Genomic DNA, 72,089 nt, shown 5'->3' with positions numbered 1-72,089 from the left:
AGGGTGCCCTCTGATGGCGATCGGAGGGAGCCACAGAGGCTTGATTTGTGACAGTGTGAATGTGTAGCTTATAAGTATGAAATACATATTGAATGCATAGAATGCATTTCAACACAGACATTTAAATTTTGCAGACAAACACTGTCTTTCTAGCAGTTGTTCTATACTAACAAATGATTCATAACTGAAATATTCCCTTTATTAATAGGTAACAAGCACATTTATCACTAATAAATGCAATATTACTTCAGATTATGTTCCCTATTTTAAAGTAAACATTTGCTGTTTGCCAATAAGAAAAGAGTCGTGTAATATTGCAGTGAACAACTATATTTTTATGTTATTTTATTGTTTTTATGGTTCAAGAGAACAAACTGATTAGACACATCTTGAATAATCACAATCAACACCATAAAAACATGTTTTAATTGCAACAATCTAGATTATTAATATTTGTAGAATATAACAAAAGAAAACTAGAAAAAAAAACTAAAATAATGAACCAAAAAATTATATATATATATTTTTTTCTTTAATCTAAAACAATTATCTAAACTTTAACTTTTACTGAACCTTTCTTGAACAAAATCTTGCAGCAACACATAATTACTTCAATACTTCATCAAAATGGGCAATAGATGCCCTCGAGCTTTGAGATCTTCAATGGATCTTTTAATTTCAGGATTAACAATACTGGCACATCTTTTTGCAAAAGCAAGCAATGTTTCCATAGCTGGATCGAACAGCTAGGTGCTGTAGGTCTTGGGTATGCTCTGTCAACATTGTGCCGATGGAATGCCTCTGACATGGTGCAAACTTTCCTGAAGGTTTTGAGGACTTGATGACCTCCTCTGGACCTTTAACTTTGCAAAAATAATACAGAAATATATATTTTCAAAACATAATTAAATTAAATATATAAAGAAAATAAAAAAAGTCTTGTATTTCTTACATTTCTTTGCTCTCATCCTTCTCGAATGAAGTACATGCAGCTAAATATTCTTATTTCCAAAACAAAATCAGCAGCACCTCAAACTCACATACACTATTCAGAACATTCAACTCTCTGCTCTGTCCTCCTCCTCCACCCCCCACCACCTCCCTATCTCCAGACGACTTTGCACAATTCTTCACAAACAAAACAACAACTATCAGCAATCAGTTCTCACCCCCACACACTGTGGATTTTAGATCAGCCACTTCCACGACCGAACATACTCTCTCCTCATTTTCCACACTCACTGAGGCCGAAGTATCTAAACTTCTCCTCTCCAGCCATCCTACCACCTGTCCTCTCGATCCCATTCCCTCACACCTCCTTCAAGCCATCTCTCCTACTCTCCTTCCTGCACTCACACACATCATCAGCAACGAGGGGGAGAGGACGCTGGCGTTGTCTGTTCGCCGCTTTTCCACCCGACTTTGGTTTAAATTGTAATGTTAGATTTAGATTTTGTTAATTTTTTTATCCAAACTAGTAAAATCAGTCAGTGCTAATATTGGGACCGTTTTTTTTTGGATCTTACCGTCTCAGATGACTCCACTCGGCTGTTTACAGTTGGTCGTTGGCAGTTTGAATGGATTTACGTTACTCATGACAGGAGAGGACGCCCGTTGTTACGTCTAAAAACTTGGAAATGGATTGTTACGGCTTGCTTCTAATCTGAAGGACATTTACCCATCTACCAAACTACAAAACTACTTGTTTTTTCATACATATTTGAGTAAGCGTCAATTCATGAACGGAGAGGACGCTGGCGTTGTTTGTTCGCCACTTCTCCGCCCGTAATCTTTGAATTGCGCTTACATAGTGGGGAAGCTAGGTAACTAGGCACCTACCTGATTCAGAACACTTCCAGCTGTCTACCCTGCTCAACCTGGGTAAGGGCGCGTTTGGATCCAACCATCACGCTGCCTTGACGGACAACTTCTCTCCGTTCCACCACCGCTCCAGAGCTGGGTGCTAGCGCTGTCTGGCTGGCACCCCTCTCCTTGGTCAGTATGGCGTTCAGCTACTCCAGCTCACAACTCCGGCGACTAAATCCCGTAACCACTCCTGCACTAAACATCCCCATCATTAAAGAACTTGGACTTGTTCGCCGCCCTCGTTACATTCATAGAGGCTCCGGTCGAAAATTAATCTTCCATAACCAGTCAAGCTGCTCTGCTACCAACAACATCCCATCTCTCTGGACATCTGTCGCACGACTGACGCGTCATCAGAGTACTGCCGCTTCAGTTACCATCAACACCGGAAATATCGCGAGATCTCTGCATTCCAGCATGAGATCCGTGAAATCCCGGCTGGATATATTTCGTGGACTGGATTCAAATCTGCGTGGAGTGGATTTTAATGTTTTGCGCTCTGTACAGAGATTCACCCCTCAGTCACTGGTCAAATTTGAACTTTTTAACACTCAATCGATCAACAATAAATCCACACTGATTGAAGAACACATCAGGGAGAAAGAACTTGACTTCATGTGTCTGACAGAAACCTGGCACAAACCAGAGGTTTACTCTGCCCTAAATGAAGCCTGTCCCCCCGGCTACAGTTACTTGGAGGCAGCTTGCAGCACTGGCCGCGGTGGTGGCCTAGCTGTCATTTACCGACAGGAACTGCAGTTGTCTCCCATCTTGCTGCCTACAACATCTTCTTGTGAATGTCTTGCATTTAAATGTAAGCCGCCCTTTCCCATGACTGTTCTCCTTATCTATCGTCCACCAAAACCAAACTCTGCCTTCATCTCAGAAATGTCTGATCTCCTCACAACACTCTGTACTACCTCTGCCAATACCATAATCCTGGGTGATGTAAACATTCATGTTGACACCCCCTCTTGTCGTCCCGCTGCTGATTTTCTTCAGCTGCTGGATTCCATCAACCTACGACAACATGTTGATGTCCCCACACATTGCAGGGGACACACACTTGATCTGGTCATCTCTAACTCCGCCCCCATCAGCAACCTACAGGTTTACGATCTTGGTGTTTCAGATCACAAAGTCGTGTCAATGGAGCTGCCCTTCCCCCCCACCCACACCAAACCAAAGCGACAGATTCATTTCAGGAAAATAAAAAACATTAATGCAGATGCCCTGGCCCTGGACCTTCAACTTCTCTTGTCTGCCTCTACTGACTTCTCTTCTGTTGATGACTCCGTGGACTTCTACAATCAGTCCCTGAGCAATCTCCTGGACCTCCACGCCCCCTTAACATCCAGGTCGGTCTCATTCTCGCGCTCAGCACCCTGGTACACCTGCGAACTGCGCAAGATGAAGGCGGCTGGGCGTGTCCTTGAGCGTCGGCTCAAGGCCTCTGGATTGACTGTCCACAAACAGGCATACAGGGAACATAGGAGGGCGTATGCAGAAGCACTGAGGGATGCACGTTCCACGTTTTATTCCAACATCATCAACAACAGCCCTGGTGACTCCAAGCAACTTTTTTCTACAATAAATCACCTTCTCAAACCCCGCTCACCCTCCCACTCTGAGATCACCGAAGAGAGGTGCAACATGCACATCACTTTCTTTAAGCAAAAAGTTAGCACCATCCGCTCTCACCTCTCCACCACTGCGATCCTGCACCTCCCAACTGCTGACCCACCGCTTGAGATTGTACAGTCGCTCTGCACCTTCTCTGAAGCCACGCAGGAGGAAGTAGAGGACATCATGAAAAGAATGAAGCCGTCCACCTGTGCCCTGGACCCTTTTCCTTCGGCCCTGCTGAAGGCAAACATCTTTGCCATCTCTCCGTTCATCACCAAGATCATAAACCACTCCCTCCTGGCCGGTCATATCCCATCTGCATTAAAAACTGCGGTCATCAGACCTCTACTGAAAAAACCCACCCTGGATCCAGAAGTTCTCTCCAATTACAGGCCCATCTCCAATCTACCATTCCTATCAAAGGTTCTGGAAAAAATAGTTGCAGCTCAACTCCATGATCACCTCAAACACAATAAACTGTATGAAAAATTTCAGTCTGGTTTCCGCCCTGGTCATAGCACAGAAACAGCCTTGGTCAGAGTCACCAATGACCTCCTGATGGCAGCAGATACTGGTTCCCCATCACTACTCATCCTCCTGGACCTCACAGCTGCTTTTGATACAGTAGACCACAACATCCTTCTCCACCGTCTGCAATACACCATTGGACTCTCAGAAAAAGCTCACAACTGGTTCACCTCCTACCTGACCGACAGAACTGAGCATGTCGCCCTGGGCAAAGCCAAGTCACACACCCACAACGTCACCTGTGGTGTTCCTCAGGGCTCTGTGCTGGGCCCCACCCTCTTTTCTCTCTACATGCTCCCCCTTGGCAATATCATTAGCAGCCATGGCATAGCATTTCACTGCTATGCGGATGACACACAGCTCTACCTCAAGACAACCCCCACTTCTTCTGCTCCTCTGCCAACTTCTACACTGACTAACTGCCTGGAGGAGATAGAGGCTTGGATGAAGCTCAACTTTCTACAGCTCAACAGTTCCAAAACGGAGGCCATCCTGGTTGGCACACCACATCAGCTCCGCTCTTCCACCATCACCAATATCAATTTCTACGGCGAAACCATCTCCCTCTCCACATCTGTCACCAACTTGGGTGTTAAAATGGACCAACAACTCACCTTTGACACCCACATCAAACACCTCAGTAAGACATCATTTTATCACCTCAAGAACATCGCCAAACTCCGTCCAACACTCACCCTACCAGATGCAGAGAAGCTCATCCATGCCTTTGTCTCCTCCAGGCTGGACTACTGTAATGCACTCCTCATCGGGATCTCTGGCAGGAGCATCCAGAGACTCCAGTACATACAGAACAGCGCTGCCAGGATCCTGATGAGGGTGCGCAAGCATGACCACATCACCCCCATTCTGAAATCCCTACACTGGCTTCCAGTCCCACTCAGAATTGAGTACAAGGTCTCACTCCTCACTCACCAGTGCATTCATGGACATGCCCCCCTTTACCTACAGGAACTCCTCACCCCCCAGACCTCCTCACGCACCCGGTCTGAAACCTCACACACCCTCCAAACCCCCAGAACCAAGCTCTGCAGTATGGGTGATAGGGCTTTTGCTTCTGCTGCCCCCAGGCTGTGGAACGCCCTCCCTGACCACCTGAGGGCCCCACAGACTACAGATGTTTTTAAAAAAGACTTAAAAACACATCTCTTTAGAAAAGCATACAACTGACATGTTTAATTTTACTTTTAATTTGTTTAAACTTAATTTTAACTCTTGACTCTGTAGCACTTTGAGATTGTTTTAAATGTAAAGTGCAATATAAATAAAATTGATTATTATTATTATTATTATTATCAACACATCTCTCTGCACTGGCACTTTCCCTACCACTTTCAAGCAGGCTCGGGTAACTCCACTGCTTAAGAAACCCACTTTAAACGCATCACTCATAGATAACTACAGACCTGTCTCTCTCCTGCCATTCATAGCAAAAACTCTTCAATGAGTTGTTTTCAACCAGGTTTCATCCTTCCTCTCACAGAATAACCAGCTGGACTCGAACCAATCCGGTTTCAAAAGGGGCCACTCCACAGAGACTGCACTACTGTCGGTCACCGAAGCCCTGCGGATAGCTAAAGCTGAGTCCAAATCATCAGTCCTTGTCCTCCTTGATCTATCTGCTGCCTTTGACACGGTAAATCATCAAATTCTTCTGTCCACCCTCTCATCACTGGGCATCACAGGGACTCCGCTCCATTGGTTTGAATCTTATCTCACAGGTAGGTCCTTCAAGGTTGCCTGGAGAGGAGAGGAATCCCAAGCGCATCAACTGACCACGGGGGTTCCTCAGGGCTCAGTGCTTGGACCTCTCCTTTTCTCCATTTACACTACTTCATTGGGTCCCATCATACAGGCACATGGCTTCTCATATCACTGCTATGCTGATGACACTCAGCTCTACCTTTCATTCCAACCAGACGACCCCACAGTAGCTGCACGAATCTCCAGCTGTCTGGCTGACATCTCTGCATGGATGAGTAAAAATCACCTACAGCTCAACCTGGCAAAGACTGAGTTCCTCATCTTTCCCGCCAGTCCCACTATGCAACATGACTTCACCATCCAGCTAGGGGCATCCCTGATCTCCCCTTCAAAATCAGTCAGAAATCTTGGAGTTACATTTGATGACCAGTTGTCCTTCAGAGATCACATTGCTAAGACAGCTCGCTCTTGCAGGTTTGCGCTCTACAACATCAGGAAGATCAGACCGTTCCTAACAGAACACGCAACACAGCTTCTTGTCCAGGCCCTGGTTATTTCTAGACTTGACTACTGCAATGCGCTTCTGGCTGGACTCCCCTCTTGTGCGATCCAAACACTTCGAATGATCCAGAATGCAGCGGAACGTCTGGTCTTCAACGAGCCCAAAAGGACCCACGTCACACCACTCTTCATCTCTCTGCACTGGCTACCACTCGCTGCTCGCATCAAGTTTAAGTCGCTGACGCTTGCCTACAGAGCCACCACGCACTCAGCTCCTGCATACTTTGACTCGATTCTACGACTCCACACCCCCACCAGAAGCCTTCGTTCAGCTAAGGAGCGAAGGCTTGTGGTACCATCACAGAGAGGCAAAAAATCCCTCTCCAGAACATTTTCATTCAACGTTCCCAGCTGGTGGAATGATCTGCCCACCGCCATCCGAAATGCGGATTCATTGACAACATTCAAAAGTCAACTAAAAACTCATCTCTTCCGTGAGCACTTAACCTCCCAAAAAAAAAAAAAAAAAAAAAAAAAAAAAATTTCCTTTCCTCTTTTTCCTCCTCTTTCCCACCCTACTCTAGCCTGTGCTACACTGAGAAATGTACACGGACCAAGTATTTCAGACACTTGTTGCGCTCACTCGACTCTTCACGACCAATCGCTTATTGTACCCCCAAGTTGTATAAAAGCGTCTGCTAAATGCATAAATGTAAATGTAAATGTACATGTACATATTGTGACGGTAACTGATAATGCAGTTCTTTAGGACTAGTTTGATTGGACCCACTTTATATTAGGTGGCCTTAACTACTATGTACTAACATTTTAACTAATCATTTGATACAATGCACTTATTGTGTACATACATGTTTTTACATTGTACTTACATTTTTAAATATACCTGCATGTAATTACATCTGTAATTAATTTCTGTAGTTACATTTGTAATTACACCGTTGACACTTCCCTTACACCTAACCCTATCCTAAAACTTACCCATACCACCACACCTGTCCCTAACCCTACCCTTAAACTTACCCACACCACCACACCTGTCCCTAACCCTACCCTTAAACTTACCCACACCACCACACCTGTCCCTAACCCTACCCTTAAACTTACCCATACCACCACACCTGTCCCTAACCCTACCCTTAAACTTACCCATACCACCACACCTGTCCCTACCCTTAAACTTACCCATACCACCACACCTGTCCCTAACCCTACCCTTAAACTTACCCATACCACCACACCTATCCCTAACCCTACCCTTAAACTTACCCATACCACCACACCTGTCCCTAACCCTACCCTTAAACTTACCCATACCACCACACCTGTCCCTAACCCTACCCTTAAACTTACCCATACCACCACACCTGTCCCTAACCCTACCCTTAAACTTACCCACACCACCACACCTGTCCCTAACCCTACCCTTAAACTGACCCATATCACCACACCTGTCCCTAACCCTACCCTTAAACTTACCCATACCACCACACCTGTCCCTAACCCTACCCTTAAACTTACCCATACCACCACACCTGCCCCTAACTTTACCTGTATCCCACCTCAATATCAGCAAATATGTTTTGCAATACAATTTGAACACAGTAAGTACATTGTACTTATTTTTTGATGTAAGTACATAGTAGTTAAGGCCACCTAATATAAAGTGGGGCCGTTTGATTTATTTGGAATTCATTTAAAAATGTGGAAACAAAAACACACCCTTGTTTTATATATGTGTCATATATTTCAGAGATAATTTTAGGCAAAAGAATGCTTCAAAAATAGACAATAAATGATTTACTCACTCTTATGCTGTTTAACTTGTATATTTTATTTCTTCAGCAAAATCCAAACCATGATATTTTCATGGAGATCTGATGATATTATTTCTCTACAACACAAGTCAATGAGTACTAAAACTTTCAAACTCCAAAAAGAATATAAAGGCAGTAGAAAACCATTTTCTTGAGTAATTTAATCCATATGGTACCTGGTGTAGCTTGCAGTTACACTTACAGCTGCCTCATACTTAATCCATGCATTGTGCCAAGAACACTGCAAAAACACTGGCAATGTCAAGAAGGAAAGTGTTTCTCAACCAACTCCAATCACATGTCTTCAGAAGAAATGACTTGAACCACTTACACTAACCTGTATGATGCTTTTATGTAGTTTATGCAAGTGTGCTTTGAGGATATATTCATCTCTGTAATGAATCCGGCCTCTGTGGTTCCCCCTGATCGTCACCAGAGGTCGCCATCACCAGAATACTAACTCTCACTCACACACGCCATTTCCCAGAAGCCCTGTACCTGGCTCTGATCACGAGTCCAGCTGCACCCTATTACCTGAACTATTTAAGAGGCCATTTCACACACACTCTTTGCGAAGTCTTGTTTTGCCCTGGCTGACATTTCTGAGCGTTCTAATTTCTCTTAAAGGGGCTAAAAGAGGAGTTCAGAAGACCCATTCTGAAAGTTGTCAATCAGCGTTCAGCTCAAAACCTCATGCCAATTCTCCAGAAGCATGTGAGACATGAAGCACTGTTGTGTCAGATGGGTGGAGAGCCTATAACTGTCTCAGAGATGCTGGATATAACCATCTAACTGTGAACCATAAAGGGGTTTTTGTTGATCCTCAGACAGGTGCTCACACACAGAACATTGAGAGACTGTGGGGAGTTTGCAAGGCAACAGCGTGGAGATTTAGGGGGAACCGCACAGAAAGCAGACTCAAAGACCACTTAAAAGTAATTGAGTGGACGTACTGGCATGGTGACATGACCCCCTGGGTAGGATTTTGCATTACATCAGAAGGAAGTATCCTGTGTGAAAAGATGTATATGTTCAGTTTATTCTGTGACCGTCATCATTTGTGTTAAAAACACATTTGTCAATAAACTGTTTGGCAATTGATTGTGATTATTCCAGATGTGTCTCATCAGTTTGTTCTCTTGAACCATAAAAGCAATGAACACTGAGTTGTTCACTGCAATATTAAGCGACTATTTTCTTATTGGCAAACAGCAAATATTTAATTTAGAATAGGGAACATAATCTGAAGTAATATTGCATGTATAAATGATAAATGAGCTTGTTACCTATTAATAAAGGGAATATTTCAGTTATGAATCATTTGTTAGTATAGAACAACTGCTAGAAAGACAGTGTTTCTCTGCAAATTTAAATGTCTGTGTTGAAATGCCCATTCTATATTTATTTCATATTTATAAGCTACACATTCACACAGTGTAGAGGGGATTTATTAAATGTGTAATTGGCACATTACAAGCTATTAGTTTGATAGCTAATTTAGCTAATTAGTACATTGTTAGGACAGGCACAAGTATAAAGGGGCTATAAGACAAAAAATAAGACAACAGCCAATAAAGGCCTTATAAATAGCTTGTAATGGCATACAAGTACATAACTAGTTACTTACAAATGCAGTTAATAGTCATTAATTAGTGTCTAATTTCTGATCCTTAAAATAAAGTGTCACCACAATTTTTGTATATGTGTAGGCCTACTTGTTTTGATACGCAAGCTACAAAAGTCCTTTTGGGATTCTCCTCGGTTCCAGCATTCTGAGGTCTCCTTTCCAAGAGGTCACCGGTTAGAACAGAATAAAAGCTTGTAAATCCCAGTTACGTCAAACCAATCACTGCTCATTTTACAGACAGATGTAGTTGTAACCTAATGTAACCAGCCCAATTCTGACCACTGTTACGATCTCCATTGTATAACTGAATTGAATGAAGATACGTGACAACTGGAACTGTTGCTGATGGAGGGTTTATTATCATGGAGTGAAAGACTGTAAAAAGTGAGACCAAATTGTCCAACTAAGGAACAAGTACTCTCTGAGAATATAAAAGAAATTTACATCTGAACTGTCTCTTACACACCAATCGAGACGCCAGTCTCACCTCAGTCTCACCTAATCTACATCTTTCCCCTCACCTGAACTTCCCCCAAACTCCTGATTCCCCTCATGCTGAATTCACCCAAAATCTGTATGATTTATATGTCAGTTCTCAATATAAAGTATAATATGTGTTTGATATCATTTGAAATGTCTCATTGCGACTGGTACAAAGGTCCCATCCCCACAGAAGTAACCAAGAATATAATAAAGGTTTTTAGAGTTTAGATATGTATTGCATAATATGGTGGCTGTGGCTTTGGGAGCCATTTGGTCTCCCATGGCAGAATGATTCAATTTAAATTCCCATTGTTAACATGTTTCCATTTGAAAAGAGGTTTCTGTCTGGTTTAAGTACTTAAAGCGATGTAGCAGAAAGATCGGTGCGCAATACTGGAACGAGATTGGCCCGTAACGCAGAGCGTCAGGAAATCTTTCACTCTTTAGGTTATTTCGGAATATTTGATGTTATGTATGAATTATCTTTGAATTGATTATGTAATTGGCATTATACATTTACCTGACTGTTAATAAATTGTTACATTCTGATTTACTCTGGAATGATTAATTATCTCAGATTGGGAAACAGTTAAAACTGAATAATTAAATGTATGACTAACTATTAAATATAAATGACCAAACAACCAATTGGCATTCTATCCTAAATTCGAGATTATGATAAAATGGAGTCAGATTAAAGATAAATTAGAATTAATCAATTTCCGCCCAGCTGAAAAGCACCGAACGCGCAGTGACCTTCAACCGCAGATCGTTAGCCTACGTTGGAACGAATTCTAGCGGGTCTTACAGGAGCATGCGGATGCCACTGGAAGGATTAAAGAGAATACAGCAATGAGTAATGGTTTCTTCACACACATACTCAAACCACTGTACTCAGTAATAAAACTATAAAATCCTATCCATTCATTCATAAAACAGTTCTTAGTACATTTATAACACTCTTAACAACAATATTACTGCATATTATGTACTTTATCAAACTTCTGAGAACTTTTATAGGTTTATATTAAAAGAGCAACGCTGCTGCTTACCTATCCTCAGCCCCCTTAACGCCGACACAGCAAAAAAAAATTCCAGTCCAGATATCTAAAAATTCTTCGCTCTGCCGAAGTTCTCACTCAGGAGCTCCACCACCTCGGTGTGGAGTCTCCATTCCCCAGGCCTTGGCCCCTGTCTATGACAGTATGTCTGCTTCCACATTTAAATACCCCGGATTATAAACTGCTCTGATTGAACGCAGTTTCCCCTGGGCCCACAGGAGGCGCTGGCGAGCCAGCTTGTATAACGGGCGCAATCTCAATCCCCCCTGGTGTTTTTTGTAGGAGACCACAGATGTGTTGTCTGTATGAACTAGCACATGCTAGCCCCTGAGTTCCGTCAGGAAGTGTCTCAGAGCCTGAAACACCGCCAACCTCTCCAGACAATTTATGTGCCAGGAACGATGATGGTCCTGCCAAAGGCCCTGGGCGGAGCGACCACTCATGATCACCCCCCAGCATCCGTCGTTAGAGTGACTCGACGACATGGAGCTCCCAACACTCGGCCTTGAACCAAGAACCAAGGCTGCTTCCACATCATCAACGCACGAAGGCATCGCCGTGTGACCTTGATGACGTGAAAATGATTTTCCCACAAAGAAAACCCCTTGGTCTTGAGCCACCACTGTAACGGTGTCATGTACAACAGAACAGGCCACAAGGAAGCACGTTGGAAGCTGCTGCCTAACAGTCTCTGATACTGTTTGACAGTGAGCGGCTGGTCTAGCTTCACCCCTTTCACTGCTGAGAGGATCGACCCCACACGAGGCTCTCTCTGCAAAAAATGCTCTTCTTATTTAGTATTTTTTTCTTGTTTCAGTCCAAATATCTAAAAATTCTTAAAGCTACACTGTGTGATATTTTCCCCCATCTAGCGGTGAAAAGGTATATGACCATCCAGTGAATATTAGTTTCTGTTCCTCTCAATTCCGATTTCGTTTTAACTCCTACGGTGGCCGATTTAGTCCAAGATTAACATGGCTTCCAGTTCGACCTCGTCCACATTCGACACGGTGCCATCGAGTGTTAAAACACCAAAGGCGGAGCTTGAATTTATGGGTATGTCTCTCTTTGGCTAATGTACTTTCAAGATGGAGGGGCAACATGGCGACCAGCATTCGAACCCCTCACCCGTATGTATTTTCAATGGCATATTATAAAATTACGAGAATTCTTTCATTACTTGAAAGAACTAAGTGTTTTTAGCTAAGAATAAACTAAAAAAGTTATACAAGATAAGTAAGTTATACAAGATAAGTAAAAATTTGTTTTTTCTTGTTTTCTGGGAAAAAAATCTAAATTGAGTTTTTGCTTAAAACAGGCAAAATGATCTGCCAACGGGGTGAGAAAAATAATCTTATTTCTGTTTGCGATAGAAACAAGATTTCAATCAGAAACAAGATTATTTTTCTCACCCCATTGGCAGATAATTTCGCTTGTTTTAAACTCTCTTAATTTTGATTTTATTTTCAAGAAAACAAGAAAAAATATCGTATGTCATTTTACTTATCTGGTAAGTGCATCTTGATTTAAGAATTTTTTGATATTTAAACTAGAAACAAGACACAATTACTAAGTAAGAAGAGCATTTTTTTGCAGTGGACTGAGAACAGAGATGACGTCATAAAACTCTTTTCCAAAAAAAAATCAGAGCGAGGTTAAAACAAAATTATGTTTTGTTAGCCACAATAATATAAAGTAAACAAATAAAAACTGACAGGAAGGATTATTAGTGAAATACATTCATTCACATTGTGAATATTTACACATCATTCACACTAAGCAGCTTCTAACTGCATTCTACAACTGACCAGTGATGTTTGATTCTTGAACGAATCGTTCTTTTGAGCCTGTAACCAGTCAAGCCAGTTCACATAATTTATTTCCCATACAGTCAGACACATTCAACGTTACGTCGATACTGACGTATTGGGGTCTCGTCTGGGAGCGCAATCGCCTTCAGGTGGTAACTAAATGAGCCAATGTCAGAGCCAAACAGTGATTACTTATTCCAGTCATCCTTCTGAAAGAGTGAATTTCTGTGGCAGAGAAAGAGCTTATCGCGGAGATCTCTCCAAAAACAGCCGTTTTAATGGCTTGAAAAAGCTTGTTGTGTGGATGTCACTCTTGACGGTGTGAGGGCGCATCCAGTTGTGATTCGCATCTAGAGAGCTGTGCATGGAGAACTGCTGTGTTTCACCCCTCAGCACTTCACCGTTAAGTGCAGATTTCCTAAAAGAGCAAGTGTAACCCCTTCTGTTCGAACCGCCTGCTCCAAGCGGGTCTCGAACCCGAGTCCGCCGGCATGAGAGTCGGACACTCTATCAAGGAGGCTAAAGGCTGCAACCCCTAGCGTCAGTTGCTAGAACGTATCTTGAGATCAGAGGAGTGAGGTTTCCTCGCACAGTGACTACTAGCTGGCCTCCGTTACACAAGCACGGGTGGCGCGTCTTTTTAAGCATGTCTTTCCATCTGTTACTGGATTCGGTCGTTTCTCCTTTTCATAGCAGGGCCGCGGGTCTGGTTAACACTTTGGGAGACCTGAGAGTTACAGTGGGAGCTCTTCCACCAGGCCAGCCACCATGGACCTCCCTCTCCTCTGGCGTGCCATGTGCCCTTGAACTGCCAAGTGATGGTGCGGGTCCCTCTTGTGGGCACCTTGCGTCTCATTTGAAGCTCCGGATGAGGATCAGATGTCGATCGCTGCATTGGAGAGCGGTCTTTTGTCCTCTGGAGAGGATGATGAAGGAGAGCTGGGGAGGTCGTGTAACCCCTCAACCAGGTCCTACTTGCCCCGCTCTGTGCGGGCCTCGAACCCGGGTCTCCGGCATGGGAGTCAGATGCTCTAACAAGAGCAAGAGCAAAATATTTTTTATGCCAGACGAAAGTTTCAGAGGCAGTGTGTAAGCGTGATTGACACAACGTGAGATCGAATGTATTTTTTCCCTGCGAGAATTTCGGGAAGCTCACGCTGAATTGGATTCAGAGTTGACGGCCATGCTTGTCCAGGCCGTTGCAGACTTGAGTTGAACCCTCCACCTTGGTTCCTGGGTGTGGTGCACGCTTCACAGCCGCATTCCACCATTTCTCCAGAAAACAAGAAAAAATATCTTATGTCATTTCACTGATCTAGTAAAAGCATCTTGATTTAAGATTTTATTTTATATTTGGACTGGAAACCAGAAAAAACTACTAAGAAAAGCATTTTTTGCAGTGTGTTACAAACTCTTGGACAAGTCTTGCTTGTTTGATGTCCTTATCCTTGAGTTATTCAGCTAAATAACATCTTTTGTGGCAATTTATTCTAGTTGTAAAATCCTTTTAACATGCAGAAGCCGTTTTGAGGAATCCTGAGCCTCCGTCACTGAAGCAGCGCAAAAAAAATACATTAAAGGATCTCTGTTTGTCCTCTTAATCATATATTCTTTGAGTGTCTGTCTGAGACTGACATCTAGTGGACGTTTTATGATCTGTGACTTTACAGACTTGCAGACATTTGCACACTTCACTAAAACACAGAACCAGGAAACAGAAATCACATTCCAGGGAAAGAGAAGCTGAAGTGAAGTTGAGCTGTTGTGGTTTGTGTCTCTCTTTGAATGCAGTAAAATGGCAGAAGCCAGAATTTCTGTGAATCTGGATGAGTTCCTGTGTCCAGTGTGTCTGGATCTCCTGAATGATCCAGTGGCCATTCCTTGTGGACACAGTTACTGTAAGATCTGTATTACGGGCTGCTGGGATCAGAAGAGAGTCTACAGCTGCCCTCAGTGCAGACAGACCTTCAGTCCAAGACCTGCTTTAGCTAAAAACACCAAGTGGTGGAGAAACTGAAGAAGTCTAAACTTCCTGATGACTGTTACGCTGGAGCTGGAGATGTGCAGTGTGACGTCTGTACTGGAAGAAAACGCAAAGCCGTCAAGTCCTGTCTGGTTTGTCTGAAATCACCTTGAACAACATGAGAGTTTGTTTAATGGAAAGAGACACAATCTGACCGATGCCACTGGACGACTGCAGGAGATGATCTGCCAGAAACACGACAAGCTCCTTGTGGTTTTCTGCCGCACTGATCAGAAGTGTATATGTGTGCTGTGTATGATGGATGAACATAAAAACCACGACACTGAATCAGCCGCGGCTCAGAGGACAGAGAAACAGGTATGAACGTAAAACTAGACACTGAGGAAATGTTGCGGACACTACTGATTTGGCCCACTGCCCTCTTTCTTCCTCTTCTTCTTAAAAAAAATTATAAATAATAATATATATAAATTATAGGGGTCAATGACAAATAAGGTTTTTAAGATAAAAAAATTATAATTTTAAGCAAAATGTATTTTTATGTCCCAAAAATGTATGGTGTTGATTCACCATTGGTTTTACAGCTTTTAAGACAGCATTAATCAGCATTAATACTGATTTTACCACCCAGAAAATGTCAGATGGTGCGGCCATATATTCATTTAAAATAATATACATATACAAATGAATCATTGTAGTGTCTAAAATGCATATCACATGTTAAATTCCCTTTCCATTTCTTTATGTATTGCCCTTTTAGTCCCATTCATATAAACAGACAATTTTCTATGTGTTCAGACACCCTTTTTTTTTTAAATTTAACTGTAACAAAGATTTGTAAACATTATATAATGGTTTACAGTTATATTGCTTACTTCATTTTGCAGTTCCAGTGGGAATTGATACTTTTATAAATTTGCTGGTCGCACCACCTGACATTTCAAACTCAATTCAAATCTAACCGGCATTAACTTGGACACCTATACAAATGTCTGACCATATGCTCAAGGTTAAACATAGATTTAAAAAAAAAAATCAAATGCACATTTTTATAATATCAACACATTTTCAAGTTTTCCAGGGGTCATACCACCTGACATGATAAGTTGAATCAACCTCATTATTACTCAAAAAATGTCAAATTATCTGATATTTATGGGAGGGTGACTAACATTGTTACTGCACCAAAGGGGTCCTCTGGGGTCTTCTATCTTATATAAAGTCCAAGTTGGGAGATTGGTGCATTTGATAAGGATAATGATATGATTATTTAAAATATTTAATGTTGGAGAGACGGTATATTTCTGACCTTTTATTTCCACATGTGAATGAATACTTTAATGTTTTCTGGGCAAATATTTTTTTTAAATTAGTATTTCTAATTAAAAAAATTATATCGTATTAGTCCAGGTGATTGATGATTTTCACTTTTTCATAAAAGCATAAAACTTGGTACACTTGTACATTTTGCGGCCCTGAATATTTTCAGAAATGGAGCCATCGCAAAAACAGATATAGATATTTTGGAAGTAAATCTTTGTGTTTGACACCTTTTTTTTAAGCTTTGTTGTGTAGGTCATATTGAATATTCTACTCTTTACAGTCCCAAGTCAAGCCTAGGTTCTCAGATACTGAGATTTCCTTCTCACGTCACTGAATTCACCATTAACTATTGACCTGAACAAAGGGACTGGGGCAAAAAAGTGGCCCTGGACTTTCTGGCACAAAGCGGCCCAAAACAACCGGTCCGCATCACATCTCACCATAAACTCACCAGCTCATTATGCTCATTAAAGTAATTTTAAACACCACTTACTAACATAAAATATAGATGCGATTTATGCAGAAATATAAATGCTAGTTTTTATAGAAATGCTGATCATTAACATTAATAAAGGATTTAATTAATAATTTAGTTTTTTTTTTTTTTTTTTACACATTTTGAAATATTTTTCCATACAGTGAAGTTTAATATCACTAAAGTTCAATACCTACCATAAAACCAGTCCATATAAAGCAATGCTATGGTCTAAGACTTGCAGAATGTGGACTAATTTATGGTGCCTTTCTAGTGGTTATTTGTCCTTTCAGGATCTTGACATTTGTCATTTTATGGAATAAATTTAAGTTTAAAAATTATATTGGTCCTGGAGTTTTTATTTATTTATTTTTAATGAAAAATACAGTATATTGGAATGTGACACTGAAGACTGGAGTAATGATGATAAATTTAGCTTTGAACACAGGTATAAATTATATTTTACAATATATTCACAACAGCTATTAGAAATTGTATTAATATTTCTTAATATTGTGTTTTTACTGTATTTTTTAATTAAAATAAATTCAGCCTTCTCCTTTCAAAAACATAAAACATTTATTTTTTCAACCTGTTGATTGCTAGTGTGTAAAATAATGCATGTGAACTAACTAGCAAATCATAGCCTATATTTATTTTAGTAGGCAATATGACACGTTCCTTTTCATTGAATATGAAAGTTGCCAGTTTTACCATGTTTAAGTGAAAATAATATTTTGAGTTTTATGAATAATTTTCAAATGACTGATATTACTGAAGAAAGCCTGGAAACAGACTCAAACATTCGCTCTGATATGCTGAAAACATCTCAGGTTATGACGATAACCATAGTTCCCTGAGAAGGGAACGAAACACTGCGTCCACTAGGGACAGCTCTGGGAACGGCCACAGCGTGATAGCGTCTGATGCACGTATGTCAACTCAGCCAATGGCGAGAGTGAGCGTCACGGGCGGGTGACGTCACGTCCAGGAAAGGATAAATATACATCCGGTCCGATCGCACTTCAGCTAAACTGCCGAAGCAAGGGATCACAGGGATGCAGGGAGAGTGGCAAAGGGACGCAGTGTTTCGTTCCCTTCTCAGGGAACTATGGTTATAGTCATAACCTGAGACGTTCCCTTTCGAGGGAACTTCACACTGCGTCAACTAGGGACAGCTTTGGGAACGAAATACCAAAACGCCATAATACCAAATGCCTGTCGTGTGAAACTGTGGCACATTCAAGAAAGGAGCACTGAAGAACCTGGAGCACATTCCAGGTCAAGATCATAGTATCTCACAAACGTAAGAGGCGAGGACCAACCGGCCGCATCGCAGACTTCTTTGAGGGAAACCACCGACACCAAGGCCTTAGAGGCCGCCATACTCCTAGTAGAGTGGGCTTTGACAGCTAAGGGACACTGCTGATCAGAAGACCCATAAGCCAGTGAGATAGCCTTAACTGTCCACTTGCTCATTGTATGTTTGGACGCAGGGAGACCCCTGTTCTGAGGTCCAAAACAAACAAACAATTGATCTGCTTTCCTCCACAGGGCAGCTCTGTGGACATAAGCATCCAGTGCTCGCACTGGACATACAAGGTTCAATCTTTCCTGGTCTGAATTAACAAATGGAGGAGGACAGAGAGCTTGCAGCACTATAGGCCGTGGAACATTGGTTAACACCTTCGGAACATACCCTAATCTAGGGTAAAGGAAAGCTTTAACCATCCCTGGTGCAAACTCCAAGCACGAAGGGGATATTGATAAGGCCTGAAGGTCTCCTACTCTCTTAATAGAAGAGATGGCAAGAAGGAAGATGGTTTTCAGAGTCAGAAACTTTTCTGAGATGATGTCAAGTGGCTCGAACGGAGCCGCAGATAAACCTTCCAACACTATAGCCAAATCCCAAGTAGGAACTCTAGTGCGCACCGCAGGCCTCAGCCTCTTAGTGCCACAAAGGAAACGAGTTACCAATGGGTTCCTCCCCACAGTAATACCATCCACATGGGCATGGTAAGCAGAAATAGATGAAACATACACCTTTAGTGTAGCAGGGGTCAACCCAGAAGAGAATCGCTCTTGTAGAAAATCTAGCACTGAACCAACAGGGCAGTTGACTGGATCTAACTGTCGTTCTTGACACCAAGAAGTGAACAACCTCCACTTCAGGGCATATAGTCTCCTCGTGGATGGAGCTCTGGAGCTAAGAATGGTCTCCACTACCTAAGTAGAGAGACCACACTCTATGAGCTCGGCCCTCTCAGCGGCCAAACCCACAGGTTCCACATTTCTGGGCGGGGGTGAAATATTGAGCCCTCCGCCTGAGATAGAAGATCCCTCCTGATCGGAATCTTCCAAGGTGAGCCATCGAGCAGTGTTACAAGGTTCGAGAACCAAATCCGGCTCGGCCAGTAAGGAGCTACTAGCAGTAGACTTATCCCCTCCCGGCGAACTTTCTCCTGAACTCCCTGGAGCAGAACAACTGGGGGAAATGCGTACAGACGCCGCCTCGGCCACGTCTGTACCATGGCATCCAGTCCCAGAGGAGCTGGATGTGTCAAAGAGAACCAGAGTGGACAGTGCGTCGTATTCTGAGACACAAACAGATCCACTTCCGCCTGGCCATAAATCTCCCAAATGAGCTTCACCACCTCGGAGTGAAGTCTCCATTCCCCTGGCCTCAGCCCCTGTCTCGACAGGATGTCCGCTCCTATATTCTGGGCCCCCGGGATAAAGATTGCTCTCAAGGAGAGTAACTTCCCCAGAGACCACAGGAGGATCTGGTGCACTAGCTTGCACAGTGGAGGTGAACGCAGACCCCCCTGACGATTTACATAGGAAACCACCGATGTGTTGTCCGTACGGACCAACACATGATGGCCCCTCAGGTCCGGGAGGAAGAACTTCAACGCATTGAAGACTGCCATCATCTCCAGGCAGTTGATGTGCCTCGAAAGATGATGGTCCCCCCACAGACCCTGAGCTGAGCGGCCTTCCATTACCGCTCCCCAGCCCGTGAGAGAGGCATCTGTCGTCAGGGTGACTCGACGACATTGTGCCCCCAACACCGGACCCTGGGACAGGAACCAGGCTTTCTTCCATATGACCAAGGCGCGGAGACACCGCCGCATGATCTTGATCATACGAAAAGGGTTCCCCCTCGGGGAAAACCCTCTGGTCCTGAGCCACCACTGTAAGGGCCTCATGTACAGCAGGCCAAAAGGAATCACGTTGGACGCCGCTGCCATTAACCCCAGCAACTTTTGAAACTGCTTGACAGTGAATGACTGGCCTAGTTTTACTCTCTTTACAGATTTTTGAGTCTTCTGTAATCCTCAGCAAACTTCAACAGATGTTTGAACTTGCTCATTCAGTTCTTTTTGAGCCCCCTGTAATCCTCGGAAAACTTTGACAGATGTTTGAACCGGCTCATTCGGTTCGTTTTGAGTCCTCAGTAATCCTCTGCAAATCTCGACAGATGTTTGAACCGGCTTATTCGGTTCTTTTTGAGTCTTCGGTAATCCTCTGCAAACTTCGACAGATGTTTGAACCGGCTCATTCGGTTCTTTTTGAGTCTTCGTAATCCTCTGCAAACTTTGACAGATGTTTGAACAGGCTCATTCAGTTCTTTTTGAGTCCTCTGTAATCCTCTGCAAACCTCGACAGATGTTTGAACCGGCTCATTTGGTTCTTTTTGAGTCCTCTGTAATCCTCTGCAAACCTCGACAGATGTTTGAACCGGCTCATTTGGTTCTTTTTGAGTCCTCTGTAATCCTCTGCAAACTTCGACAGATGTTTGAACCGGCTCATTTGGTTCTTTTTGAGTCTTCTGTAATCCTTTGCAAACTTCCACCGATGTTTGAACCGGCTCATTCGGTTCTTTTTCAGTCTTCGGTAATCCTCTGCAAACTTCGACAGATGTTTGAACCGGCTCATTCAGTTCTTTTTGAGTCCTCTGTAATCCTCTGCAAACTTCGACAGATGTTGAAACCGGCTCATTCGGTTCTTTTTGAGTCCTCGGTAATCCTCTGCAAACTTCAACAGATGTTTGAACCGGCTCATTCGGTTCTTTTTGAGTCCTCTGTAATCCGCTTCAAACTTTGACAGATGTTTGAACCGGCTCATTCGGTTCTTTTTGAGTCTTCGTAATCCTCTGCAAACTTTGACAGATGTTTGAACCGGCTCATTCAGCTCTTTTTGAGTCCACTGTAATCCTCTGCAAACTTCAACAGCTGGTTGAACCAGCTCATTCGGTTCTTTTTGAGTGCTCGGTAATCCTCGGCAAACTTCAACAGATGTTTGAACCGGCTCATTCGGTTCTTTTTGAGTCCTCTGTAATCCGCTTCAAACTTTGACAGATGTTTGAACCGGCTCATTCGGTTCTTTTTGAGTCTTCGTAATCCTCTGCAAACTTTGACAGATGTTTGAACAGGCTCATTCAGTTCTTTTTGAGTCCTCTGTAATCCTCTGCAAACCTCGACAGATGTTTGAACCGGCTCATTTGGTTCTTTTTGAGTCCTCTGTAATCCTCTGCAAACCTCGACAGATGTTTGAACCGGCTCATTTGGTTCTTTTTGAGTCCTCTGTAATCCTCTGCAAACTTCGACAGATGTTTGAACCGGCTCATTTGGTTCTTTTTGAGTCTTCTGTAATCCTTTGCAAACTTCCACCGATGTTTGAACCGGCTCATTCGGTTCTTTTTCAGTCTTCGGTAATCCTCTGCAAACTTCGACAGATGTTTGAACCGGCTCATTCAGTTCTTTTTGAGTCCTCTGTAATCCTCTGCAAACTTCGACAGATGTTGAAACCGGCTCATTCGGTTCTTTTTGAGTGCTCGGTAATCCTCGGCAAACTTCAACAGATGTTTGAACCGGCTCATTCGGTTCTTTTTGAGTCCTCTGTAATCCGCTTCAAACTTTGACAGATGTTTGAACCGGCTCATTCGGTTCTTTTTGAGTCTTCGTAATCCTCTGCAAACTTTGACAGATGTTTGAACAGGCTCATTCAGTTCTTTTTGAGTCCTCTGTAATCCTCTGCAAACTTCAACAGCTGGTTGAACCAGCTCATTCGGTTCTTTTTGAGTGCTCGGTAATCCTCTGCAAACTTTGACAGATGTTTGAACCGGCTCATTTGGTTCTTTTTGAGTCCTCTGTAATCCTCTGCAAACTTCGACAGATGTTTGAACCGGCTCATTTGGTTCTTTTTGAGTCTTCTGTAATCCTTTGCAAACTTCCACCGATGTTTGAAACGGCTCATTCGGTTCTTTTTGAGTGCTCTGTAATCCGCTTCAAACTTTTGTTTGCTTTTGTGATTTCGCTTCCCTCAATCTGCTTAATCCTGGTGATGTCAGTGCCCTAAACGATCAAAAATGGATTATTTCACATCCAGAGATGAAGGATCGGATGAGGAAGTTACTGAAGAGGAAATGGAGGCGCTCTTATATGGTTAGTAATGGAGCTTGGATGTCATCTAGAGGAAAAGTTTGGTACTGTACCCAAACAAAATCTTACTGAAAGCAATTTTTTGATATATCAACCTAAAACTTTGACCACAACTTGTTCATATTTCTGGCTTTGATTGTCTTGTAGTTTTAGAGTACATTTTTTTTTAATAATATGAATTTTTGTAAAATTCATATTATTATAAAATATATAATTTAACATTTTCATAAACTTAAACTTTTATAACTTTTTTTATATTTTACTTTCATAATTTATTTGACATCTGCAATAATCTCCCAAGTGTCTTCTTTAAAACAAGACCAACCTTATATATTTATGTGGTATATATTATTTGGTATATATTCCAAAGCATGCTTGAATTACAGCCATTAAATTTGGATAGTGCATTTTCATGTTTATGTGAAAAAACAGGTGGCGGTTATTTAAACCTGTTTTTCTCAAAATTCTGTTCCTAAAAATCATAGCGATCAGCCGAATTTAGATATCCATAACTTCGGTTTCAGACAAGCCTTGAAAGAAATGAAATATGAAATATATTCGAAAAGGGCTTGGTCCCAGCTTACATATGGTATCAAAAGCTGTAAAAGGTAAAATTTCACCATGGTTTTTCACCAGGGTTTTCGTAGATCATCACATCACATATGTTCATATGTTCCATCTAATCCTTATAGAAGAAGGATTCATTATTTCATACAAGGAGGATTTATGTGGAGTAAACTATGTTTGTAAATCAATTTCCAATAAAGGAAATCTGAGGGCTTAATAAGTAACTTGTTTATATTAAGTCACATTTGCACACAAATTCCACACCGCTAATTTAAATAAAAATGATCTGTATGTAAACCAGATTTCATTATTATTTAGATTAAATGATTTTAAACTATATATTTTCCATTCAGACTGTAATCCTTTACAGGCCCTTTTAATATAATGCACTTTAATCAAACAAAAGTAGATAGATAAATTGTGATAAGAACTCAGTTTTAGTTCATAAATCAAACCACACATGTAATCATTTTTTAAATTTTTAATGAGTTTGAACATTTAAACATTACTTCCAATAACATGAATACTTGACTTCACACATGAGATCCCAAAAGCTCTGTAGTTGGTATTATAATTGTGATCTCTTCACACTCGCTTGCATTTACTAATATATTCATCCTTTATCTTATCATTTGAATGTGTTTTTTTTATGTGCCTTTAGATGTTTTTTTTTAAAAGGTTATGACCAGGACTTTTATTTTGGTGTTGCAACGTGACGTCATAAGGCTGCGACGAGCTTCTGCATCTGTGATTCGGCTGAAGAAAGGTTTGTGTTTCTGATCATTTCAAGTGTTTAAATCAGTACAAGCCCTTCGTATTTTATAGAGAGCTCAGAAATGAGTGAATTGTTTTTGAGTGTAACATTATAATCGCATTAATAAACGTATTGTTATGAGTAAAGCGCATCCACACATGAATAACAGAAAATATGCGTATCATTTCTCTCTCTATATCGCAAATAATCATTCAGTCGCTAGCCAGGGTTTTTTGTACGTATGTAGTTGATGTAAATGCCATTTATCAACAAAATCTCTTTAGTGTCTTTATCTTTTTTTCCATTTCACTTTTTATTATTATAAATGATCTACGACACTTCAAATGTTGCAGTAGTTTGGAAACTCAGTTTCTCTGTTGTTCAAGTGTGCATTAATCATATTCATATTATTTAGTTATCTAAAATTATATGTTCTTATTCTTAACCGTTGGTGTTTGTTAAGAAGTCATTTTTTTGATTAGGCTACACATCTTCATTTGAAGTTATATTAAGTGACAAGATATTTGAGTTATCTTAAGTTACATCATAATAAATAAAGAAGATTAACTATCAACTTAAAAAGTTGATAATTAATTTAAATGTGTTTTGTACAGTGTATAAATTCTGAATAGACAGTTGTTTCTCAGGTTTTAAAAATAATAGGCCCATTACCAAGCTCAACATTAAGCCTTGTCATTTTTTGTGGTCTAAATTTAATTTATTCTGAAGCAATATAATATAAAATATGCATATTTACTTTTTTTTGCTTAATAAAAGGCCTTTCCCCCTTAATGTTATTACATGAAACACTATAGTGATGTTTACCATTCAAATGAAATAATTTACACTGAAAAATTACACATACATTAAATAATTTTATGAGATTGTCTTAAATAATCGGAATATACAAATAAGAAATGTTGGAGAAAAGTTACACTTTTAAACATGAAAATAACCTGCCGTTCAAAAAAAAGTATGTTCTGATATAGTATGAATGTGTGTAGTGGGTGTAATCAGGATATACTTCATCCCCTTATTTATAATGGATATAATACCCAGAGATTTAGTTTGCATTTATTTTTCTTTCGGTTATTGTTTCCTCCTCTAAAACAGAACCAGACACACAGAAAAACTCCCGAAGAGACTGAGATCCACGTTACACAAAGATGGCGTTTATTAAAGAGGAGAGTGAAGAACTGAAGATTGAAGACGCATTGAGAGTCAAACATGAAGAAACTGAGGAACAAACAGGTTGGTTTCATTCTTAAAAATATGAACAGAAATGAGTGATATTTTTGAAGTCACTAAGAGCAAATTTGTACTCTATTCCATAGCGCGTTGAATGAAATCTTATGTATCATAGAAAGTCTTTCCATGGTCATATTGAAGTGTTAGTTCCCCCAAAAATTAAAATGGTCAATTACTCTCATGTCGTTCGTCAAGACTTTCGTTCAGCTTCAAAACATAAATGAAGAAATTTTAAATGAAATCTGAGAGCTTTGTCCCTCCACTGACAGCTACACGACGCTTAAAAAAAAAAAGTACATAAAGAGATTGTAAAACTAACACTGTAAAACAGTGATCGCACATCGCAATTCGCACATCGCTATTCGCACATCACTAGTCGCACATCACTATTGGCACATCGCTAGTCGCACTATTCGCACATCGCTATTCGCACATCACTGTTCGCACATCACTAGTCGCACATCACTAGTCGCACATCGCTATTCGCACATCGCTAGTCGCACTATTCGCATATCGCTATTCGCACATCACTATTCGCACATCATTAGTCGCACATCATTAGTCGCACATCACTAGTCGCACCACTTCGCACATCATTAGTTGCACATCGCTAGTCGCACATCACTAGCCGCACATCACTATTTGCACATCACTAGTCGCACATCACTATTCGCACATCACTAGCCGCACATCACTATTCGCACATCACTAGCCGCACATCACTAGCCGCACATCACTAGCCGCACATCACTAGTCGCACATCACTAGTCGCACATCGCTATTCGCACATCACTGTTCGCACATCACTAGTCGCACATCACTAGTCGCACATCGCTATTCGCACATCGCTAGTCGCACTATTCGCATATCGCTATTCGCACATCACTATTCGCACATCATTAGTCGCACATCATTAGTCGCACATCACTAGTCGCACCACTTCGCACATCATTAGTTGCACATCGCTAGTCGCACATCACTAGCCGCACATCACTATTTGCACATCACTAGTCGCACATCACTATTCGCACATCACTAGCCGCACATCACTATTCGCACATCACTAGCCGCACATCACTAGCCGCACATCACTAGCCGCACATCACTAGTCGCACATCACTAGTCGCACATCGCTATTCGCACATCACTGTTCGCACATCACTAGTCGCACATCACTAGTCGCACATCGCTATTCGCACATCGCTAGTCGCACTATTCGCATATCGCTATTCGCACATCACTATTCGCACATCATTAGTCGCACATCATTAGTCGCACATCACTAGTCGCACCACTTCGCACATCATTAGTTGCACATCGCTAGTCGCACATCACTAGCCGCACATCACTATTTGCACATCACTAGTCGCACATCACTATTCGCACATCACTAGCCGCACATCACTATTCGCACATCACTAGCCGCACATCACTAGCCGCACATCACTAGCCGCACATCACTAGTCGCACATCACTATTCGCACATCGCTAGTCGCACTATTCGCACATCGCTATTCGCACATCACTATTCGCACATCACTAGTCACACATCACTATTCGCACATCACTATTCGCACATCGCTAGTCGCACTATTCGCACATCGCTATTCGCACATCACTATTCGCACATCATTAGTCGCACATCATTAGTCGCACCACTATTCGCACATCACTATTCGCACATCACTAGCCGCACATCACTAGTCGCACATCACTAGTCGCACATCACTATTCGCACATCACTATTCGCACATCACTAGTCGCACATCACTAGTCGCACATCATTAGCCGCACATCACTAGCCGCACATCACTAGTCGCACATCACTAGTCGCACATCACTATTCGCACATCGCTAGTCGCACTATTCGCACATCGCTATTCGCACATCACTATTCGCACATCACTAGTCACACATCACTATTCGCACATCACTATTCGCACATCGCTAGTCGCACTATTCGCACATCGCTATTCGCACATCACTATTCGCACATCATTAGTCGCACATCATTAGTCGCACCACTATTCGCGCATCGCTAGTCGCACATCGCTAGCCGCACATCGCTAGTCGCACATCGCTAGTCGCACATCATTAGTCGCACCACTATTCGCACATCGCTATTCGCACATCGCTATTCGCACATCGCTATTCGCACATCGCTATTCGCACATCGCTATTCGCACATCGCTATTCGCACTTCACTGGTCGCACTTCACTGGTCGCACATTGCTGGTCGCACATTGCTAGTCGCACATCGCTAGTCGCACATCGCTATTCGCACTTCACTGGTCGCACATCGCTAGTCGCACATCACTATCCGCACATCGCTAGTCGCACATCGCTAGCCGCACATCGCTATTCGCACATCGCTAGCCGCACATCGCTATTCGCACATTATTCACTTTTCGCCCACAGGACTGCCGCATACTGGATGTTTTTCCCTTTTCACACCATTCTTTGTAAACCCTAGAAATGGTTGTGCGTGAAAATCCCAGTAACTGAGCAGATTGTGAAATACTCAGACCGGCCCGTCTGGCACCAACAACCATGCCACGCTCAAAGTTGCTTAAATCACCTTTCTTTCCCATTCCGACATTCAGTGTGGAGTTCAGGAGATTGTCTTGACCAGGACCACACCCCTAAATGCATTGAAGCAACTGCCATGTGATTGGTTGATTAGATAATTACATTAATGAGAAATTGAACAGGTGTTCCTAATAATCCTTTAGGTGAGTGTAAGTCACTTTGGAATAAATCACGGCATGTTTCATGATAAACAAACGTGACTTTACAGTAGTGAAAATAGCGAATTATTTTGCGGACCCCTTGCACTTTCCTGGACTACAACCGCTGGTCTACACAGAGGAAAGCGCTGTCTAGGCTCTGCCCCGGTTGTGTCGAGCCATTAGTCTGTTTGTTCAATGAGAAAAATATGCAATAAACGCGTTCAGAATCCGTACAGCTGTAGCAGTGCAGGACTTTTATTCTGCTGAGAAAGAACCGATGACGGAATAGTTTGATCTTCAGCTGACCAATGCCTAACGCATGCTTCTTCTCCATAAGCATATAACATGTGCTGTTCCATCGGGTTGGAACATCTTGTAGCTTTTCTTTGATTGGCTCAGTTGCCAAGTTGGGATTATGCAAGAGGCTAGTGTTTGAAATGGCTATTCTTCTTCTAATCAATGCTATGTCAGTTCCAACACGCTGTTAGAGCAACCCTTCATTTACTGCTAGCTCGAGAGTGGGCCATAAACGACAAGCTAGGTAAGTGAGTGTCCTGAATTGCTTTAGACTAGGGGTGCACGATATATTGATTCAATCGTTATCGCGATATCACATTGCCCGATATTATATCGAAAGTCTCTCGATAATTATGCAATATTTTGTTTATGACAAAATGAGACGTGTTTCACTGATTCTTTATCGGATCAATTTCTTTTTTTGAAACCAGGTCCCTCCTACTCGCTCCACAGCTAACCGTCACTCTCTCACTTCTCCCTCGCTCTACCACACACACACACACACGCACACTCTTGTCGGGCCGGCTCGACACACACACACCAGCGCACAACAAAACGAAGTGAAAGAAAAGAAAGGACCTAAAGAGAGAGCGAAGTGAGCGAGTGGAGAAAAAGAAAGAACACAAAAGTAAGAAAATGAGTGTTGCTCAGGGAGAAGACGAAATACTTAAAGCTACACTGTGTAACTTTTTTAGTTTATTCTTAGCTAAAAACACTTAGTTCTCTCAAAAATATATGTGCTCATTAATGTATATTTACTTCTTTCAAGTAATAAAGTATTCTCGTAAGTTTATAATATGCCATTGTAAATACATACAATGCGGGTCGCCATGTTGCCCCTCCATCTTGAAAGTACATTAGCCAAAGATTTATTTGATTTATTTGTATTGTTTCAAACATGTCCTGTTCTGTAGACATGCTCTTTATTTATTATATACTGCACAATAGGGATGCCACAATTCTCAATATAATATTGAACTGTTCGGTACGGCGTCGGTTTTGCATGTAAATCTTTTTTTTTTTTTTTCTCTCCGTTTTAAAAATTTCTCTGAGTCTACGCACTGATATGAGCAAATATCCAATCACATAGGCTATGCACTAAAGTTAGGGGGTGTTTAGTCACGCTTGCAATGCTGGTGTCAGAGTTATATAGGACACTATAGTTATTCACAATCACGAAAGTTCATTATTTGAATGCGTTTTTAAGCCTTGCCGGTTAAACATTTCATTCGCATGCTCATGCACTGTTTTAACATGTGCTGAGCGCGCGCAATAAAGACCTGTCAAATACGTGATTACTGGACTAAGTAGTCTTACACACAAGGTTAACATAAACACAGTCAGTTATGTCTAAAGTGAAAGTAAAATCGCGTGTGTCTGTAAATTAGATGTGTAGAGGTCTTAAATTGACAGCAGCGCAGAAGTGAACACGCCACCACTTGTCCTCAGAGGGACAGTTCACCTCTATTCATTATTTACTCACTCTAATGTTGTTCCAAACCTGTATTCATTTCTCCTGTTGAACACAGACAGTTGAATACCAGGCAGTTGATGGTAGCCATTGACATCAATATTATTATTTCCTACAATGGGGACCAGCAACTGTTTGGCTTCCAACATTCTTCAAAGTATATTTTATGTCCAACAGAACAAAGATCTTTATTCAGGTTTAAAACAACTTGAGTGCGATTTATCGATGACAGAATTTTAATTTTTTTAATTATTATTTATATATAAATACACACACAAGCATGTATATATTTAAGAAAAAAATATTATTTTTATATATAAAACATTTATATATATTATAGTTTATATAAATGTATATACAGTATATATATGCAAATCTTTCTATACATGAATGTGTTGGTATTTATATATAAATAATAATTAACAGAGTACACACACATATATTATGTAAACACAAACTTTTATTTTGGATGCGATTAATCGCGATTAATCTTTTGACAGCCCTAATATATATGTGTACTTTTATATTATACAATACACTAGGAATGTGTACAAGGTTTTTTTAAAGTTAAGTTTTAAGTTTAAGTAAGGTTTTTAAGTAAAATAAAAAAAGTTCTCCTTAACCTCTTTCTGTTCCTGTCGCCTAAGAATAAAATAGCAAAAAACTGATGTGACTAGCCATCAAAACCGAACCGAAAACCGTGGTTAAAAACCAAGGTATGTATTGAACCGTGGACTAACTGTATTGTTGCATCACTACTGTACAACCAGACATGATTATTATTTATTTATTCATGTTGTACCAGTCCAATATTACTGTCAGTTGAAATAAACCTTGTGTTGTAAGAACTTGTTTTATTTGTTATGAATCTATTTTGATGCGTTTTCCGTAACTTTTGTAATTTTGCATTTACATTTAAAAAATATCGAAATTAATATCGATCGCAATATTCATTATCGATATCGCAATATCACATTTTGTGAATATCGTGCACCCCTACTTTAGACATATTTGGGCATTATTACATAGCATTATGTGCACTTTGCTCTTGGTAATGTTCAGGTTTTAAGAATTTCGTCGAAAAGCCATTGTTAAGAGTAGATGTGTGTGAGCCAGAGGATTCTTGTGTAGCTTTATGTAATCAGCATCAATATACTCAGCGTCGGACTCAACACAGACAAATTTGAATCAGTTTTAAGTAGACTGTGAATGTGGGATAACATGGTATTGTACATTTCGGGTAGAGCCACATCTGAAAATGATGGTCTGCTGGGCAGTGTGTGGATCGCAGATCAATATGCTGCATTAGACTGCAAAAACCTTGATCTTCTACAACTGAAACCTGCTGGTCATCTAATGCAATAAATTACATTACTTTCTTTGTTTTTGACTACCTCGGCTGTAACTCCGGGTTTTTTGAAACATGGATTGTACTGATGGTTGAGTGAGGGATGAAGTTTTTGGCTGTTTAGCATTAACGTTTAGTTATTTAGCAGACATTTTTATCCAAAGCAACTTACAAATGAGGAGAGCAATAGAAGCAATCAAACCAAAAATAGGGCAACAATATGCAAGTACTGTGACCAGTCCCAGTTAGTCCAGTACAGCATGTTTAAAAAAATGTATATAGAATAATCATTGTTAGTATTAATGGATCGTGTTGCCAATAAAATATCCTCAACAGTCTCTTGAAAATGGCTTAAGACTTGGCAGCTCTGCTTGAGACGGGCAGATCATTCCAGCAGCTTGGAACAGTCCAGGTAGAGGTCCATGAAAATGATTTTGTGCCTCTTTGGGATGGCACCACAAGGTGGCATTCACTTGCAAGCTTCTAATGGCATGTAGGTCTGAAGTAATGACTTTAGATATGCTGTGCGAAGCCATTGGTTGTTCTGTAGGCAAACATCAGTGCCTTGAATTTGATGCAAACTGCAATTGGCAACCAGTGCAGTTTTTTAAGGAGAGTTGTAATGTGCGCTCTCTTCGGCTCGGTAAAGACCACTCTTTCTGCAGCATTCTGGATCACTTGCAGAGGTTTCACAGTGCATACTGGAAGGCCTGCCAAGAGAGCAGAACAAGTGCTTGTACAAGGAGTTGTGTAGTTAGGGTTAGGGGTTAGGTCCAACTCATCATCAATCACAACTCCAAGGTTCCTGGCTTTCCTGGATGGAGTTATGGTTGATGAACCTAGCTGAATGGAAAAGTGTTGGATTGACCAAAAGCAGTTCTGTCTTCACAAGTTTGAGTTGAAGGTGGTGGCCCTTCATCCATTAAGAAATGTCTGTCAGTCAGGCCGAGATGCGAGCAGCCGCCATCGGATCCTCTGGTTGGAATGAGAGGTGGAGTTGTGTCATCAGCATAGCAGTAATAGGAAAAACATGTTTCTGAATGACAGATACTAGTGATGACATGTAGATGGAGAAGAGAAGTGGTCCAAGCACTGAGCCCTGAGGTACCCCAGTAGCTAGATGTTGCGACCCCTCCACAACACCCTGAAGGGGACCTACCTGAGACGTAAGACTTGAACCATAGGAGTGCAGTTCCTGAGATGCCATTCACCTTAAGGGTTGACATGAGGATCTGATTGTTAAATGTGCCAAAAGAATCAGGCAGATCCAGCAAAATTAATACAGAGGATTTGGAAGCTGATCTTTGCAGTCTTAGAGCAATATCCGAGAGCAGGGCAGTCTTTCGGGTGATGCATTTTTAAATGTTGGATCAAGTTTGTAGCGCCGAATGTCTTCAATGTTGCTCCTCCGCGATTTAACTTTTTCTTTGCAAACTGCATTTTTTTCATTCCCCATGTAGTCAAATGGATCCCTTAAAACTCGTTATCACCAAAATTAAGTATTTAAACGCTTGTTCCTGTGAAAAAGTTTCTTCATGCCTTAAAATAGCTTGAATGTAAGTCTACATCCTTGTTTCATTTAATATACATGTATACATATTCATGTCTCTCAGGAGAAGCAGGGAGAAAAGCAGAGGACCTAATACTAAGCCCTGTGGTACTCCATAATTGTATTTTATAATAATATTTTAGACCTAAATGTCCTAAAGAAGGTATAGAGTTAACAATATTGTGTATAACACCTATCTTAGTAGCTTAGTGCATATAGTATCTAACATGCATGTTGGTTTTGACGTTTGTTGCTTTGTGCCATTAAACTGGGCTTAATTTGTATTTGTTTTTGGTTTTTTTGCTTTAGACCTGATGGCACTGAAAGAAGAGAGTCAGGAACTGAATGCAATGGAAGATGAAGACCAGTATGAGCAACATCAGGATCTTATTGCTGAAGAAAAGTCATTTAGTTGTGCACAGACAGAAAAGATGACACAAATAAAAGCAAATGGACGTTATTTCACCTGCCAACAGTGTGGAAAAAGTTTCAACAGAAAAGAACATCTTAAAGTCCACATGAGAATTCACACTGGAGAGAAGCCGTACACCTGCCAACAGTGTGGAATAAGTTTCACCCAGGAAGTAGTCCTTAACAGACACATGAAAGTTCACACTGGAGAGAAGTCTTACACCTGCCAACAGTGTGGAAAGAGTTTTATTAAAGAAAGAAGCCTCAAAAGCCACATGAGAAATCACACTGGAGAGAAGCCTTACACCTGCCAACAGTGTGGAAATAGTTTTATTCAGAAAGGAAGCCTCGAAAGCCACATGAGAATTCATACTGGAGAAAAGCCGTTCACCTGCAAACTGTGTGAAAATAGTTTTAATCGAAAAGAAAGCCTCAAAAACCACATGAGTGTTCACACTGGAGAGAAGCCTTACACCTGCAAACTGTGTGGAAATAGTTTTATTCAAAAAGGAAACCTCAAAAGCCACATGAAAATTCATACTGGAGAGAAGCCGTTCACCTGCAAACTGTGTGAAAATAGTTTTAATCGAAAAGCAAGCCTTAAAAGCCACATGAGAATTCACACTGGAGAGCAGCCTTACACGTGCCCTCAATGCGGAAAGAGTTTTACACATAAACCGACTTTTAATAACCACGTAAGAATTCACACTGGAGAGAAACCTTTCACCTGCAAACTTTGTGGAAAGAGTTTCATTCGAAAAGCAAGCCTTAATAACCATGTGAGAACTCATACTGGAGAGCAGCCTTTCACTTGCCCTCAATGTGGGAGGGGTTTTACTTATAAAACAACTTTCAATGCCCACATGAGAGTTCACACTGGAGATAAGCCATACACATGCCTTGAATGTGGAAGAAGTTTTAGACAAAAAACAACTTTCAATGCCCACATGAGAGTTCACACTGGAGATAAGCCTTTTACTTGCCAACAGTGTGGAAAGAGTTTCACCGAAAAAGGAAACCTTAATTCCCACATGAGAGTTCACACTGGAGAGAAGCCTTTTACTTGCCAACAGTGTGGAAAGAGTTTTACTCATAAAGAACATCTTAAAGGCCACCTGAGAGTTCACTCTGGAGAGAAGCCGTTCACTTGTGAGCAGTGTGGAAAGAGTTTTGCACGGAAAGTTTACCTTAATTCCCACTTGAGAGTTCACTCTGGAGAGAAGCCGTTCACTTGTGAGCAGTGTGGAAAGGGTTTTGCAAGGAAAATTACCCTTAATTCCCACATGAAGATTCACATTTAATTGTAATCAGTGTAATAAAAAAATCTTTGCCACCATGTGTTCAGATACACCTGAGAAGTCATGCTTATGTGAGACCCTATTTTTGATCATTGTGTGGGAAGTGTTTAAAATGGCACTAGAAAATATATATTTGTGTGAAATTTAGGCTACGCCCATGCCGCTAGTGAATTTGGTCTAAATTGTTTTGCCCACCTCCTCCATTCCATGCAGTGCATCCGGAAAGTATTCACAGCCCTTCACTTTTTCCACATTTTATGTTACAGCCTTATTCCAAAATGGATTAAATTCATTATTTTCCTCAACATTTTAAAAACAATACCCCATAATGGCAACGTGAAAGAAGTTTGTTTGAAATCTTAGCAAATTTATTAAAAATGAAAAAAATTACAAAAGTATTCACAGCTTTTGCCATGACACTTAAAATTTAGCACAGGTGCTCCTATTTCCACTGATCATCCTTGAGATGTTTCTACAGCTTGACTGGAGTCCACCTGTGGTAAATTCAGTTGATTGGACATGATTTAGAAAGGCACACGCCTGTCTATATAAGGTCCCACAGTTAACAGTGAATGTCAGAGCACAAACCAAGCCACAAAGTCCAAGGAATTGTCTGTAGACCTCTGAGACACGATTGTATCGAGGCACAGATCTGGGGAAGGGTACAGAAACATTTCTGCAGCAGTGAAGGTCCCAGTGAGCACAGCACCATCCGTACACGGAAGAAGTTGGGAACCACCAGGACTCTTCCTAGAGCTGGCCAATGGCCAAACTGAGCGATCAGGGGAGAAGGGCCTTAGTCAGAGAGGTGACCAAGAACCCGATGGTCACTCTGACAGAGCTCCAGCACTTCTCTGTGGAGAGAGGAGAACCTTCCAGAAGAACAACAATCTCTACAGCTCTCCACCAATCAGGCCTGTGTGGGGGAGTGGCCAGACGGAAGCCCCTCCTCAGTAAAAGGCCACCTGGAGTTTGCCAAAAGGCACCTTGAAGGACTCTCGGACCACAAGGAACAAAATTCTCTGATCTGATGAAACACAGATTGAACTCTTTGGCCTGAATGGCAAGCATCATGTCTGGAGGAAACCAGGCACTGCTTATCAACTGGCCAATCCCATCCCTACAGTGAAGCATGGTGGTGGCAGCATCATGATGTGGGGATGTTTTTCAGCAGCAGAAACTGGGAGACTAGTCAGGATCGAGGGATTCAGCAGAAGATGAATGCAGCAATGTACAGAAAAATCCTTGATGAAAACCTGCTCCAGAGCGCTCTGGACCTCTGATTGGGGTGAAGGTTCATCTTCCAACAGGACAACGACCCTAAGCACACAGCCAAGATAACAAAGGAGTAACTACGGGACAACTCTGTGAATGTCCTTGAGGGGCCCAGCCAGAGCCCAGACTTGAACCTGATTGAACATCTCTGGAGAGATCTGAAAATGTCTGTGCACCGATGATGGAGTTTGATAGGTCCTGCAAAGAAGAATGGGAGAAACTGTTCAAAAACAGGTGTGCTTAGTTTGTAGCATCAAACTTAAAAAGACATGAGGCTGTAGTTGATGCAAAAGGTGCTTCAACAAATTATCAAGCAAAGGCCCCCCCTTTTTTTATATTTAATAAATTTGCAAAATTTTCAAACAAACTTCTTTCATGTTGTCATTATGGGGTATTGTTTGTGGAATTTTGAGGAAAATAATTAATTTAATCAATTTTGGAATAAGGCTGTAACGTGAAGTGCTGTGAATACTTTCCAGATGCACTGTATATCGATTCCTAAGAATAAAAATATTAGTACTTCTGTCTTGCTGTGAAATGGATGGTTATGGAGGCCCTGCCTCAAAGCCCGAGGCCCTAGGCAATTGCCTACTCTTCCTATAGGTAGCGCACCTATAGGAAGAGTAGGCAATTTCCTAAGGCCTCTGGCTTTGAGGCAGGGCCTCCATAACCATCCACCAATCAAGACGGCCAACAAAATACTAGGCACTTTGACAATTCATCTATATCCAGTGGACACTCACCTTTAATGAAACCAGCTATTGTCATTGTATCAAAGTGGGTATAATCACACATAAAGTGAATGGCATTGCATCTGACTAGCATAATACCAAATTAAAAGCAAAGAAGTTTATATTAAAAGTTTCCCAAACTTTTTAGAGTTGCGTACCCCCACCCGAGGCGTTTACCATCGTTCTGAGTACCCCCTCGCTTCCACCTAGACTGCAGTCATACCTTTTCCATTAAGGGACAATATTTGCCCCCTAAATTGATTTTCCAGTACATTTTTTAACAATAAAGTATTCCATAGAGAAATATGCAATAATGGTAAAAATGAAGTGATGCTGTTAAATATTAAAGTGGTCACTGTCTTAAAGGGTTAGTTTACCCCAAAAATTTAATTGTCCCATAATTGGAGAGGCTACTCACTGCAGAGCCATTACTACTAGTGATTGGTTCCCAAACTGGGGTATGTGAGGTGACAGAGGGGGTACAGCTGTATGTACCATTCACTCCCATTATAAAGCTTGGAAGACCCAGGGTATTTTTTTTTAATGAAACTCCGATTGTGTTTGGCTGAAAGTAGAAAGTCAAATGCATTAGAGCATTTGAATGTTACAAAAAGGTACTTAAACTCTCTATCTTCTAAATTCTGATGATTTGTACATTACTGCTCTAATTGAAAAAAAATTATAATTGTGTGAAGAAATTAAACAGGCCTATATCTACTTAGTAGTTTCTCTTTCACTAGCAGTTAATTTACGTTTATTGTGCATATTTTAGGTATTCCACTATAATACATAATATGATGATATAGTTTATATTGGTTCAATAGGAGGGGTAAATCATGTCCAAAAAACTATTACGGCACTGAAGTGGTGTCAGGGAAGTGTTCATCTGTATCACTTGTTTTTTTTCTTTCATTTTACTGTATAGAGTAGGCAAAAACCGTTCATTATCCCACACAGTGGGTGGGTGTGTTACTGTAAAGAACCAGCCCTGGAAATGCTACAATGTAAAATGAAAGATTGTACATAACATGATATAAACTTTATAATGCAATCAAATAATGCAGTGCAAAATTCATTATTTAATTTAGTGAGAGAATGCATAAGTTGTCAATCTGGACACTGTTGGGGCTCATGTGGTGACATCTGAAAGCTGGTTCCAGCTAGCAGTCTTGTGGTCCTGATGCATCTGGGATCTTCACGTTGTGAAGTGATGTTTAAGAATGAGGTCTTCTGTAAAGTTCTTTAAACAGTGTGTGCGGTTCACAAATCAAATTCTTTGGATCAAGGAAGGACAACTTTGTTACACATTCACTCAAAAATATTTTATTGTGCAAAAAACACAAACGAATTATAGGCTTTAGAATTACAGAAGCACCATTTTCTTGTTTCTAATTGAAGTGAGCGGAGTGTCAAAACAGTGGTGCGGATCACATCACAAGCACTCAGAATCGTTTGTGGTCATGAAATTTTAGCGCTATATCCTCTAGTAGTTTTATCTAAAGCCAAATGTGCTTCAATCAAGCCCTTTCAGCTCCGTTCGCATTCTCTCTTTCTTCAGACACGCGCCACATTAATGGAGCTGAACACTTAAACGCAACCCCCCGATGTCATCGTCCATCACAATGTTTCACTGAAGACATTGTCTGATGTTAGGATGGTTTACAGTACCTTTAACAAATATGAAATAATTTATTATATGAAAGTATTTATTATATTTATAAAATATACAGTTATTACAGTTTAATATGCATTATGTTTATCAATTAAAATTGCCCATTTTTCCTGCTTCTAACACATCAACTTTGAGGACAAAATGTAGACTACAGTTTGTAGATTTTCTTACAGCTTGTCAAACACCTCAAGCACTCAAAATGTTAGTGAACTGATAAAATGATTTAAATTTAAATACAATTCTGACTCTTGTGAGCTTTGCCCTTGTTCCGGACAAAGTCTCTTATGTTTTGGATTGTACGAGAAGCAAGAATGGGGTGCTCTGCGTTCTTGCAAGCCTCACATTCAGGAAAAGTTGCCAGCTTCCCTTTTGTGATGTGCTCCCCAAAGTACTTCATGACTGCTTTGACCTCCGAACTGGCCCATGGTCTTTTCACACAGGCTCTTTTTTCCTTTCGCCTGTCAAGCTCTAGTAAAAATACATAGTCAGTTGGTTAATATAAATGTACAACATAGTTAATACTATTTAAAGGGATAGTTCACCCAAAAATGAAATTTCTGTCACTAATTACTCACCCTTTGTTCATCTTAGGAACACAAATTAAGATATTTTGATGGAATCCAAGAATCTCTGATCCCTCTATAAACCGCAACAAAATTATTACATGTTAATTACATTGCTGTCTATGGAGGGACAGAGAGCTCTCGGATTTCATCAGTCAATGCAAAGACGAGAATACACATCCTGCTGTGCGAATTGAGTGATTCGGGCATTTGACACGCGTAACACATGATTCAAAGTTGAAAAATCTTAACTTAGGCGCATATGAGCGATGCGTTAACCAATCAGGAGCTTGCTCTAGTAGTGACAACAATGAGGACAAGAGCATATGTGGATACCCAGAGCTGTACGATACATCTTCATACTTTATAGAAACAGGAAAAAAAAGTATCTTGCTTGGAAGAAAGTGAGTGAGGAGGTCAGACAGTCTGGTAAGTTGTAAAAGACACTATTTAATCAATTTGAGCTATATATATTGAGACAACAAGCTAGCTAAAGCAGGCAAATTGAGCTTATTTGCCGTATTTTAAAAACAATCATGTCAGCCATTTCACAACGAGACTGGAGCAAAAGCCCCTTCCATTACGCGAATCCGCGTTTGTTGTGAAGTGAATGTCACGCGCAAATGAAGCGAGTAAACTCAATGTTCAATCGTCCAACTAAAAAGTTACAGGTTTAGAATGACATGAGGGTGAATAATCAATGACAGAAATATCATTTTTGGGCGAACTAACCCTTTAAGTTATTGACAATAGATCAAAACCAGTCATACCTTTAATTTTAGTAGCAGATGAAGTTGCTTTTCTGCTGACTTGCTCTGCATTTTTACCTACAAAGTGAGTACGAAAAGGTTCAAATACTTTTTTGTTTTGTTTCAAATTTCATGGCATATTTAACAATTCAGCACAATCATATTTTGTTTGCCTCTCAAAACTCAGGTACATGGGGCAAATTAACCAAAACAAATAAACAACACTGTAAGCAATAATGCTATGGTGGTCAGAATATTTACATATATCTCTGTCGTGTAGTTCCGGGACTCCACAAGCAAACCTACACACAGGAAAGACTTCCCTCTTGCATTCACACCTACAATGGGAACCCCGACCATAGGGTTGGGGAGTGATGACTCTATATAATGTGGCGACAGTATAATGTATCAGTTGTATCATTGAAGAAAGCAAAATGGTAAGGTGAACCATACTAAAAGTCAGTTACATTTATAAAATCCATTCAAAATACCACCTATAACAAAATATTCATGACTTGTGTAGTAAACGCATTTCCCAAACTCCACAGTTCAAATCAAAATGTATATTTTCAAACAATCTGAAGATGAGGAGACAGACAGCCAGGCAATATGTATGTGACAAGCTGTCCTTTAACCACCAGGGCCCGGTTTTTCAAAAGGTTTAATCCGGATAAAATTGATCCGGATTTAGTAATCCTTTTTTTGCGATCCGTGATCACGTAATCCAGCTTACTTTTGGAGCCAGTTTTTTAAAGCAACATCGGATTAGATCAATCTGATCCGGATAGGAACTTTTTAGGATCACCAAATCTGGATAACCAGTGCTGGATAACCAGTGCTCAAACAGGATAGGAAATCACAATGTAGAACTATAGATATGTAAAGAGCAACAAGTAGAATAGCCAGTGTGGGGTCAATATAAGTTTATTTTTATTTGAAATGAAAACACACACATTTAAAAAAAACTAAAAACAAGAAAAACCCTTGCCTGTATTGTCCTGCACAACATCGCTATTAAGCGCAATGTCCCTCTCTGTGCTGACAATGATGCACCTGAGCCCCTTGGAGACCCTAACCAACCTCCTGCATTCTGCCAGAACGAGCAAACAGGACGTGCAACAAGGGACGCAATAGTTAGACACTATTTCTGATTTGGATTTGTTTTGGATTTCAAAATTCAGTGATTGCCATTCTTTGCATTTTTTGGGTTATTCTGTAATCATTGCATGCATCACTAATAAATATTCTAAAAACAAAAATATTTTCGATTGTAGTGAATATATATATATCAATTAGTGACAGAATAAAATGTATTGTTTTTGCTCAATTTTAACAGCTGTTTGGGGGATTATTTTATAAGGCCAAACTCTTTCTACTTTGCTGTAGGCCTATACTGAAAGGCTGAATAAGTTAAAGCCTACCTAATCACTGTAGCCTGACGGATGAACAGATAAAATTAAAACCTTTTGAATAAAAGGATATCTTGTAAGATACTGCATGATCCAAATATAGTATTATTTGATAAATTTTTTACGTTTTCATTACATTTTGGGCATGAAATCCACGCTGAATCCACCCTTCTGATGGGATCAGTTTAATCCAGATTTTTTGGATCAAAGTGATCCAAATCCTACAAGAACGTTTTGAAAAACCCAAACTAAAGGTTTGATCCGGATCAAAACCAAGATTGGATTACGTGATCTAATCCGATTATGTAATCCGTTTTTTCTTTTGAAAAATACATTTTCAAGATTTGATCCAATCCGTTATCCAAAATCCTAGTGGATTACTTTTGAAAAACCGGGCCCAGGATAGTATGTGCAACGTATTGTAGCTCTTTATGACCATCAGCTTAGGGTTGCTGAAATAAATGGAAGTCAAAAGGCCCAACAGAAATTAAACAGTAGAATCTCTCTTGTTCTCTAATGTTTCTCTAATGCCGTGTTTTTTTTCCTCTCGCGATAAGTCATTCCAAAAGTCATGGCAACAGATGTTGGTCGGTTTACACATATCCCAGCCACCGCACTAGCTATTATTTTTAATATATTTTTCTTCTGGGTGTTAATCCCTCATATCTGCTTCAAGGTCTTGATAAATTGTTGCCATTTCTTTGTTTAGCATCCAGTATTCCCATAAATAAAGAACTCTGTCATCTTCTGTCCAAACATACTGTATCATTTTTAAAGAATTATCAACTTGTACAAAATATTTTTATTTTTTAAGGTCAAGAAACCAGAAAATAACGTGTCATGGTTTCCACACAAATATGTGGAAACTCACATACTTATAAATAGGAGAAAGTGGCAAAATGAATCCCACCTTTTAAATAAAAGAGCCAATTGCTAGTTGAACATTAATTAAAGACCCCCGTTGGCGAAAATCTAGTTTTGGTACGGGATATTATAAAAATCATTATGTCTATGGAAAGCCCAATAAAACATGGAAATCCAACATGTGTGTTAGCATATTCTGCTCCACAATATCCCATTTCTTTATTGTTCATTAAAATCAAATTTTTCACACTTAAGCCCTGTTTCCACCCGCGGTCTAAAGTACCGTGGAGATTAGTCCGGTGACGGAGGACTGGGTGCTTTTTTCTAGAGCCCACTGCACTATAGGCCACTGGATAAAGCCTGAACCTTGTCGTCGGATAATCAGTCGTATTTTTTAAACTCCAAACTTTGAATAGCAAACAACTCTTACTGCATACACCACAACAGACTTTTATATCAGACAGGTTGAAATAAAATGCTGCATGAGCTCAACCACAGCATGTTCAGCGCCCAAGTCCCACATCCGAAAGTTCTTGAAATTGAAAAAGTACTACTTCGCGAGCAGGGCCATTTTGAGGGGGACATTTTTACCCAGAACTTTATTTAGACCCCAGTTCCTGCGCCAAGTACCACCCCAAAGTCCATAGTTCCTGGGCAAAAGTGGAAATACGGCTTTAGAGAGTTGTGATGTGATGGAATGCGGAAGGAGCTACAGATGTGGCTCGGATATGGTACAATACAATATGGCATTCTAGTAAAATCATACAAACATCCAGGGTGCTTCTCATTTAAATATCAAGCAAAATTAAATTTCCAATTTTGACCCCTTTTAATGCATTTCAAATTAGTTTGCTTTGATTTTACAAAAACTGTTTGAACTGCCTTGAAAATCAGGAATTATATCATGAGTTTCTGAAAAAAAAAGGTTATGCAAACATGTTTGAATTAGATGGTGTGATTACCTGGAAAATCAGTTACAGGGGCAGCTGCGAGCCGTGATTCTTTTCCTGGTACATCATCTTGATCGGAATCATGCTCCATAAAATTCCGGACACGTGAATTACGCCTGTGAAGTGAAAAATTCATATTACTTCTCAATAGGACAACACTGATAAAGTTATGCTATTTATTATTAAGTTAACCTTTTCTTCCTTTTGATTATTTCAACATGGCCCTCATCTTCAGAAGTTATCTCAGATGTATGGAGATCAGATCAGGCTGTCCCTCGCACACCAGACCAGGGCTGTGTTTACCAAAAGCAGGGGTCTCCACACTCGGTCCTGTAGGGACCTTGTAAGACACTGATTAGCAGGTTGAGGTGTGTTTATTTGAGGTTGGAGCTAAACTGTGCAGGACAGCGGCCCTCCAGGACAGAGTGTGGAGACCCCTGCCCAAAAGCATCGTAAGCCTAAGATGATCGTAGAACAATTGTCACCAGTGGTGATTACAACGCTTTTGGGAAACGCAGCCCAGGAGTGGATGCTGGACCAAGTCCTTACCTGGATTAACCAATCTCTACACTCCCCAACGTCACAATGATCAGCCACTTTAAGGACACCACAACAAGTTAAGGTATGGTTAAGTTATGGTACTATACATTTTTAACAATTTAGTACCCTTTTTCAATATTTTATGTTTAAATCAAAAAAGTTATTCAGTGAAGATCAGGGGGTGATTTTGTTGTTTGATTAACATTAAAAACAGATAGAAGCAGGAATATTAGACAGTTGTCACTTTAAGAGCTGCACAGATCCAAAATAGTGATATTCATGCATTCTTTCTCTACTGTTTATTAAGCCATAACCAACTACTACACGTTTACTAGGATACTCGCCATGACAGGCATTTTAAGATTAATTTGTGTGAATTTGAGCGTTCAAGTGCCAGGAGACTTGATAGAGAATGGCTTTTGAGAATCAATGTCAAATCGACCACATCTTAAAAAACGATTAAAAAAGCCCAGCCCTAGTCTTATGTAGATAGACCTCAAGATCTCTCAAGGGGCAAAGTAAATGTAGCTTCTCCTGATCTGCCGACACATGAGGAGGCGGATGAAAGGCCTGAAGGACTATTGACTGGGCCACATTGGTGGGTACCTTGGGCTCGGTGGAGAATAACTTTTTCATCCTACCCGGGGCAAACTCAATACAGGAGAAGGGTCAGCAGATCTCCCACTACATTTAGAACTGCAACTTCTTGCCAGAATTAGTTTTCCAAATGACTTTTCAGATCTATTTGATGTGTGAAACTCTTCTCACACTAAAGATACGTGAATCCCTCCAGTGTGAACTTTCATGTGGCTGTAACGAGTTCCTTTATGAGTGAAGCTCTTTCCACACAGTTTGCAGGGGTAAGGCTTCTCTCCAGTGTGAACTCTCATGTGGGCTTTAAGACTTTCTTTTCCAGTGAAGCTCTGTCCACATTGTTGGCAGCTGAACGGCTTCTCTCCATTGTGAACTCTCATATGGGCTTTAAGGTTTGTGTTGATTGTGAAACTCTTTCCACAGTGATGGCAGCTGAACGGCTTCTCTCCAGTGTGAATTCTCATGTGGGCTTTAAGGTTTGAGTTGATTGTGAAACTCTTTCCACAGTGATGGCACATGTAAGGCTTCTCTCCAGTGTGAGTTATTACGTGTGTCTTAAGGTGTTCCTTGTCTGTGAAACTCATTCCACATTGATGGCATACACAACAGCTCTCTTTTATGTGAATCCCCACATGGTTATTAAGGGTCTCTTTACGTGTGAAACACTTTCCACACTGATCACATGTGAAAGGCTTCTCTCCAGTGTGAGTTCTCATGTGAGTCTTAAGATTTCCTTTTCGATTCAAGGTTTTTCCACACAGTTTGCAGGTGTAAGGGTTCTTTCCAGTGTGAACTTTCATGTGGGTTAAATGGGTTCCTTTCTGTGTGAAACTCTTTCCACACTGTTGACAGGTGAACGGCTTCTCTCCAGTGTGAATTCTCATGTGAATTTTCAGATTTCCTTTTTGAGTGAAACTCTTTCCACACTGTTGACAGGTGAAATTACTATTATCTGCTGTCTTTTGATCTCTTTTTGGTGAAGTCTTTTCGGTCTGTGAGAAACTAAATGCATTTTCTCCAGTTGTGAAATCATGTTTCTCAAACTGATCTTTCTCTTCTGTTTCATTGAGATCTTGAATCCCCGCTTTCACCGGCATCAGGTCTAAGGTAAAAGAGGACAAAAACAGTTTAATGGCACAAAGCAACAGACATCAAAACATTTAGACATTTAAACATCAAAACCCCTCAATATAGCTGTAAGCAGCAATGAAAGGCTCAAGCTCTACGACACCATCGTCACATGGTGGGAAGATGCATTTAAATGGGTAAATAAAGGAGGCCAACCGGTGGTGATATGACCCTGAACCACAATAGCCACATCCACATAATTTTGAAAGTTGTCTGGCTTGAGTTAAACAATATACATAAAGTTTGGTGACTACAGGTCAGGGATGGCCCAGAGTCTAGATCAGGGGTGTCCAATCCTGCTCCTTGAGTGCCACTGTCCAGAAAAGATCAGTTAAACCTCAGTTAGACACAACTAAACCAGCTAATCAAGCTGGAGCTAAACTCTGCAGGACAGTAGCCTTCCAGGACCGAGTTTGTATAACTCAGGTGTAGATCAATCCCTAATCAAACACACCTGAGCTATCTAACCAGTTTCCATAGTTTCTTGAAAATTACAGGCAGGCGTGTTTGATTAAGGATGGAATTAAACTCTGCAGGCCAGTGACCCTCCAGGACTGAAGTTGCCCATTCCTGCTATAGATAAAACTTCAATACTTTCGTCTAAAGGGGGTGCTACAGAGCCACCTGCTCAACGTCCATGTCTTTTTCCTACAACTAATGGCCGACAATTCAAGCTTGGCACACCTATTTTGAGGCAGTTTCTCCCATTCTTCTTTGCAGGACCTCTCAAGCTCCATCAGGTTGTATAAGAAGGGCATCGGTGCACAGCCATTTTCAGATCTCTCCAGAGATGTTCAATCGGGTTCAAGTCTGGGCTCTGACTGGGCCACTCAGGGACATTCACAGAGTTGTCTCGTAGCTACTCCTTTGTTATCTTGGCTGTGTGCTTAGGGTCGTTGTCCTGTTGGAAGAGGAACCTTCGCCCCAGTCTGAGATCCAGAGCGCTCTGGAGCAGGTTTTCATCAAGGATGTCTCTGTACATTGCTGCATTCTTCTTACCCTTGATCCTGAAAAACATCCCCACAGCATGATGCTGCCACCACCATGCTTCACTGTAGGGATGGTATTGGTCAGGTGATGAGCAGTGCCTGGTTTCCTCCACATTGCCCAAAGCATCACACCGTCTCTGCCCGCTTACCTTCTTCCCTTCTTCTTAGTGCATCCTGGTGCCATGTGTTCCCCAGGTAAGCGACGCACATGCACCCAGCCAAAAAGAAATGTGACTCATCAGACCAGGCCAGCTTCTTCCATTGCTCCCAGGTCCAGTTCTGATGCTCACGTGCCCACTGTTGGCAGTGGACAGGGGTCAGCATGGGCACCCTGACTGGTCTGCCCCATACCCAACAAACTGTGATGCACTGTGTATTCTGAGCCCTTTCTATCAGAACTAGCATTAACTTCTTGAGCAATTTGAGCTCCATTAGCTCGTCTGTTTGATCGGACAACACGGGACAGTCTTCGCTCCCCACATGCATCAATGAGTCTTGGCCGCCCATGACCCTGTGGCCAGTTCACCACTGTTCCTTGCTTCCACTTTTGATAGATAGTGCTTCATGTATTTCCCCGGCGTCAAAATCAGGTATGGAGCGCGGCCGGTATCTCTCGCAGAGGAGCTCCGGGAGGATAAAAGGAAGAGTGACGACAGTGAAGGACGAGAGAGGACCAGGCCTGGGAAATTTATGTTTTTTATGTGTGTGCTGCAGTAATTCATGAGGGGCTCTTCTGGGAAGAGACTGGCTGCTGTTTATTTTTGGGGAAGTTAGGATGCATCATGATACTTGTACTTAAGCACCTTTCACACCGCCATCGACAAAGCGACATGATCCCATCCAGTTTAAATGAAGAGCTGGTGACGTCTGGTGACACGAGCGACAGTGACCTTTGGTAACAGAATTAAGGTGTGTCAAGCGATGCGAGTCACACAACAAAAGTCCAGAAATTTTAACTTTATGCAAATGAGCAGCAAATTCTCTGGCATACAAAGAGACAAAGCTGTGTGAACGGGGCTTTAGACGATAAAAGCTTATGAAATAAACGACGGCTTGTGAACTGGATCTCCGTCTCCCGACTATTTGATCTGTGAAATTGCACATCACATCATTATGGTATTTTGCTTGATAACCAAGTGTTCTTCACACTGAATTGTATGATGTTCTGACTATTATTAGTTTTATGTGCATCACACAAAATGGTGCCAAGATTTAAAAATAGACATTAACTTTTATTAACAATAGTAATGTGCTAACAAATTTTATTGGGGAAAAATGTTAATATTCTACTCTAATTAAATGTACCATTCTTCTTTAATATCATACTGAACTGATTGACAGCTTAAATTATAATAAAAGGAGTAATTTAGTTAAGATGAAGAAAATATTTTGTTGTACTTACTTTTTCCATATATTTGCAAATGGAAATGGCTAAAAAAGTGCTCCTCTGCCGCCATCTACTGGTTACTTCATGTATTTTCTAAATAAAAGTGTTTGTTTACCAGTTTTATTCCTACATCTTTAAACTTTTTGTTTTACAAATCATCACATTAAAAACAGCTTGAAAAGTTCTTGAATTTCATTCTCAAAAAACATTCTGCCACAATACCATGGTTACAGTTAGCATTGCTACGTTAAATCCATGGTGATTTGTGGATTGAAAAGCCTTCTATACCTTGTTCAATCATGGCACAATGTTTCTTCTGGTTTCAATGTCTTGTTTATAACAGAATTCTGCACTGAATTGAAATCCTTCCCACTGGATCTCCCAGCGCTGTGTAATAATGGTATCACTTGATTGAGATTGGCCTGTGACCACAAGTATCTGTTCTGAGCACTAATGAGTAGCTTTGTTTTGATTTGTTTGCCGTTTGATGTTTCTCATGTACAACATAAAATGCAGCTCTTATAAGTTTTCCAACATGCTGGTGGCACCAGTGCAACCTCTAACAAAATGTATTTACACCAGCAGGAAAAAATGTCACAAAATGCTACCATTTGGTTGCAGTCTGAAGCCCTGCACTCTTCAAAAACATCATTAATTTCTGTAGAGCTGGACATTTTAATAAAGATCAAATTACTGAGTTCAGATTTGAGAATGAAACCAACCTGTTTGTTCCTCAGTTTCTTCATGTTTCACTCTCAATGTTTCTTCAACCTTCACGTCTTCTATTTCCAATTGAATAAACGCCATCTTTGTTTGTTCCTCGGTATCATCATATTTCACTCTGAATATTTCTTCAATCTTCATTTCTTCACTTTCCACTTTAATAAACGCCATTTTTATATTAGTGTGTCACGTGGATTTCAGCTGCCAGAAAAAATAGATAACAGTGTTTTTCAGGCTGGTCTAACAGTAGTTTTCAGGTACATAAATCAAGTAGTCAAATGTAAAATATATTCTTCTGTGTAAACTAAATATACACTAATTCTTATTATAGTTATTTAGTCAAGAGTAGTGAACAATTTTTTTTGTCTTTTGTTGTTTGATTAACCTTAAAAAACAGACAGTAGCGCAGCAGAGATATTAGGCTATGTTTACAAGGACACTCACTAAGACGCCATTTTAATATAATTATGAGAGAATTAGAAGAGGTGAAAGTGAACTCAATTCAGTATTTGAGCGGTCTGAGATGCTGCTTTCCACTTTTCACCCTTAATAACGAGCCCTACAGTATTTTGTTCAGATTGCATTTTATTTTAGCAAATATTTAGAATTTAGACAACGAGACATGATACATTAACTTCACGCAGTTAATTAAACCATTTGTTTGTTATATCAGCCTTTTTCAAGCTATAGCCAATATGCTGATTGTTTAAATTTTTAAATAAAAAAAAACGTCTGATACATTGGTGCAGCTTGAATGAAAACATCTCTAAAAGTTGTCATTATACATGTTTGTGTTTTTGTTCTAACTGCATTTACACCATTGTGACCAGCAGGTGTCACCAGGGTGTTTCAACTGAATCATATGGCGAAGCAATTGGTTCAATTGAGTTTACTTGCCAGTGCGTCCCAATCCGCACACTTATGCACTATTCTACGCCATTTTGTCATATAAAGAGTGTGATTAGTGTTCACACTGAGAATTACAAAAAAAAAAAGTGCACTTCAAATAACCAGATGATGCACTTATTTAACCAAAAAACCCTAAGTGTGGCATGTCGGACACTTCATGCTCTTAACGGTCAAGCTTTAATTACGTAGAGGAAGAAGAGGGGCGATCAGACTCTGATTATTTCTGTATGTGGCAATGTGGTCTTTCAAATGAGTTTGAAAGGCAAATAAATGTTTAACCATTTACTGCATTTTAAATGATGACAATAATAATTATATACATTTTTATCTTATGTCAAGTCAACTTTATTTATATAGCGCCTTTTAAAATGCAGATTGTTTCAAAGCAGCTTCACAATGTTAAACAGATAATTTGAACAGAATAATGCAACAGAATTTGTTTCGGCCGTACAGCTGCTCTGGAGAAAATGGTGATGTCTGGACTATCGTACAGTGACAATGTGAAGTGGGACAGCTGATACTAGGGATGGGACGAAATATCGTTTGACAAAATATCGCGATACAAAACGTGACGAAGCGCATCGAGGTCGAAAAAAATGGATCGCGAAATAAAGATAGATGGCACTGCTGCATGATTTGCGTAGTATATAAATAATTTAGTTTATTATATGTGTGTGTATGTATATGGGGAAGACATACAGTCTATGGTGGCAGGCTGGCAGCACCATCTGCTGATCAAGCAGGGTAAAAAAACTAAATGAAAAAAAAAATTATATCCGGGGAACGGTGCGGTACGTCGTCACGTCAAGACAGCGTATGTTGCAACAACAACACTGCAGCGAGCTAACAAATATTAGCATTAGCACCAACTGCCTTGCCCCCAAACAGCCGACCATGGAAGAGGTCGAAATTGAGGACGCTCCGCCTGGATACAAGTCATATGTCTGGCTTTCTCATTAAAAAAGACAAAGACGGCAATAGAGTAACTGACAAGACTAAGACTGTGTGTAAGCTATGCCATGCTGTCATTCCGTACACCACGTCCAACACATCAAACACGTCCGCGTGCAAAACAGATAACCAGGCTCATTGGCGAATTCATAGCGGACTATATGGCTCCATTTAACATGGTAGAGAACAGAAAATTCATCCAAATGTTCAATGTGCTGGAGCCCAAGTTTAAGATGCCATGTCGAGGACATTTTTCAGAGAAGGTAATCCCGGAAATTTACAATGAAACCAAACAAAGCGTGAAAGAGTATCTAAAAAATGCCGACTGTGTCGCCCTGACCACCGACAGCTGGACCTCACGTGCAACACAGAGTTATATAACCATCACGGCAGAAGTCATCAACGAGAAATGGGAGAGAAAAAGTGTTGCGTTTCCCTGTGTGCAGCTGAAACAAAAATAAATAAGTTGTTGTTATACAGTAATATTTTCTTTTTTGAGATCGTATCGTGACGTATCGTATCGTAACCCTGGCATATCGAGGTGCATCGTATCGTGAGTTTAAGTGTATCGTCCCATCCCTAGCTGATACAGGAAGATTTTATCATAAAATTAACAAAAAATATAACATTTTGGAAGATATAGGAAAGATGAGGTGAATTCACTACAAAAAATGCTTTTCTTATTTAGTATTTTTGTCGTTTTAGTCCAAATATCAAAAAATATTTTCCAGAAAACAAGAACAAATATCTTACTTATCTAGGAAAAGCATTTTGATTTAAGATTTGTTAGATATTTAGACTGGAAACAAGACAGAAATACAAAATAATATATATTGTTAATAATAATAAATATTGTTTTTTGCAGTGTTTAACAAGATTACAATTTGGACACAGGACCAAATGCATCACTATACAAAATAGGTAAACATATTACAGGTAAATGTGCCTTTTGTGGCCTAATTAGAATCATTTGAACGTGCAATACACTGCAAAAAATGCTTTTCTTACTTTGTATTTTTGACTTGTTTTCAGTCCAAATATCTAAAAAATCTTACATTAAGAAGCATTTACTAGACAAGCAAACATTTTTGTCTTGTTTTGGGGGAAAATAACTAAAAATTAAGGGAGTTTTTGCTTAAAATAAGCAAAATAATCTGCCAATGGGGTAAGCAAAATAATCTTGTTTTCTGTTTGAATTAAGATTATTTTTCTTACCCCATTGGCAGATTATTTTGCTTATTTTAAGCAAAAACTTCCTTAATTTTTTGTTATTTCCCCCCAAAATAAGACAAAAACTTTTGCTTGTCTAGTAAATGCTTCTTAACGTAAGATTTTTTTTAGATATTTGGACTGAAAACAAGTCAAAAATACCAAGTAAGAAAAGCATTTTTTGCAGTGTATTAAAAGGAAATAGGAAATATAATATAGAGAGAATTAAAATTATAGTGAACTTTAAAGATAAGGAAATGATAAAGTGTCTATTTTAGTAAATGACGATCATTTTTTCATCCATATATTTCTAAAAGCGTAGGAACTTGATACATTTTGACACTGAAAACCATGTCCTCCGGTGTGACACCATATCCCGAGTTTAAATCGGGCAATTCCAGTTTAAGTGTAATTAGTTGTTTAATTAGTTGAAGGACTCCATTCAAAGTCATGTTACTGTGAAGCCCATGACAAATGCACTTGATAAGATTTTGTCTCAGAATTTGTTCAATTGTTCAAATATAAAACTTTTTTGGAACCACTATAAAAGTTGCCCTATAGGTGCGATACACCTATATTCTTAATTCTTTCTATGTCACGCCATAGGACATATTTCAGTAAAAAATAAAAAAAAACAGTGAAAGAATTGACAAAGTTAGACTTCACGCTAATATATATATATATATATATATATATATATATATATATATATATATATATATATATATATATATATATATATATATATATATAGTCTAATGCTTATTTTGAATAAATGTTCCTATAGGCTACCAGTCCCCAGTTATTCCTACTGCTACAGATGATCCTAACACTATTAGTGAACATTTATCTACTTCACTTTTTATTGTCCATCCATAAGCCCTTCCTGGATTTCTTTTATATTCCCATCAGTCTTCTAGTACTCTCTTAGCTTGATGTTCTTGTTTACTGCTTTTCCAATATGACAGATATATTTTGCAGTTTTTCTGTATCTATCATTAAGGCATTATTTCGAGTATGTCTTTAAGCTTGTAAGCTTTAGCCTGTATTGTATCCGATTTTTAACGCATAGATTTAAACACTTTAAATGATTAAAAACACTAACCTTTCTTCAGCCGAGACACAACAGAGCAGCAGCCTTATGACATCACACCAGCACACCAAAATAAAAGTCCTGTTCGCATGCTAAAATCACAAAAGCGCACAGAAACTTGCATACACTGCTTTTCCTACTTAGTATTTTTGCCTTGTTTCAGTCCAAATATCTAAAAATTCTTAAATCAAGATGCATTTACTAGATAAGTAAAATGACATAAGATATTTTTCTTGTTTTCTGGGGAAAAAAATCTAAATAAAGTGAGTTTTTGCTTAAAACAAGCAAAATGATCTGCCAATGGGGTGAGAAAAATAATCTTATTTCTGATTGGGACTGAAACAAGAAACAAGATTTCAAACAGAAACAATATTATTTTTCTGGCAGATAATCTTGCTTGTTTTAAGCAAAAACTTAACATTTTGACTTTATTTTCCCGAAAACAAGAAAAAATATATTGTCATTGTACTTATCTGGTATCTATAGATGTCCACAGTGGTCTCAAAGTCCCAAGTCCTGCAGTTATTTTTCTAATATGAGTATGATGTCTCAAAACTAGGTTCCTGTAAGATATCACGGCATGTTCCCGAAATTCCCACTAGGGTGCTCTAAAACGCCAATTGGCATTCTATTTAGAATTTATTACATGAACATAAATGTACTTATTTTGTACATTATGTACATAATTTGCCTTCCTTTTATAAATATGATAAAATAAAGACTCTTGGGAGATATGAAGAATCAACACTACTCTATAGATACTCAAGATTAACATGAGACTGGCAGAAACTGTGTTATGTAACCATATTTAAAATATTGATTTGAAAATGACATACATATTCTTTTCTTTTTATGAACACAATGTTTTGTGTTCTGGGTGAAACCTCAGAATCAGTATAACGCACAAGGATTGCACAATAGGGATGGGCATTCGATAAAATTTTCTTAGTCGATTGTCGGGAGAATTAACGATCGACTATCGATTAATCGTTAATATTTTTATAATAAAATTAATTATTTAACTTTTATAATTCAAAAATACAGCGTGTTTTTTCCTCGATGAGACCTTTATTACAAGATCAACTTGTGGCAGACAGTTAAACTATGTTCAGTTAGGCAAACCGAACATATAATGTGCGTGCTCTAAAGCAGCGGAACCTGCAGCTGCGAGCCGGCGTTCTTAAACAGAGACCGCATTTGTTCCAAAATAATAATAATAATGAAAAAGAATCATGTTAAACAATAACTTAAACAAAAAACATAATACTTAGATCTGGTTTTGTCAACATATAACTCAAAAGTGGCAGACTTTCTGTGAACAGGACCGCTGAGTTCATTTGCCAGTCATCACTAGCCATGTTTCCATTCAATTTCGCAAAAACTCCCATTTATCTCAAAAAAGTTTTTACGCTCACATGAGGTGGTTTTTCAGGCAATTCGAAAAAGGACATTTTCGCAAAAACAGATTCTTTTGCAATCCACTCCAAACGCCGTCTTCATTTCAAAAATATATTTTGTTTATTAAATGCAAAGTTTTTCATTTCAAAAGCATTTCTAAATTCAGTTTATATTTCCAACAAACGAAATTTTAAAAACTTTGAGTTATCACCATAAAGATTCAAACTTTTCGCTCGTCTCTTTATGTGGCAGTGCGTCAAAGAAAGTGGATCATTCTTTACAGATAATGGACAGAAGAGACAGAGTTCTTTATTAAACTCATAAGAAACAATAGAATATAAAATGCCACAATTTATCATAACACCTCATATGTGCCGCTCAAGTATAAGGTGCCTTCCTTGCCATCAATGCTTGGATAACACACACATCTCCTTCCATTAAAAATAATGGTGTGCGGTGGCTGCGATAGACATAAACCTAACAACATATAGCATAATTTTTGGAATGACTTATCACGAGAAGAAAAAAATTGTTTTAGTCGCATAACATCAGTTAATGGAAACGCCGTCATTTCGCAATATTTTTTTTATCGACCTTTAGAAAATATCGTAAAAGTTTTGGGCAAATCTGTAATGGAAAGGCGGATGATGTAGCTGGCAGGTTATGGTGATGTAGCTCTCAGCTGTTAAAGCGGTCCAGCAGTCTGTAGTTAGAGCAACTCTCTCAGCTTTGCTCAATTCTTTAAACAGCTGCTGCTTTCGTTCTTCGTAACCAGGGACGGATGCACTTTGTTTAAGTGATACATCATTTGAGTCGTGGCCGTGTTGTACTTACAGCACAGATACACAGCATCGCAATGTTTGCTGTGAACTTCACCACACAGGTGAAATACATTTAATTGCTTCAAGACTCACACTACGCAACACAATCTGCATTAGATAAAAAAAATGCATTAGATTAATCGATAACAAATTAACGTGATCGACGAAATTCTTAACGATCAATTATCAATCGTCGATTAATCATGCCCATCCCTATTGCACAATACATTTCCGTGAGGACTGCATGTTTGCATGATGCCAGAAACTTAGAAAAAAGTACCTATGATTGTTAAACACCTCAGGGAAACTCATTTGAAATGTAGAGGTTTTTCAGTCATACTTTTAAAAAGGCTGAATTGAACAATTATGTGATCATCACAGACACATCCAAAGATCTTTCTATCCCATTACTTTTTTGCACTATGTAACTTTTCCGTCCACTAGAGGTCGCCTGTTCAAAACAAAGGTGTAGTTTGATGATGCCACGTTTGAGCGCAGAATCTTGGGACATGTGGTCTTCACCTCACAGCCGGTGGAAAAGAGTCAGGATAGGACTCGGGCAGAAATCATGTTCATGGATGCGATTATTAACATTACTGTAGTATGAAGCAGAGCAGGACCGAGTGTTGAGGAGCTGAGTAACCACTGGAGCAATTGTTAATAAGATGAATGCAACACACGCCTCGCGAGCAGCGGGACTTTTATTATGCCACAGTCGCCGGCGCCACTTCCGCTCCTCCGCTCATGAGTGTGAGGTAACGCAGCTCTGTTGATCATATTACACACATCTGAGTGTGTTGATGATGGGATGATGTTACTCTGTGCGTTCTCTCAGCAGCTGCTATGACACTTGTTCACACTGCAGTGAGAGTAAAGCGTTTCTGCAGAATAAAACCGGAAACTAACGCAGATATGATGTCATCGACAGGCGACTCCCTCACACGTCCCGGCTCCTTGGTTAAAATAGCATCTCACGATTTACAAATAGTTGGAAACATTTGGGATATTATAAGTACTCAACTGAACAAAATATATAACACTGACCTAGTTTTTTTTGGGGATATTTTACTGCAAAAATGTTACATAGAGCACCTTTAAGTTTTCATTTAAAGATACTATTAGATGCCTATTTGCGACCCTGGACCACAAAACCAGTCATAAGGGTCAATTTTTTTTTAAAATTGAGATGTATGCATTATCTGAAAGCAGAATAAATAAGCTTTCCATTGATCTATGGTTTGTTTGGATAGGATAATATTTGGAGATACTACTATTTGAAAATCTGGAATCTGAGGGTGCAAAAAAATCTAAATATTGAGAAAATCCTCATTTAAAGTTGTCCAAATGAAATCCTTAGCAATGCATATTACTCCTAATAATACAATTTGTATATATATTTACGGTAGGAAATTTACAAAATATCTTAATGGAACAATGGATCTTTACTTAATATCCTAACAATTTTTGGCATAAAAGCCTGACCCATACAAATGTATGGTTGGCTATTGCCACAAATATACCCGTGAGACGCATGACTGGTTTTGTGGCCATGGGTCACATTTGTTCTTTTTTCACTACACACACACCATCTATGGGTTGGATTGAAACTAAAATAACATTTCTTAAATCAGAAGTAAATATGTTAAGCACAACCTAATTTAAGTATACCTATATCAGTAAAAAATGTTTATGTGAGCGTGAACCGGATACACCTCACCTCATTCACACCTCAGATCTGAAAAAGACTCAAGAAATGGCTGTGTAAAGCTGTGGAAAAGTGGGAGTGTAGAGGATGGGAAGAGGGGAGAAAACGACCAATTACACAGACACATGAATATTAAAATCTAAGATAAAACAAACAAGCAACAGAATTGGGGGCGCATTGAAGTATTTTAAAAATATAACCCTATGACAAGAAACTCACAAATATTGTTACTACTAACTAACTACTAACAACTATCAGAACTTTTGGTCTAAATGAAAAATGAGAAAGAACATTTAAAAAGATCATTACGCTAACAAGCACTACAGACAGAACAAATCACACATCAGTTCATCAGAACAAATAAAGGCACTGCACTGCATTATGGTTCATAAAAAGGCCTTCTTCTTGGCTAACTCTAATGCTGCGTTCACACCAAACATGTCTACCGCGTCTAGTTGGACGCTTGAACATTTTGAATCCATTATCGCGTCCACAGCAATAAATCGAGCGTTTGAAGGGAAATAGACTCGCGTTCAAGGCGCTCCAGGAAAAATATGTTATAAATTACCACTCTGCCTCTTTTCATTTTCATTAAAAATATATATTAAACATGAATAGCCACACAAATGTGCACCAGGCAACGCCTACAATATCTAAAAATTAAATATACTAAAAATTAAAGTTATGAAACTTCTCTGTGCCCTCATCAAAACGATTTGGCAGGCAACAAATGATATATTCATGACACCAAAGATCAGCCGTTAGATCTACACAAGATGAATTATATCTCATGTTTAACCACTACAGGACATCAGAGCCATTGGTAGACGCCAGAAGGACTAGCATCCATGAAATGCACACTTAAGCCCCATTTTGAGCACTACGCCGAGACCTAAAGCACGATCAATGTAGAATCCAACAGCTTAGACACACGCGTCTTCCTCTGCTTGTAAACAAATCGCTTCTGGGTCATCTGTCCGAACGCCGGATCTGCGTCATATTCTCGCGCATGCGTCGTGGAGGCACACACGGAAGGCAGTAACAAGTTGGATAAAGGTGTTATTTTGATTTTTTTTGCGCACAAAAACTATTGTCGTCGCATCGTAAGATTATTGTAGAGTCACTGTGGTGAGATGGACTTTGTAACGATGTTTTAAGTGCCTTTTATCGGTTTTGGGAGTATAAGTGTACTGAATGCCAATGGAGGCCTATCTGAAGCCTTTCTCAGCCATCAGCTTTCAACTAAAATATCTTCATTTGTGTTCCGAATATGAACGGAGGTCTTACTCTTGAAGGACCAGCACCACATCCTTTAGTACCACTGTTTGAAGAATTCATCTTCCAGAATCTGGCAGTACGTTTTGGGAGTTCATTTTTAGTCCATCTCTGCAAAACGGACTTCAGGATGGACTAAAATTAACTCCCAAAATGTACTGCCAGATTCTGGAAGATGAATTCTTCAAACAGTGGTACTAGAGGATGTGGTGCTGGTCCTTCAAGAGTCACTCTCAACCTATCTGTCCATAAAGCCTATAAAAAAACCTTCTTCATTTATTTTACAACACTTCAGCTTGTGATTCTTATCTAGTGGGGGTCATTTTTTAGGATTCTTTACCTAACTGAAGTCTCTGAGATCCTGACACCTTGCACTTCTGGAGACTCCAGGTAGGTTGCAGCTTTGGAAGATGGTGGCGCTGGAGACTAAAGGGTTCCTGATGGTTTCACCCTTAATTCTTCACCTTAATTCTTAATTCTTTTGCAGTTAACAGAAGTCTTTTCTTCACCACCTGTTTTTGTCAGATCCTGCTGACCCAACGAGCATTTCACTGTCCAATGGTCATGCCTTAACTGCAATGTCTAGTATTGCATTAGTATTGCATCCTTCTCATGGGCATTTAATACTTTTTGACTTTTCAGTCTGAGTTAAATCTCTTTTTTGGCTCAATTTATCTGTAAAAGAAAACATGCCTAATAATTCTGCACACCTGAATATAAGGTGATTTTCATTTCCAGCCTTCATGAACAATTATATATCACTTATACATTATTAAATACTAAATCAATAGTAGTTATTAGGATTACTGTGGTTTGGAATTGGTCAAATGTGCCTGGAAAAAAAATATGATCAGAAAATCAACGTGCCTAATAATTCTGCACTCCCTGTACAAGAACAACTGCGGGCGGAGACTGCCATTGTTGTTATTGTTGCTAGAAACGACCGGAGGTTCTGATTCCCTACTCTGCGTTCCGGAAGCAGGAAGTGTGACATAGGCCTATATACATACCAAGTTTGGGGACTTCAGGTCAGGGATGGGCAACTCTGGTCCTGGAGGGCCACTGCCCAGCAGAGTCTAGATCAGGGGTGTCCAACCCTGCTCCTGAAGGGCCACTGTCCAGCAAAGTTCAGTTCCAACCCCAATTAAACACACCTAAACCAGCTAATCAAGGTCTTACTGGGCATACTAGAAACTCCCAGGCAAGTGTGTTGAGGCAAGTTGGAGCTAAACTCTGCAAGACAATTGGCCTTTTTGGACACCCCTGGTCTAGATCAATTCCTAATCAAACATACCTGAACAATCTAACCCAGGGGTAATACTGAACTTGCCTACTTCTGATCTAACCAAAGTCTTCATGGTTACAGGCAGGTGTGTTTGATTAGGGACAGAATTAAACTCTGCAAGGAAGTGGCCCTCCAGGACTGAAGTTGCCCATCTCTTCAATAGGTAAAATTTCTGTACGTTAATCAAAAGGCGGTGCTACAGAGCCACCTGCTCAACGTCCATGTCTTAGCTTTTTCCTACAACTAATGGCCGACAACTCTGATGTGTGTGCAGAATTTCATGAAATTTTAAACATGCTAAAAGCATCAAAACATCCAAATATACAAAGCCTCAAACACCATTACTATTTGTCTGAGCTAATAATACGTTTTTTGGGGTGATGAGAACAATACACATACCGAGTTTTATAAAATATGTACAACTTTTACTCCTTTTTGAGTGCTGATTCGGAGCCAGAGCCTAGTTTCAAATAGGTTCTTTGTCTTTCGCCACCCAAAGCACCAGCTTGGAACCAGGAAAAGTGGTTCTTAAGTAGCACCAAAACATTGCTGGTCTAGAAGTAAGAACCGCTGTTGAACGCGCATTTTAAAATAGCCATTTGTGTTGACGCTTCTGTTGTGCAACGAATCCTCCGCCACAGTCCTGTCAGTCTTCTCGTCATGTGATTAGTGCTGCGCACTATGTATGGCTCGAACAGCTCAATGTTCAGGATGAGCTGATGGAATTGAAGCAACTGTTATCCACCTGAATTAAATTGTTTTTATTTCTATAGAGAGCAAAAGAATAGTGGAGGCGTAATGTAAACGTAACGGTGACATATTCTATCCTAACTTCACCCTCATGACAATATGACGTGAGACAGCTTTTCACCTCGACGAGAAATCTCGTCACATCTTGTGGATCGAGATCTTGTCACACCCCTAGTGTAACTTTACATTTGTGTTGGCTACTGTATACAGGCCACCAGGGCACCATAAAGACTTTATCAAAGAATTTTCCGATTTTCTATTAGAGGTAGTGCTGGCTGCAGATAAAGCACTAATTGTTGGTGATTTTAATATCCATGTAGACAACGAAAAAGACGCATTGGGATTAGCATTTAGAGACATTCTAAACTCTTGGAGTTAGGCAACATGTGCCAGGACCCACTCATCGCCATAATCATACTTTAGACCTAATATTGCCACATGGAATAAATGTTGATAACGTTGAAATTCTGCAGCAGAAAGACATCTCATATCATTATCTAATCTTGTGTATACTCCATTTAGCCAAAAGCTACAACTTCAACTCCCTGTTACAAATATGTTAGAACTATCACTCCTACCACTAAAGATTGCTTTATACATAATCTTCCCGATCAGTTTCATCTTCTCACATCCAGATATCTTAGAAGAACTCAATGTTTCAACAGAAACTATTGACTCTCTTTTCCAGCACTCTAGACACAGTTGCTCCCCTGCACTTAAAGAAGATGAAAGAAAATAGCCCAACGCCGTGGTACAACGAGCACACTCTGGCCCTTAAAACAGCAGCCAGAAAAATGGAGCACAGCTGGAAGAAAACAAAACTGGAGGTTTTTCACATTTCGTGGAAAGATAGCATTTCTTCCTACCGAAAGAGCTTTAAAAAAAATCTGCTAGATCTGCTTACTTTTCAACTATTTTTGAAGAAAACCTACGTATTTGATACAGTGGCAAAATTAACAAGAAATAAAGCTTCAACCCCAGACGTTTTCCAAACAGCACAGCAGTAACGACTTTATCACATCACACTTCATGCTATAGAGACCCTGAGTAAAAATGTAATTCATTCAAAGATATAGAAGAGAAAGAATAGTCTAAACTTGTTGAATTAATATGTATGACCCTTTACCGACTAAGCAACTAAAAGAGATGCTTCCAGAGGTCATAGATCCTCTTCTTAATATTATTTAATCATTGTCATTAGAATATGTCCAAAAAACCTTCAAGCTGGCTGTTATAAAACCATTTTGATCCTAGAGAATTAGTTCACAACTCTTAACTACAGAATCTCCCTTTTCTGTCAGAAATAATGGAAAAGGCAGCGTTCTCACAACTATGTTCCTTTTTTTTAGAAAGAGATGGTATCTGCAAGGATTTCCAGTCAGGATTTAGACCGTATCATAGTACTGAGACTGCTCTCATTAGTTACAAATGATTTACTCTTATCATCCGATCGTGGCTATATATCTCTCTATTAGTGTTACTCGATCTTAGCGCTGCCTTCAATAATATCGACCACAACATTCTTTTGAATAGACTTGAAAATTATGTTGGCATTAGTGGAATTGAATTGGCATGGTTCAAATCTAGAATAAATGGAAAAACTAGATGAGCCCCGTGAAGACCTCGTTGACTAGGCAGCCATTGGCACAGATCCTCAGCAAAAACCACAAGAACCATACAATTCTTCTGCACAGACCTCCGCTTCGACTCCTCTCAACAATGTTAGCATGATGTATCCCTATCTTCAAGCTGAATGACTGGAAACTATGATTTTCTTTGATTTACCGTACCTGATCGTCACATTACAATTATTCAAATTTTCGGTGTGTGTGTTAATAATGTAGCATTACAGTGAAGTAGGCTCTATTTAAACCCGAACATTTATTTAAAGTTAAAAAGTTATTTGGAAAAATTACATTTCCTTAATAGCCTAAACACAGGCTTTACTCATTTCACACTTAAATTGGAATGTCATGGTTTCTGACACTTCAACTTCCCAAAAACACACAAAAAAATAAATAAATACAGCCCAAGAGAAGTCTGAATATAGTCTTTATTAGTTTATTGTCATATACATACACAAACGTTACAAATCACATACCCGTCACATGATTGGTCCTGGTTAACTACTTCACTAAAATGTTCCCACACTATATTTTTCCTTTTTCCTTTTGTTTTTCATTTTCCTTTTTGAAATTTCTCTTGGATCAGTTTTGCCTCCATTGCAGTGGACCCCACAACTGCACAGATCAAAGAGAGTCTGCAAATTCGTGCCCGACAAAAAAAAAACAAACAAACACATTTTGTACAGTTTGTAGTTAATATTTCCATCATTAATGATTTCTCATCCACCCACAAATCACCTGCAATCAGACTACTTTTTTTGTATTCCTTGGCCTACCCGACCCAAGGATTATCCGCAGTGTCTGTGGATATAACCGAATCTGCACATCACTATTACACATTTATTCTGTGGCACAGAACCACTATTATTTTAGTGACAGAAGTTCAGCTGTAGGATTAAATGTAATGAATAGAAATGTAATCTCACTGTCACTGATTTATCATGCAGCACAAAGCATTATGGGTAGAATCTCTCTACAGTCTATTCTGATTCATCAACACAGTTTCACTGATGATCCAGTATAAACCCCAAACCCAGGATAGAGTGGCTGAGTGAATGTGGTCTGGACTGTGTGGATGAGGCTCATTGTGTCTCCAGAGACACTGTAGAAGGACAGAGTTCCTGCACTGTGATCCACATACACTCCTGTTCTACGACTGATGGGCTTTACAGGGAGTTCAGTCTTTATGTTATAGTGTGTGAATGAGTATCTGGAGCGAGTGCAGATCAAACTCCAGGACTGATCATTACATCCAAACAAACACTCATTAGACCGTCCCTTCCTGCTGATACTCTTATATGACACTGATATAGGCACAAAACTAAACACACTCCCACTCCACTCAATCTCCCAGTAACAGCGTCCACACACACTCTCTCCACACAACACCTGATACTCATCAAATCGGTCTGGATGATCAGGATACGACTGCTCTATGTCAGTCCAGGTAATTACTCGGTTCCCCTCAAACAGATGGAGGTGTTTATTCACTGTGTTCATATCCAGAGTGAACTTTTGGGAATCTGGTGGAGAGAAAACACATAAGAATCAGGATTTAAGAATCTGTCATATCTTTTAATGTACCTGAACTCTTCATGTTGAATATATCAGCAGTGTCTCAGTACAGTTTACCAGATATCCTGTGCAAATCATCATTCACATGATCAACTCTAAACTCTTCTGTCATGTTTTCTTTCTCCTTCTCCAGGAAGATCATGAACACTTTTTCTGCTTGTTTTCTCAGTGACTTACATTGTAGGAAGTCGTCCCTGGTCCTGGGAACAATGTTGGTGGAAGTTACTGTGGAAATCAACAGACATGAAGAGTGTGATTATTATGACAAGAGAAAATGATCCCTGCATCCGTTCCCAAGACATTTCTAATATGATCTTCTACATGATATGAGATGATGGAGGATCATTTCTGAGAGCAGATGAATCTCCAGGACTTTACCTCTGTCAGAGATCTTCTTCAGTTCCTCTTTGCAGAAATCCTCCAGTTTGTCTTTCAGCTGATGGACAGATTCTCTCACGCCATCAAAAGAGGAGAGAGAACTGAAGGGATTATCATTGACATCTGTAGATTCAAGAGGAGCTGAGAGAGACTGGAAACTCTACAGGAAACAGAAATCAAAGCTCATCACCTCCACACTTCAGTCAATAACCTGATCTACTGTCAGATTTGATCTTTAGTAACTTTCCTCAATCCAGCACTTTCGATCATTGACAAAAAAAAGCTTCAAAAAAGTTATTCTTATTCTTTTCATGAACAAAGTTTAAACAAGTTTCAGTAGTTAAAAACCATTTCAAAGCGTTTCAATTAATTTTTTGACTTGTCAGGCGGTACAACCAAATAGTGGTATGTATACACCGATCAAATCCTTACGCTTTCCTGCTTATAACATCAACTTTGAGGACAAAATATTCACTTGCTGCCTAATAGGTGCCATGATGAATAGATGAATAGATGTTCACCTGTCACTTCATTATGTTATGTCTGATCGGTGTATACTGTAGTCGTACCTGACATGTAAAGCGTTTCATGCTACCCATAGTTAAAATTTGCTATTTTTACATGCATTTGAGAGAGATAAACCTACTCATTCTTATTATTACCTTGTCAATTCATAATAAAAGAGCCATGTTTGCAGGTGTGCCACCCTGATATTTGAGAATATACAAGTATGCTGGACAAATGTTTTTCACTCAACAGCTTTAAAACTACTGTTATTTATCAAACTTGTTTGGCCAGACCAGGAGTGCAGGGAAAGGAACAATTAAAGCAGAAACACTAACAAGGATGATAGATAACACACAGTTGACACATATTAACTAATAATGACATAACTATGGAGACAAACAAGTGGCGCGAGTCAGATCAAAGAAACCTGTGACAAATGAAAACAAACTGAAAGTCCAAGAACTAAACAGAATGGTGGCATAGGAGATGGCGGACAGGGGAGATGGCGAAACGATGCGGTGAAGCAGAAGAGAAGGTGGCAGGATGTGGCAAAGGGATGGTGATGGCAGGACGATGAAACCAAGGGATGGTGATGGTGGGACGATGATCTCCTGGCGGCGATGATGGTTGGTCAATGGCACAGACCCAGAGCTCCCCAATGCCGACAGTCCATGGAGGAGTCAAGGAGGGGAGGAGCCGAGATGGTGTAGCGGGGACTGACAGCATCTGAGGCACAATCAATGGAGACTTGGCAGATAGATCCATAGACACAGACGGAGAGCCGATGGACTCAAGCAACATCGCTGGCTCTTGAGATCTCAGCAATGCTACATCACTGACCGTCGTAGGTAGAACTAGAGTCCCCGAGGGCTGAGGCGAAGCTGGTGTGACGGAGGACAGAAGCAACGCCGAGGGGAAGGAGGAACCCCCTGCAGCCGTAGAGGTGGAGGGCCAGTGTGCAGCAGGGGATGGCCTGTAAGTCCATCGCGGAAGTGGTGTGACGACTGACCATGGGGGAGCCGGCAGGACGAGGGAACCTGGTTGAGCCTCAAGTCCAAGGGTCTCCAGTGGAGCCAAGACTGAGCCAACAGGTCGACAAGCTGAGAGGAAGCGAAGAGGTCGAAGGCGGGAGGTGAAGCCACAGGATCCTCTCACATGGGCACAACAGGTGGATGCACGACCTGCGGCTCGACATCACAGGGACTCCCGGAGACGGTGCAGGGCTATAGACACCTGGGCGCAGCAGGGCTGGAGGACTAGCTGAGCTTTGCGGTTATGATGGCGACGGGATACTTGACAGACTCATGGTAAGTTTAACACAGTTCGTGATGGAGCTCCACTTCCGGGGCAAGGGTCAGCTCTGTCCTTGCTCTCTTTGGCTCTGGTTGATGTGTCGTGGTGGGGCGGGTGGTAGCGCTACGTCTGTGGGGGATGACACGAGTACTCCACCGTCGATGGAGATGATTCAGGCTCTGAGTCTGGCTGTGTCCTGGATCAGGATCGGACGCTCTCCAGACACCTAATGACAGTTTCCCTCCAGTTCAGTCTGGTGGTGTCTGGGAGGTCAATGTGCTGATGGAAATTACCCCCAATCCAAAACAGGTTCTTCAGGGTCTCTTCGACAAAGGGGATGGTGAATGGAAGACGACAGAAGTTGGTGGAAAAGGTGAGAAAATCAGTGCACTCCTGACCCACCGAGATAAATTGAGCTATTAAATCCATGATGTAGGTCCAGTCATCTGTCTCGGGTGCATGCAGGCAGGAAGACGAAGACAGGCCAAACGTTTTTAGACAGAGATTAGCACAACACACCTACACATAAGAACAGACCAGGGGTGCACCTCAATCAGCTCCCTAGTTCAGAAGCAGGGTTGAGGTGTAACGCCGTTACGTAATCAGGATACAAAAAATTGGTAACTAATTTGTTACAGTTGTCAAAAAACAAAGTAATCAGAATACAGTTAGATTTGGTAAAAAATGGGAATACTTTCAGGATTACAATGGTTTAAATTTAAAACCAATTAATTTTGACATAACGTTATATTGAGTGCTTCTTGATTATAGTCCTTGGTTCTGTTGCCAGTCGTGACTCACGTGAGAGAGCCCCCTGCTAGAGCACGCACAAGAACACCCCTCTACAATCCTTCTCCTCAGACGCAGGTTGAGACACAGCTTATTTGTTCATCACAATGCTTCCCGACTCACGATTGCTTAGTTATAATAGTTTTCATTAGGTTTTATTTTAAATTCATATTTAAGTACTTTGATATTGCTTAATAAATTTACACATAAAGGTTATGTATAATTTGTAACTTTAACGGACTACATTTGAAAAATAACCCTCCCGACGCTGTTCAGTATTCAGGGTACTGATCAGGGAATCAGTAGTCTCTTTCAGAAGATGATGATTAGATGAAAGTCTGACTGATGATTATATAATAAGCGAACACAGATTAATACTTCAGTCAACGGCTCATTCTGCTCTCATTAAATGTTTTTCTGAGTCTCTTGTTCTTCTAGATGTCTGTTACCTGCAGGAAATGGATGTGATCCTGTGTGTGTGAAAGCTGCTCCAGCTCAGCGTCTCTCCTCCTCAGATCATTGATCTCCTGCTCCAGTTGCTCCAGTCGTCCTTCAGCTGGACTCACTGCAGCCCTTTCCTGATCTCTGATCTGCTGTGTGGCCTCAGAGCGGCTTCTCTTAAAGGAGTGGATGAGCTCAGTGAAGGTCCTCTCACTGTCCTCCACTGCTGTCTGTGCAGAGCGCTGTTAGGACACACATCACAATCACAGTGGGCTTCAGTGTGACTGAAAGAGGAGAATCCTAACTGAGACTTCTTAAACTCCTCTTCTCCAGACTCACCTTGTGAGACTCCACAGCCTCTCTCAGATGTAGAAGATTTTTCTCTCTCTGCTGGATTCTGTGCTGGAACGACCTCTGCGTCTCCTTCAGCTGGTGCTAAAGGACAAATAAATAACAGTAAATGTCAGAGAGATTCAGCTGTCATTTCAGCTCTATATAGCCTGTACACAGCAAAACAAAACAGCGGTCCTCCAGGTTCATTGTGTTACACAAGAGAACACAAAAATAACTAAAAATAAGTACTGAAGGGTTGAACATTATACACACACACACACACACACACACACACACACACACACACACACACACACACACACACACACACACACACACACACACACACACACACACACACACACACACACACACACACACACACACACACTATAGAAGACTAGATTAAGTGCATGTGTGCATACCTGAGCAAACAGTATGTGACAATTTTAAATGACATAAGTGGCACACTAATTACTTTTTTAATAGTGCACAGTCTGCGAGTTTATGCGTAGAGATTGATTTATTTAATATGGATGTATGCATGTGAGTGTAGTTGTTGTCTGAAGGCTTGGGGGAAGTAACTGTCACACAAAGGGTTCCCACTCTTTCATGAACACCAGATTCAAGGACTTTCAAGGACTTTTTAAAGCACCTTTTATTTTAAATCAAGCACAACAAATACGATAAAGGTGGGTGTGTTACTGCCAATATATCAAATACCTACTGTACCTGTGTCTATCATTAATGCAGTAACGCTAAGGCATATACTGACAACTAAAATACAATTTCCAATGAGGAAAATGTTAACGAGAGATGCAGTTTGCAGCTCTTATTCCTGCTTCTAACATTTATTTCATACTAGTTTTAGTTTTCTTTTTTTTTAAATCATTACTTAATTATAACATCAAAATATAAAGATAACATTGTAAACATGAATTTTCCAATTAAATGAAAAGACATGGACAAGTTAATTGTTAGGCATTAAAAATATGCAAAATTATTTATTAAATCACCTGTACATGTACCTTTTTAAAAATCAATTTGAATGCTTTTAAGACCTGCACATATATTATATTTAACATATATAATTGCTGCCGTAATAACGGCCCATTTCAAATGTTTATGTGCTTTTCTTCTTTTTATTTTTTGAGGGGTGAAGAAATATTGCTCTTGTAAATACTTGCCAGCATTACAGTAAGGAAAGTCTAGATCTTTAAAATGCTTTAAGACGCGGGTGGTGGGAGAAAAACACTGACATTCTGGATTTGGGCGGCAATAAAATCACTGACGACCCCACGAAAAACAATTACCATCCGAAAAGGGCTTTTGACAGTAGATGGAGCTTATGGAACAGCAGAAATATATTGAAATAGTTTCCTCCCGTAATGCTGTTTTGTTCTGGCTTTGGCAGCGCATGAAGACCAATTTTTGTAATAGCACCATGCTACTGTAACGAAATGTAGTTAATGCTTAATTCAAGCACTTACAAGGACCTATGTTTGTTTTCAAGTACTTTGCAGGCCTTGAATCCATGTGTCTGAAATTCAAGAACTTTCAAGTGCTTTCAAGAAGCGTGGGAACCCTGCACACAATCTGACCATGAGGGCCAAATACTTCTGTACTTTCTGCCAGGTGGTAGGAGGGTGAGAAGTTGGTGTGTGGGGTCATTTGCAATACAAATGGCTTTGTGGATACAGCGTGTGGCATAAATGTCTGTGATGGCGAAAAGACAGACCACACTGATCTTCTCAGCGGTCCTCACTATTCAACAAAAGGTTCATGGGATCCGAGATGGGGCAATTACCGAACCAGACAGTGATGCAGCTGTTCAGAATGCTCTCAACAGTCCCTCTATAGAATTTGGTGAGGATGGGGGGGTGGGAGATTGGCTTAACTCAGCCTTCTTAGAAACTAGAGACACCACTGGGCTTTCTTTGCTATGGAGCTGGTGTTAAGAGGCCAGGTGAGGTTCTCCGTGAAGTGAACACCAAAGAATTTGGTGCTCTAGACAATCTTCATGGATGAGCAGTCGATGTTCAGAGGAGAGTGGTTGTTAAATGCTTTTCTAAAGTAAAAAATTATCTATCATTTTGTCTCTATTCAGTGACATGGTGTTGACTTTGCAAGGGAATGTGCTTAGGGGCTGGAGCCGACACTGGACTGTGCTCAGGGGCTGGAGACGACACTGGCTGTGCTTACGGGCTGGAGCTGACACTGGACTGTGCTCAGGGGCTTGATCATGACTGTTTGAGATCTCTCAGACAGGAAAGTCCAGGATCCAGTTGCAGGGGGAGGGATTCAGGCCCAGCTTTCCAACCAGGTGCTGAGGAATAATTGTTGAATGCAGTACTGAAGTCTATGAACAGCATTCTTACATGTGTGTCCTTTTTGTCCAGGTGGATGAGAGCCAGATAGAGGGTGGCGGCAATGGCGTCGTCTGTGTTCTGCTTGACACTGGAGCTCAAGTCAGCTTAATTGATTGTGCCTGGAAAGACAACATCTACCCAATGTAAACACAAGACCATTTTCTGAGTTGATGGGAACCACAGACAGGTTGAAAGTGTATGCAGTAAATGGAGACCTAATTCCATTTGATGGTAGGGCCATCATCACTGTTAGTTTGCAAGGAAATGATAACCCCAACCTCTCAATGTTCCTTTTCTAGCAAGTTTTTCAGAAGTCCACATTTTTCTGTCCCCATTGGTAACAATTCCACATATGATATTACCCTGTCCGGTAACGTTCCTTGGTTATCTCCAGCCAATTTTTGAAGTACTGGAGGCTGAACTGCCAGAAAAGATAAAGTGTCATGTGAGGGTCCAGGGCACAACGGATTCAGCTACTAAAGAAAACTAGTCACTTTGGCATTCCTCCTGTAGACCTGTAGAGTCATTTGAGTGATGACCACCAAACAGTGTCCAGGAAAATGCTGTTAGAGTTTCAAGCCTTTACCCATGATGGAAGTGACATCAGCTGCATCCCAAGTCTGCAAATGCAAATTACTCATCAGTTCCCAAGTCTTTGTTCAAAGAAGTCAAGGACTGCATTCAAGATCAACTGGCAAAAGGTTGAATAGTGAAGTCTAGCTCCCCTTATTCTGCCCTAGTGGTCTGTGTGAGAAAGAAGGATGACTTGCTGAATCTGTGTATTGATTATCACCTTGTCAATAAAAAGACTGTACCAGATAGGTACCTTCTGCCAAGAATTCAAGATTGGTTCAGCATTCTTGACCAGGGGGAATGATGCATTCCATATCTTGATGAAATTCTATGCCAAGCCTTTTGAGGAACACGTGGAAGGAATCCACAAAGTCTTTCAAGCCCTCCAACGTCATGGGGTCAAGCTCATGCCTGAGAAGTGTGAGCTCTTCCACCACAAAGTTTGAATATGTTGGTCGCCATGTAATCACCAACGGTGTGTAAATAGATCCCAAAGATTTTAAAGCAGTTCTGTCAATCAAATTCCGCATTCCACAGACAACTGGTGATGTAAGGAAACTCCTTGTGTTTCCTAAGCTACTATCGTTCTTTTATCAAAGATAATTCATGTGTAGCCAAACCAATTTATGAACTACTCCAAACAAAACCAGGAGTGGCACCAGTTCAGTCCAGTCAAAAGACCAAAGGCCAACACCTGCCTTCCCTGACTCCTGTGGAGTGGCAAATTGAACATCAGAGAACACTTGAAACACTGATTGGCATGTTAATAAAGCCACCAGTTTTGGCCAACCCAGATTTCAACCAACCATTCAACCTATGCCACTGCTTGGTGGGAGAATTGTGTGACTACTGCTTTGACATCAGATATCAGCCAGGTAAAGTAAATATAGATGCTTAATTTCCCTGGAAGGCGGCTCCTGGCACCATAAATAAGACGTGTTAGATTTAAAGTTCAGGACAGTGGAGGAGAGCTGAGACGGAACATGGGAAGGGATGAAGGGCCATCTGCGTGTGGTGGTACTGTAGACTAACAGGGAATAGAGAGCCAGGCAGGGCCGGCAGGGAGTTAGGGTAGCATGGGTGGAGATGAAGGACCCCACAGCTGAGCAGATGGGACAGACGACTTCAATGGAGGAGCAGAAGACCACCACAGCAGAGTAGAAAATCCCCATGGCAGAGCAGAAAACCACCACCGTCAAGCAGACAGGACTGAAGATTCCCACAGCGGATCTAGAATCCAGGGCAGACGTGGCAGCCAGCTTGGAGGACTGGCAATTTTGTGGGATGCCAGCGGAGTGTCTGGAGTGCAATCTGACCAGTGTGCATTGGGAGTGCCAGCTGATAAGACGGGCATCTGGAGGGCAGGAAGCCATCAACTTGGCACCATTACCTCAGGGATGCCTGCAGAACCGTGTGAGGTCCAAACACACAAGAGGAGGACCTTCTTTGCACTGTGGTTAATTTGGTGCACAACCTGGAAGTTGTGGAAGATTGTGAACTGAGCTCCAGGGTCGGAGCGAACTCTTGGGTTGGAGCATGCTCATGAGCTGGAGCGGACTCTGGACCAAGTTCATGTGCTGTAATGGGCTCTTGAGCTGACACTGGACTGAGTTCATGTGCTGTAATGGGCTCTTGAGCCGACACTGGACCGAGCTCTGGAGCTGAAGTGGGCTCTTGAGCCGACACTGGACCGAGCTCTGGAACTGAAGCGGGCTCTTGACCGAGCTCTGGAGCTGAAGCGGGCTCATGACCGAGCTCTGGAGCTGAAGCGGGCTCTTGACCGAGCTCTGGAGCTGGAGCCGACACGGGACTGTGCTCAGCCAATAGCATTTAACAGGTTAATGTAAAATTTCCTGTTTTAGAACTAGCAAAATAATTGCAATTCACTCTCTATACAGGGACCAAATCTGCAAGATAACTGAGATGGAGGTGGGTGAACAGGTTGGTGGTTTTGATGCCCTTTGATGAGCTGCAGACCGGGCTGATAAACGAGTCATTTTCACAGAATCCCAAAAACTTTGAACTGTCTTGGAGTCTGAGTGGTCTCGTCCATTATATCTGATGCCATGTTTTTAAGTAGCAGTAGCAGCAACTCGCTGTCTCTGCATGTGTTTTATGACAGGTAGCAACCAGCATTAAAGGGTAACTAAACCCCTGCTCAGAGCTTAACTCCACCCACTGGCAATTTTCAAAAAATGCTGGAAAAGTGGGCAGAGCCCGGCGGACACAGAGGGGACGAACCGAGGGCGCGGCTGAGCGGAGAGTGTGCACCTGAGACCCGCAGTAACGGGTTGATTGACAGCTGTCTGACTCACGAGTCGCAGAGATGGAGAATGACTGGAGTGACGCCAGCTTTGCAACAGAGCGGTCATTTCTCCTACCTTCACCTGAAGTGGAGGAGGGTGGATTGTCTGTAGACACAAACCCGGAGCCTAATCAATGCGAGCCGCTGCTCAAACTGCGTTAACTCCCGATGCCGACGATGCTAGTGAAGCAGCCGCGCAAGAGAACTGACCTAATCTATCTGCGTCCGCGGCAACCACTTGCGTGTCAGGGTTTGAAAGTGTGTCTCATGTATGAAAATTATCTGTACGTTACACATGACGGGCGGCAATAATATCGCAAGAAAAGCCTGACGTGTACTGACAACTGCATTATTTAACCGTATTTCCTTCAATACAATGTTAAAGCATGTGTCAAGTGAGTTTCATTCATAATGTTTACTTCATGTAACATGACAGTTCATACCGGAGTGAAGCCGTTCTCATCGTGTGATTGGGGGAAACTTTTCTGAGGGCGTGGTGAGCTCGCGCTAGGGGCGCGGATAGTGAGCCGTTGGAGGTACCATCCTACGTCACGATGTACCACAACGTCCAATAGGAAAATTCAACTGCAGTAGCCACCTTTCAACCTTAAGAGGGCAGCACTTTGGCGGTTTTACACCATATTTTAAAGAATTAAAACACTTTATACTCAAATGTCAAAACATTTACTCGAATCAATGAACAGCATTAATAAAGCCCCATTATTACAGATCATTAACTAAAAAAAGTTGGTTTAGGGTTTAGTTACCCTTTAAGGTATAAGACTGCCACATTCTGTACACTGGGATGTCAACCAGATACTGGCATGGGATTATTTATGTGTCATATTATCATGTGTACCTTTATATTACGGTTATCTCCAATACCAGTATATTGCGTCACCCATAAGAACGGGTGAATATATCACTCCATTATTTTGTTGCCTATTTTTGTTGCCAAAACCTATTTTACCAA

General features: G+C 40.6%; 3 protein-coding genes across 7 annotated transcripts in view; 1 reads left to right on the top strand and 2 right to left on the bottom strand.

The window, feature by feature from the left end:
- Positions 1-14,783: 14,783 nt before the first annotated feature.
- Positions 14,784-35,593, top strand: LOC307127088 (uncharacterized protein). Its single transcript, XM_079818080.1, has 4 exons — positions 14,784-15,401; positions 23,515-23,619; positions 24,721-24,858; positions 32,559-35,593. The coding sequence occupies exons 3-4, from the start codon at positions 24,774-24,776 to the stop codon at positions 33,959-33,961; spliced, it is 1,488 nt and encodes a 495-aa protein (XP_079674206.1). The 5' UTR covers positions 14,784-15,401; positions 23,515-23,619; positions 24,721-24,773; the 3' UTR covers positions 33,962-35,593.
- Positions 35,594-37,740: 2,147 nt separating this feature from the next.
- On the bottom strand, positions 37,741-51,760 carry LOC307127087 (uncharacterized protein). Of its 3 annotated transcripts, none has more exons than XM_079818077.1 (6): positions 51,707-51,760; positions 47,532-47,733; positions 43,480-44,407; positions 42,184-42,287; positions 38,970-39,026; positions 37,741-38,104 (listed from the first exon to the last, which is right to left on the bottom strand). In XM_079818077.1, exons 2-6 carry the CDS (start codon positions 47,701-47,703, stop codon positions 37,866-37,868), a joined length of 1,500 nt encoding a protein of 499 aa, XP_079674203.1. In that variant the 5' UTR covers positions 47,704-47,733; positions 51,707-51,760; the 3' UTR covers positions 37,741-37,865. The 3 variants fall into 3 exon arrangements, with proteins under 3 accessions (XP_079674203.1, XP_079674204.1, XP_079674205.1); XM_079818078.1 differs by lacking the exon at positions 51,707-51,760 and adding an exon at positions 51,461-51,694; XM_079818079.1 differs by lacking the exon at positions 47,532-47,733 and having other exon boundaries at positions 51,707-51,752.
- A 9,203-nt stretch (positions 51,761-60,963) lies between these two features.
- The window catches only part of LOC307127085 (tripartite motif-containing protein 16-like), a 27,007-nt gene continuing 15,881 nt past the window's right edge, over positions 60,964-72,089 (bottom strand). The window contains exons 9-14 of one of the 3 annotated variants that reach the window (XR_013816597.1): positions 65,876-65,971; positions 65,545-65,778; positions 62,507-62,666; positions 62,306-62,353; positions 61,292-62,076; positions 60,964-61,188 (exon numbers count right to left, since the gene is read on the bottom strand). Coding sequence is in view for 2 of the 3 variants with exons in the window: in XM_079818074.1 (XP_079674200.1) it covers positions 61,547-62,076; positions 62,306-62,353; positions 62,507-62,666; positions 65,545-65,778; positions 65,876-65,971 (1,068 nt within the window). In the remaining variant the exon portion in view is untranslated. The other 2 variants (XM_079818074.1, XM_079818075.1) reach the window with 2 other exon arrangements.

The sequence above is a fragment of the Gobio gobio genome, assembly GCF_949357685.1.
Source record: "Gobio gobio genome assembly, chromosome: 5".
Taxonomy (NCBI): Eukaryota; Metazoa; Chordata; class Actinopteri; order Cypriniformes; family Gobionidae; genus Gobio; species Gobio gobio.
The sequence above is the reverse complement of the archived record's forward strand: the minus strand, read 5'-3'. Positions and strand labels throughout refer to the sequence as shown.

Bases quoted from the DNA above. Each gene is read 5' to 3' on its own strand.
- LOC307127088 (XM_079818080.1), top strand. From the start codon at position 24,774: ATGGCGTTTATTAAAGAGGAGAGTGAAGAACTGAAGATTGAAGACGCA. The intron at 24,859-32,558 runs GTTGGTTTCATT...TTTTTGCTTTAG, and splicing joins AGAAACTGAGGAACAAACAG to ACCTGATGGCACTGAAAGAA.
- LOC307127087 (XM_079818077.1), bottom strand. From the start codon at position 47,703: ATGGCGTTTATTAAAGTGGAAAGTGAAGAAATGAAGATTGAAGAAATA. The intron at 42,288-43,479 runs GTGAGAAGAGTT...TTCACTTCACAG, and splicing joins GGGATTCACGTATCTTTAGT to GCGTAATTCACGTGTCCGGA. The intron at 38,105-38,969 runs GTATGACTGGTT...TATTTTTACTAG, and splicing joins ATCTGCTACTAAAATTAAAG to AGCTTGACAGGCGAAAGGAA.